Source organism: Psammomys obesus, unplaced genomic scaffold (assembly GCF_907164565.1).
Source record: "Psammomys obesus unplaced genomic scaffold, mPsaObe1.curated_primary_1811, whole genome shotgun sequence".
Taxonomy (NCBI): Eukaryota; Metazoa; Chordata; class Mammalia; order Rodentia; family Muridae; genus Psammomys; species Psammomys obesus.
In genome coordinates, this window is record NW_026596034.1 from 36,778,885 (window position 1) to 36,840,057 (window position 61,173).

Consider the following 61,173-nt stretch of genomic DNA (forward strand, 5'->3'; position numbering starts at 1 on the left):
ATAAATAAATAAATAAATAAATAAATAAATAAATAAATAAATAAATAAATAATTTTAAAGGAGCAAATTGTGTGGGGGCCAGGATGGGAAGGCTAAGAGAATCGTTAAGCTTAGCTGGCCTTGTGAGGGACAGAGTCTACACCAGTGTGGACATCTGTATCCGGTGTTCTCTGCCCATGGCTGCCCCTGCTCCTCCTCAGACCAGCGCTGACTTGTGGAGACAGCCATTGTGAGCAGCAGCTGTTCAGTGCGTGCTCTGTAGCAAGGCGTGTGAGCTGAGCACAGAGGGCCCCTAGCTCAGCTGTGAAGGGCCTTGGGTTGGGGGAGGAGACCTGCCAGGGGTTTTCATGAGAGGTGTAATAAGCCGGGCTGGCGGGAGACATGCAGGGTGTGAGGTGGAGTAGACTTCCGGGAAGCAATAAGAGCCAGAGACCCCAAAGGCACAAGCCCGTCTTGATGGAACAGGCCCTCCCTGAGGGTCAGTGAAGCCTGGGGACCATATCTGGAGGAACCCTGACAGCTGCTGCCAGTGCTGAGTTGACCCAAGGGCATATGTGAGCTTCTGAGTCCGGTAGAGATTACTGAGCAGTGCTGCTGTGGGCAGAGGGGGGCTAGGAGCATACACAGAGTTGGTGCCACCGGGCACCATCTCAGGAGATTCCCCAGGGAGCAAAGGCTTGGAGGAGGGAAGCTGGGGTGGTTATGACCCTTTGCCCTCCCTCTCCTACCAGCATAGGCCAGGAATGGATTCAGAACAAGAGACAGAGTGAGACACTGGACAGAGAAGATTCAGTTTTCCCATGGTCCAGGGGAAGAGGCACTTCCCACAGATACAGAGAAACACAGAAGGGCTGACACAGGGCAGAGGTAGAAGGCTCTGGAACCTAAGTTCCTTCCTCCAAAGGCTCACTGTGACTCCTGACCCTCAGTGGCCAGGAGATCTGAGTAGGCCTGTCTTCTTAGTAGCTTCTTGGAGGCCTTCTCGGGCCTCCCAGAGTCTTTGAGTCCAGTGTCCAAGCATCTACAGTGAGTCTGGCCAGAGGCGAGCAGAGGCACAAGGCAAGATGGAAAACTGCCAGGGAAAGCTGGGTAGTCTGAAGGAAAGGGCTGTCCAGGCTCTGGAGCCTTGCTGGTGAACAGTGCTGGTGGAGAGAATGGGAGAAAAGGTTGAGGGAGAAGGAGGGTCTCCTCATGGATTCACAACTTCCCTTGGCTCTGGGAGTCTCATAGCTGCATGTTGACAGGAGAGTGACCTGGGTTCAAAGAGCCAGGGAAGCTAGAGTGTAGAGTGACTTCCTATGGCTCCCAAACAAAGAGCCCACGTGGTCAGCACAAAAGTGTGTCCCCAGCCTCCAGCAACAGATTCCGTCAGCAGCTCATTTGTCCTGTGTTAGCAGCGCCGGCTCCCGTTGGCAGCCGTGGGCACAGTTGGTTCTCTCTGGTGACTTCCTTTATAGTCTCTCTCTAACCAGCAGTATATGATTGGTCACATGCCCTATGTGTGTGCTGAGCACCCAGCACTTGCTCCGAGGTCCCTTTAGGAAGGATTGGAGCCTTTATTGAGATGCATGCTGTGGGATCAGATGGCCTGCCTCTTCGGTTGCTGGGGGCCTCCTGGTCACCCACTCTTCTCCATTTTTCTTTCCCAGACAGAGTCACACAGTGTAACCTGCCTCTGCTTCCTGCATGTTTGTGTGATGGGACTGCAGATGCGCCACCTTGCTCCACCCTACCACTTTTATTTTAAAAGTATGAGGTCAGCATCACCCCCTAGCCCCTAGGCACTCCCTGGATCCCCACTGAATACACTTCCTGCAATTAGCTCCTTTATCTGGAAGATCACTGGCCCTAGCTGCCTTCTGATCTACCTTGGTCTCTTCCATCCAGAATGGGTCCCTGAGCCCTGCCCTCAGTTGCCCTGGACTTGAAGTCGCCTCCTCCTCTCTGGGTGTCCGAGCCTAGGTGAGCACCACAGGTAGAACTATGTGCAGACACAGGGTACCACGCAGAGGGCCCAGCGAGTGATGCCAGGCACAGGGGAGCCCTTCATAAACTGAGTGTCCCATCTATGTCACTGCAGCCAGACCCACTTTGGAGGCTGATGACCCTTAGAGGACTCCCTCAGGGCTGGGCCCTGCAAGTCTTGTTGGAGATGAACCTTTGCCACGTGTTAGAGTCTTCACTACCCATGCTCATCTCGACTGATCTTATTTTAGGGTTGGCGCAGTATATATTTTTATATACGTGTGACATACATATGTAAATATGCACACAATGTAGGTGAATTAGTGGCATTTTTGCTAAGTGAGGATGTGGGAACCAATCACAGCCCCTAAGGGATGTCGGGAATTTGTGAGTGTTGCCAAAACAACACTGTGAGCCCAGAGGGTGAATGGAGCTATGAGTGCCAATGTTAATGGACAGAATGTGGCCTGCCAATGCTTGAGAAGTTTCATCTGTGCAGGGTAAGCTCAGCACCCCAGCTTTCCGTTTGTAGGATTTGGGGGTGTGCGTTCTCCTCTGCTCCCCGGATACTTCAGCTCAGCAGCTGCTCTCTGTCAGGACTGTGTTCTGCTCAGGGACATTGTAGACCCTCTGTTGGAGCTGGGGGACCTTGTGGAGAATTTGGACAGTGTCCAAGGTCACAGGGATTCTTAGGGAGGCCATTTTCAGAGTTCTACGAGATCTGCAGGGTTCACAGGACAGGGTGGAAACCCTAGCTAGGGACACAGGCTATTCTCGGGTTCCCAGGCAGTTTCCGCAGAAGAGGCCTGCAGCCACTAGTCTTCAGCTGATCCAATGTCAGTAATTAATCAGGTGTAGATAGTGAGTGCCATGTTAGTGTGATGTAACAACTACCAGATACTCAAGGAATAGTCTAGAAGGTGCAATTTCCATCTTACATTCCTTGGAACATGAATGAGGTCATGGCTCCTCTGAGAAGCAATTGTCTTTTCCCGGTTCTAGGAACTAAAGCGCTTAGAGGGATAGGATTTTATTAACACTACATTTTAGCATGTTGAGTTTTCCTGGCTTCTTGGGCTGGCTCCCTGGTGTATGGCAGATAACAGGAGGTCATAATGCCACATTAGAGGAGAAGCTGGGGCCTGGCCTGGCCTCCTGTTTCCCCTTCTGGACACTCACTCATGCCTTGGGCTTCCATCCCTGTATCTGGCAGCACGTTTTCTTCTAATATGATCATTTGAAAACCGGAGCTCAAAGCAGCAAACGTTGTGAGGGGTTCAAGGGTTAGCTTGGAGACCCCAGATCCCAGGTGCTGTGAGACATGGGAACCAGGCTACTGGACAGAGCCTTCCCCCGAGAGCTGCGTGACGAAATTCGGTCTTCCTTGTGTTCGTGCTGGGAGCCCATCTCTGGGAAATGATAAGATTATTATCAGAGTGGAGCCCTCAAGATGGTATTAGTGGCCGTTAGGCCAAAGCATGAGAGATACCTTCTCTTCTGTCAAGGACACAGCCAGAAGATACTATCTGTGAGCCAGGAAGGGGGTCTTCCCCAGATGACACCCTAACTTTAGACCTCCAGCCTCAGAGCTAAAGAAAGACATCTGTGATTGAAAGCCACTGTCCCCTATTGCCTGCTCTGGCAGCTTACCTGGACCACAGGCAAGAGGCCTGTGAGGAGAAGCCACCTTTATCTCAGCGACTGGGGACTGCTGCTTGCAGTCTTCAGGAGGTGGTACCCACATGTGGCACAGTCCAGCTCTGGAGTTGGCGTGCCAGGAGGAAGGAGGAACATATGAGGAGCGCTCCATTCAGCCCTGGAACTCTAGTCTCTTATTCAAGGGCAGGGTGGCCCTGGGGGACTCAGCAGAGACCCAGCCCAAGCAGAGCTGGCACACATACAGCTCCTGGCCCATCCATCCCCATAATGTCCTGTGTCCTCTTTGCCAGCATGGGAACCTTCCCACCCCCACCCAAGGCTGGCTGGAGCTTGTGGGATGGCTCACACGTAGCATGAACCCACTGGTGACCCATTACTGCCTCCAGCCTGGGATGGGGATAGCCCAGCTCAGGTTCCCACAGTGTGGGGTGTTTGTTGATAAAAACACATGTTCTAGGGCTGCCTAACAGTATGCACAGCCCTTGCAGTGGACCCGAGTTCCATTCCCAGCTCCCACATCCAGCAACTCACAGCCACCTTCAGCTCTAGCTCCAGGGGAGCTGACATGCTGTTCTGTCCTCCAGGGTACTCCACAGCATGTAGCACATACTCACGGACACACAGAAACACACAAGTAAAAATACAATCTTAAAAGACAACAGGACCTGCAGAGGTCTCTCCGTGGTTTGAACACTTGCTGCCTTTTGCAAAGAAACAGGGTTCAGTTCCCAGCACCCACATTGATTGCAACTCCAGTCCTAGGGGATCTGATGCCCTCTTCTGGCGTCTGCTGATACTACATGCACGGACACACAGGCAAAGCACCTATGTACATAAAGTAAAAAAGTAAAAAAGAAGAGCTAGAGAGATGGCTCAGAGGTTAAGAGCATCTGGCTCCTTGTGCAAAGGTCCTGAGTTCAGTTCCCACAACCACATGGTGGCTCACAACCATCTATAATGAGATCTGGTGCCCTCTTCCGGTAAGCAGGCATACATGCAAGGCAGAACACTGTATACATAATAATAAATAAATAAATAGTATTGTTTTTTTTTTTTTTAAGTGAAAAAGAAATACCACACTTTCTCCACAGGCTGCTACCCTAAGGCTGATTGTTGCCAGGGCTGTTTGTTGAGTGACTAAATGATAGATCCAAGGGCAGACATCCAGAATGCTTACTGCAAAGGGTCCCTTCTGGGCCTCTGCTTGATGCCCACCCTTTGCCATCTGTCTCCCGACAGGACCTCCCACTCACGGGCCAAGGCTGAGGCAGCACTCACAGCTGCTCAAAAAGCCCAGGAGGAAGCACGGATCGCCAGGATCACTGCCAAAGAGTTCTCGCCTTCCTTCCAGCACAGGGAAAACGGTGAGTTCTGTGTGGCTCTGAGGGGTGGAGGCCTGGGCAGTGGCTCCTGCTGCTACCTGGGGCTAATTGTCACTCACCCAGAGCTGATGCCTTACAAACATATATGTGGGTGGGTGTGCCTGGACTCTATCCACTGTTTCCAAGCTCTCTGCATGTATGGACACTGCCTTTCCTCTCCTGGGTCCCATCTACAATGGTGGCTTTGTGTCCCCTGCAGCAAGGGTGACAGATGAGCTGAATCTAGTCTCATTTGATGACTTTTTTAAAAAGATTTATTTATTATGTATACAGTTCTGCCTTGCATATACACCTACTCATCAGAAGAGGGCACCAGATCCCATGTGGTTGCTGGGAATCAATCTCAGAACCTTTGGAAGAGGGGCCAGTGCTCTTAACCTCTGAGCCATCTCTCCAGCCCCCTGTTGCTTGTTTCTAATACAAGGTCTTATTCTGTGGCCCAGGCTGTTCCATGGCAATCCTCCTGCCTCAGCCTCCTCTGTGCTGTCTTATTTCATCTTAATGCACCCCCGATGAGGTGCAGACAGCCATGTGTGGCCAGTGGCTGCCAGCTTGGGGTTCTCCAGTGAGTGGAGGCTTGTGCTGTGTCCCTCGGAAGTCACTCCCTTTTGGGAGATGTGTGAGGGCTGCTCTGGGGCGGAGTCTCCAGTGTCAGGACAGTCGACTGTATGGGGGCTGGGCTGTGCCCACTCAGTCCCAGAGTGCCCAAACTGTCCTTCCTGTCCACTCCCAGCTCCTGTACACTGTATGTATGCATATGTGTCGCTGTAAGGGCGAGGATAGAAAGTCAAATAAGGCTACGAGACTAGGGTATGCTGTGCCCAGTCTGTGTTCTCAGGGAGCAAAGCTCACATAGCTGGTGCTGGGCCTATCCTGGTCAGGTTGGATGAGAGTCTTGCTGTCTGTTCCTTCTGGAGCCGTCTAGGCTCCACTCTGGTATCCCGCTGTGTGGTGGCCACAGCACCTCTCTGAGATGTTTCTGGTATAGAGGGGAAGGAAGCCATCAACTCGGCATAGTATCTGTCACCCAGCTGCTCCCAGCTTTAAGAGAAAGTCAGGAAAAGCCCTGGTCCCTGGTGGAGGGCCTAGTTCCTAGTCAGACTGAGGTGTCTCAGGTGAGCCACATGTAGAACACGTAGGCGGACAAACATGCTAATAATTCCCACAGGTCCCCAGCTCCAGCCCCGAATGCTGCGGAGTCCTTCCTTGGGTCCTGCTACACTGCCCCTAGGAGCTTTGGTTGGAGGGGATACAATACTGTCTGAGGCACTTATGTGCAGACTGGTGACCAAGAGAGGCATCCACTGGGTGTTCTGAGGCGCCCTGGGCAGAGCCCACAGGATCCGGACCTGCCCACAGCTGGCCTAGGATCTCTGACAGCCAGCTGCGTTGTCTTAGACCCCATGTATGTGGGCCTTGGAGCACCCAGCTGGCCTACGATGCCATTTCTTCCGGGGAGGCCTCAGCTGGTGTCTGTTTTCTGTCCAGAGTTGCCTCCTTGAGAAAGTCTGTGAGGAAGGCCTTCAACCCGAAGGATCTCAGCGGCCCCATTACTGGGATGGGACCGGAACATGGGACTTGGCTCTGCAGGACCCCTTCCTGGCTGATGCTGTCTGTGGTCTCTGGCCACGCCTGCAACCTGGGAGGCCGCCATGGCCACCCCTCTCCAGCATTGCGTTACTTCTAGGTGTCCTTAAATCCCTTCTGGGATTCACTTCTCCACCTCAGGACATTTCCTAGAATGCATTAATGGCCAGTGGGGCCTTGCTGGAAGGGGACTGGGTGTCAGGTGTCCCCCTCCCCGGTCCTCCAGGCCAAGCAGCTGCTGTGATCTCTTACAGAGACTCCCGAGGACAACTGACCACTCGCAGTCTTGGGAAGAGTGTAGCAGAACTGGCATTTATAACGGGTCCTGGATCATGAGCTCAGCTGGTTCTAAAAATCATTACCAAAGTGTTTATCAGCCAGGGGCAGAAGGCTACCTACCTTCCGGCTGCCTGCTTGGGGAAGACCCTGGTAGCTAGTCCCTCTGTGACTTCCTGAGGCCACAGAGTTGGGAGGAGGGGGTTCAGGCTGGGCCAGGGCAGTACCCAGAGCACCCAAGCTGATACCCCATCCCTAAAGCCTGCGCAGACCTGTGCCTGGGACACAAGGCAGGAAGGAAGGCCCTGCGATTAAGTTGTAGTTCCCCCAGGCTCCTTCTTGGACTTCATAATGGTCTTCCAGGGACAGCACGTGCTTTGCGGCTAATTTTAGCTGAGAATGACCTCTGCTGTGCTGGAAGCCAGGCGCGAGCCAGTGCTCTAAGAAGCAGGTCTAACAGGCAGGCAGCCTCACCCTTGTGAGGAAAGCCACACAGCCACCAGTAGGCTCAAGCCCTGACTTCCCACGTCCCTGATGTCTGGCTAAGGGACTGTGGTGACAGGAGGTGCCTGGCTCTAAGATCCTGCCAGTTATCCTTGTTGGGTGACCCAATCCACGCTGGGCACAAGACCTCTCCATGGGCTCCGTGTAACCCCGTGCTCTTTTGTCTCCCACCCAAGGGCTTGAGTACCAGAGGCCAAAGCACCAGATGTCCTGCGATGACATCGAGGTGCTCTCCACCGGGACCCCCCTGCAGCAGGAGAGCCCCGAGCTGTACCGCAAGGGCACTACCCCTTCTGATCTGACCCCCGACGACAGCCCCCTGCAGAGCTTCCCCGCCAGCCCCGCGGCTACTCCTCCACCAGCTCCTGCCTCCAGGAACAAGATGGCGCACTTCTCCAGGCAGGTCTCAGTGGATGAGGAGCGAAGTGGGGACATCCAGATGCTCCTCGAGGGCCGCGGAGGGGACTATGCCCGCAACAGCTGGGGCGAGGAGAAGGCGGGGGCCTCTAGGGGTATCCGCAGTGGTGCCCTGCGCAGCGGCCAGCCCACTGAGGACTTCCGCACCCGGGGTTCGGGCCACAAGCAGCCCGGGAACCCCAAGCCCCGGGAGCGGCGGACGGAGTCCCCCAGCACGTTCTCGTGGACTTCTCACCACCGGGCAGGCAATCCCTGTTCCGGGGGCCACAAGCTGCCAGAGCCAGATGAGGAGCAGCTGAGCAACTACAAGCTGGAGATGAAGCCCTTACTAAGGATGGATGCCTGTCCACAGGATACGCACCCTCAGAGACGGCGTCCCAGTCGGGGTGCTGGGGGAGACCGGCGCTCTGAGGACCGGGGCTTCGGGCTGCAGAGACTGAGGTCCAAGTCCCAGAACAAGGAGAACCTCAGGCCGGCCTCCTCTGCAGAGCCCACGGTGCAGAAACTGGAGAGCCTGCGGCTGGGGGACCGGCCCGAGCCCCGTCTGCTGCGCTGGGACTTGACCTTTTCCCCACCCCAGAAGTCCCTGCCTGTTGCACTCGAGTCTGATGAGGAAACTGGGGATGAGCTCAAGTCCAGCACGGTGAGTGGTGCCACCCCTTGCTGGGCAGAGGCAGTGAGACCCAGGGCCAACTCCTGGGTCTGTTTACTCTGCTTTCTGTGGATTTCCTCTCCGGGGGTTGGGGTACAGCCGGTGTGGGTGTCTACAGCAAGTAGAGATGGTGTGACATAGCGGTCACACTGGCTTTAGAAGGATCTCCAAGAAGGCTCCTCCTGGGCTCACCCTTTAGAAGCAGCATGGCTGCCTGTGATGGCGCCCTGCTCTGTTGTGTGCAGACTGTTGCTGTCGTGGTCTGTGCTCTGGGTTCGGGCTGGAGTGGGGCTGAGGCCCCTCTGTCCAGACAGCCTTTCTTTTCTGAGCGCCTCTCATTTGTGCTAGATGCCAAAACTGTTAAAGGGTCCAGCTCCCAAGAAGTTGATGCTTTACACATGGGACAGCAGGTTGGAACCCTGTACACCTGCCCTGAGGCTAGCCTCCAAGGCCTCCCTTGCTGTGGAGCTATAGTTACCCAAGCAGTAGGACACTGCTAGGAATGCGTAGCATTGAGGTTCCTGGGCCCCTTGGCCTTTGGAGGTTTATTACGTCTCAAGGGGTGTAGGTCAGACTCCCACATGAGTTCCCCTCACTGGACCCTGGGAGCAACTCTTTGCCTGGGCAGGCAACCCCCAGTTTTCTTTCCCTGTCCCGGGATGGGCCTATTGGAGGAAACGGCAGCCTTCCCTGGGCTGGCCAGTGCTGAGACACTTATGGGGCCTCCTGGGACCTCTAAGCCCACAGCTGGCCCCGTGGCAGAATGCAGCTGGAAGGGATGCTGGCACAGAAGCCTGGTGTCCTGTCCTGTGTACCAGAGGACTCGGCAGACAGGCCCCGTCCACCCACATAGACAACCACCCTCTGGTGCCTGAGCTTTACGTGACAGGCTGGGTTTCTGAGCATCTAGCTGTGTGTATGGAGGGGCAAGGCGTGCCCCACAGGAGTGCTCTGTGGCATGTGACTTGTGTGGGTCACACACCTGTGCCAGGCCCAGTGGGAGTCCCTGCGGGGTTCTTATTGCTGCCATAGCAGCGGTCAGTGTCCATCTCAAGGGGCCCTGGGGGTGCTGTGGTTTCATCTCACAGCCCCAGGAGTCCCTTGCTGTAGGGAAGCAGCTTCCCATGGCCCTTGATTCTCCTTGAAGAGACTTCGTCCTTGCTGCTGCAGCTGGAAAATGCCTCTTCCTCTCTGGTTGCTGTGGGCCACAGCACTAGCTTGGGCCTCACCCTGCCGCACACAGCCTGCTGCGCAGTTGTGGGCACGCAGTGTGTACGGCTATTTCCAGAGCAGCACAGCAGTGGGCGGGGGTGGGAGGCTCAGGAGTAGTTCTATATTTAGCCCTCTTAACCATGTTGGCTTCTTTTGGGTGCCTTAAGACGAGGTTTCTGGCTGGGAATCTATATCAATGGTAGAGTGCACTTGCCCGGTGCCCGTATGTCCCTAGGTTCAGTCCCCAGCACCACTGAAAAGGAAAAGCAAAGTTTTAGCCACGCCCATAACCCTAGCACTGCAGAGCTTGATACCGGAAGAGCACCACGAGGTCATCCCAGCATGCTCTCTCTTATGAGATAATCAACCTTGTAAATTGAACCTGAGGATATGAGTTTGATCCCTGGAACGGGGCGGCAGTGGTGAGGCACACCTTTAGTCCCAGCACTTGGGAGGCAGAGGCAGGCGAATCTCTGACTTCAAGGCCAGCCTGGTCTACAGAGTGAGTTCCAGGATAGCCAGGGCTACAGAGAGAAACCCTGTTTCAAAAAACAAAGAAACAAAAACATCAGCCACAGTGACAGCACTGGGAACATAGAAACAGGCAGATTCTCTGTGGCCAGCCAGGCTGGCTTACTTGGTGAGCTCCAGGCCAGTGAGAGTCTGTGCCAAGTAAAACAAGGTGGGAGGTTTCTGAGGAAACCTGGGGTTGTCCTGACTTCCACACGCATATACATACATGTGGGCACTTATACATGCTCACATACTTACACACAACCAAAACAAACACCCAGAGTTCCCTCGGATGGGTGTGCAAAGCATGAGGACTGGCCACAGGCTGGCTTTAAGTATGGGGAGGAGCCAGAAGCTTACAGTGGTGCACCCTGTGGCTTCCAGCTGGGGTGATCTGGGACACTCCCTCACTGCCCAAAGCCACCCACACTCCAAGGAGAGAAAGTGAAGAGACTCCAGCCCCACCCTGTGGTCACAACTTCCTGAGAAAGCAGGTGGGGTGTCTGTACTGTGTCCCACACGGTCCTGTGGGCCTGAGGGGAGATTAGGCAAGGAACAGCAGTGGAGCCCAGGCTTTGTGGCAGATAGGTGACTGTCCCTGGTTTAGTGGTGACCATGAGTGGCTTCTTGGAGGTTGGCTGCCAGCCATCTGAAAACCTGTGTTCCCCCCCAGCGCAGGGAGGGCTCTGTACAGTATGACCTGCCCTATGTCCTGGTCAGGGAAGGTGGTCCCTGGCTGGAGACATCCTCCAAGTTGTCTGGCAGTGGTGGATGGGTGGGAAAGACCCTCTGGCTCATAAGGGTCCTGGTCATGGTGAACTCTAAGGCCCTCTCTTGCACCTCAGGAGCCCCACCTCTCTCAAGTGATGGGCAGATGGTCCCTGATGGTAGTCACTTAGGTGGTGGGTGAAATCTTGCTGGGATGGGGATCTGGTCCCAAAGCTATCCTGCTACATGTCAGAGCTCCTCTGCCCTTTGACATACCTATGGGCCTGGGGCTGGATAGAACATCTATAGAATGGTAGGGAGCAGGGGGCTGCCACCAGGGACCAGGACCCAGTCCTTGACCAACTCTGCTTATTGTTGAGGCTCTTTCCATTTCCTTGCAAGGCTGGCTCAGCCCAGACATCATGGACTCCTCAAAGTCCACACCATAAAAGCACCAGAGTTCAGGAGGCCAACCTCCTTGTTCCTTCCTGCCAGGCTGAGCCCGGGGCTCCATTCACCCCCTTCAGCAAAATGCTAACAGGAGAATGGACTGGGCTGCTGGGGTCCTAGGCCCAGGTAGGACTGGCTACTTGGATCTTCCTCCCTTGGCCAGGGCCCAGAGTATTTTTTAAAAGCCCGTGCTTTGGCTGTGGAGGTAACTCATTAGTAAAGCACTTGCCTAATGTAATCATTAGCGTTGCAAAATAATATATATACTTAAGAAGCCCTCTGTTCAGCCAGGCATGTGGCACCCATAACCCCAGCATCCAAAAGGCAGAGCCAGGAGAACCAAGTTTGAAGATACTTGGGTAGATAGCAAGAAATAAGGGGGAAGCTCCCTGAAGCCTGCAGTCTGGCTGAGGAATCTTCAGCAGACACCTTTGCTAAGTGGTGTCTCTTGGGTCTGGGATGTGAGCTAGAAGGTGCGTGTGTGTGGTCAGCAGGTTGGGCATCATGTCTGCTCAGAGGATGAACTGCAGGGTGGTGGGCTGGGAGCCAGATGTGCTTGCTCTGCACTCACGGAGCCTGGCTGAGGCCTCTGCAGTGCTGGCTTCTCTCTGGACTGCTGGCTGTCAAGGGCAGATGCAAAGCCTCCCGCTGTGATGGGACTGTGGGGGCTTCCCCCCCTGCTCTGCATGCAAAGTCTGGCCAGGCAGGTGTCTTGGCGCTCTCAGGGCCAGTGGCTGTGATGGGGGTGAGAGTGAGCATCACTGAGAAAGACAGAGCCAAGGGCTTCAGGAAGTGCTGGGAGAAACTAGGTACTGACTGTATGTCAAGAACTGGATCCAAAAGAGCAGCCTGTGGGCAGCAAGTTGGTCTGCAAGCAGGAAGGAGGGAGCACAGGAGATTCCAAGTGACCCACCGAAGAGCCTCCCACAGGTTACTGAGAAAGAGTAGAGAGCCCTCCAAGGACACCAGTGAGTGGCCCTGTCCTCTCTGCCGTGGGCGTGGGCCACTCCCACTGAGGCACCTGTGGTAACGCCCTGCACTGGTATTACTCTCACCTGTCCTCTCTGTTCCAGGGCTCCGCTCCCATCTTGGTCGTCATGGTGATCCTGCTCAACATCGGAGTGGCCATTTTGTTTATTAACTTTTTCATCTGATGAGATTGTTGTGACCACGGAAGCAATGATGTACAAAAGGGACATTAAAAGCAAAACAAAAAGGGAAATTCTGACTTGGACAGCCCCATGACTCCTGTCTTTCCACAGAACAACATGATTGGGTATCACTCACAGTTTGCCTTTTTTTCTGGGTAATGTTTTTTTGGATTTTAGCCAAAATTCTTTGCTTGTATAACAGGATGCTGTGCAGCATGGCAGGAGGAGGCCGGCATGCCACCCCTCCAGCTTGGTGTGAAAGGGTCCCGGCAAACCAGCGGCCCAAAGATCGGGATCTTTGTTTCCTGCCGGCTGTGGAAGGTGGCGCTTGAAAGGAGGCACCTTCACAAGGGTGCCCGGCTACCCGGGGGAGGGGGAGAGCAGCTAGGTATTGCAGTTATGGAAGGCAAGTGGCTCTGTCCTCCTGTCTGGAGTAGCTGCTGGGAGTGTGGGCCCAGGGACAGGGTGTCCTGGTCTCTGTCTCCATGGAGTCTGTGCTGCATACCTGTGGAGGGAGAGGGAATCCCCTGCTCTTCTTCCCAGAACAGACCATGATCCCTCTTCTCGGCACTGCCCATGGCCCTCCTAAGGAGGCTGCCTCCCCACATTGAGTCTTACAGCAAATTCTGTTCCCTGCTGTCCTCCACTCATCCATTGTCAGCCCTGTCCAGCCATCCTCCCTCCAGACCCAGGGAGGCCATGCTGCAGATGTCCAGGGCTGACCCCAATCTGGCCAGGCACACTTGAGCCCTGATGCCAAGGGGCATGCCCACATGCCCCGGACAGCCTGACAGCACGCCTGGGCTGAGCATGTGGCGTTTTGCACCTAGTATGCAGGATGTATATTCAGGCTTCCGTGTCCCTGGCAGTGACGCCCCTTGGAGGACGTCACTTCTCACTGACCTCCACGGGGTCTCACATCTTTGCACTGTGCCTGCCTTGACTACCCCTAAAAGATATGCATATTCCCTCCAGATGCCTCAGTGCTACTCCAGAGTGAGTCTGGTCCCGGGACAGGAATGTGGTTGAAGCCAGTGGCTTGAATGTCCTGGAGACTGTTGCATACCCAGCACTCCCCGGATGTACAATGTAACTTGTTTCAGTCAAACAACAGGTTCCTCATGTCTCTGCCTTCTCTACCAGGGTTGTTCCCTCATCCAAACAAACGAACAAGGGATGCCAGCTCGCCTGGTACCCATGGCTCCGTCAGTCTTCTTGGGTGCAGCCCGTCTGTCTTATGGACTTTGCCTTGCTTTGCTCGTGTTCAGCTGTTCTCTGCTACCTTTCGAGCAGATTTCTTTACTACAGTGCACTGGATTGCTATATTTTTAACCAGAAATAAACTACAGATTAGAGCATGTTCCAGCGACACTCAGCTTTATTGTTTCCGTTATCCCCCCTGTTCCCTATCCACTGCCTGTCCCTCCTCCCAGGCTGGTTTGGATCAGGGGTTGAGGTGGGGGAGGCAGGTGACCCAATGCACTTCTGGTGTTTCTAAAGGGTTCCATCTTTTTGTACAGCTTACTTTTCCATACACCTTTTTAATATCAAGTGGTTGCTACAGAAATGGTATGAACCAAATAAAGACTCCTGCTCTTTGCAGCCACAAGAGCCGTCCATACTGGACTATGTGAATTATAATTGTCTGCAGACATGAGGGAGGGACTCAGTGTGCATCCCATGAGCTGCCTGACCCGGAAGGGTACCTACTCACGTAGGTAGGCACGTTTACACACATCACCCTGACACATGCACAAAGCACAGCCCAAATGTGCTTAAGAGTCTCTCACAGAGGACAGCACATATCCACTATGAGTGATGTTACCACAGAGCCAAACCCACAGCCTGGCCCTCCACCGGCAGCCTGTGGTAATGCAGTACGTGGTCATTTCTATAGTCCTAGTGGATTCTAGGCGGGTGTGGTGGAGCCTGAGATACACCCGGGGTCTTGAGAGATAGAGCAAGGTGGCCGCAGTGAAGGAGACGCCACGCTGTGGCTACTTTTCTCCCGTCTGTGCAGAGCCTACCTCCTCTCCAAAGGCGTAGTGGATGCAGCATGTTGAACAGGAGGACTGCCGGGGACAGAACAGCATGTCACTCTGGCTCCCAGGGCACACAGCATGTGATGAGTTTTAACTGAGATCCAGCCCAACCTCAGAAGACACACTTTCTTCCAGAGTGAAGAGAAATCCTTCCTGGAGAAGGTGGAAGACACCCAAGGCCCTTATGCCTGCAGCATGGCTGTTAAACAGAGTCCTGCACACTGGGGGCTCAACATCCGCATATATGACGTGCAGGCATGGGTCCAGAACAGAATCCTGGGCAGAGATTCTGCTCACACAGAGCAGACTGCTTTCTACAAAAGTCTCTGCTCTGAACTCAACTACCAACAGCCACACTAATCCAGGAACCACAGCCTGCGGTCACCTCTGGCTAGGTCAGTATTCCAGGCAGAGGGCAGCCACAGGTCCCAGTGTCAGCTTGCTCCTACTCACTGACCAAGTCCAGCTTAGACAGACCACAGGGTCACCCTCAAGGAGCCTGAAGACAGTGCTGTGAGCCCAGAGTGCTCGGAGGCCCAGCCGTATGAGTGATGAACATTTAGGGAGACAAGAGGTTCTGGGGTGCTGTCTTTCTGGCTTGGTTGCCCTCCAAAAATCTTGGATGGCTGGACTGTTCCAGGCAGGAACCCCTGCACAGGTAACCAGGCATGCCCTATCATATACCCATGCTGCCCTGCTCCAAGGTCTCTTTGGCTGCTTTTTCCATCCCCTCTGTAACACTCCTCAAGAGGATGTAGAATGTTATCTTCTCTTCACGTTTCAGCTCAGTTTTACTGGGTCTTCCTGCTCTTGTCTTCCCACTGTTGTAGTCTCTGGTTGTGGAAGCTCAGCCATTGTACCTACTAGATTCCAACATCTCTGCGCCTTGCGATCGATCCACTGATGGCCACCCAGGCCACTTCTAGATAGCCCTGAGCCACTACTTCACCATTGCCATGGGTGAGCGTCCAGGTGAGCACTGCTGTCTTGCTGAGGTCCTTAGCTGTAGGCTGAGCACATACCAGGACAGCCAAGTGTCCATAAGTGCCAAGAACTCTGTCCTATGTACCTCGGCCTTGAAAGAGGAAAACTTAGATGTCTTTGTTCAAATTAACAACAGGAAAAAGCTAAGCTGCATTCCACTGTGAATACTGTGAACATGGGCACAAGATCCACGGGGCCCCTTCCTGAGGAGCTAGACAAGGCCTGCAGGGCAGCATGCAAACAAGGATACAGGCATGTGGAAGGGACGCCCCTCAAGGGCAGCAGCACTGAGTCTTCATGTGGCCAAGTCCTCTCCAGACTGTAACAGATGCTGTTCCTGGAGTCTGCTTTTCCATCCCTCCCCCAGTGTGGCCAAGGCTGAAATGCATACTGGGCAGTCTCCTTTGGCTCAGCTCCTTCTTAAACTTCAGAGAAATACAGTAAGGTGGGAAGCAAGCATACTCCACAGGAGCTAGACTGTTAAGAGGACACAGGCCAAGGGTTTCCAGGGTTGTCAGCACAGGCAAGGCAGTCAGCCATCTCACAACTACCTCACTTCTGGGCTGGCCTGTACCCATCCACCCCAAACCATAGGCCAAGATGCAAACATCCATCTACAGGGCGTTTAGACTCGCTCACACTGACTCATCCTGACGTTTGTCCTTTCCCACCCAGCTGCCGGTGGGTCTCAGCTGGATGCTGGTCCCCTTCTGTGTTGACATGCCTGCTAGCACGCTGCTTTCGGTCTACCTTGATGACCTTGACTCAACTTTTGTGAAGGCCAGCCTAGAACTAGAGCCGTCTCTTCAAGGGTGATGTCCGAGGCTGCTGAGGATCCTATGTCCTCAAGTCACAGCAGCCTTCTCACTGCAGCCTTCCCTGCACTGTGCACAAGTGGAAATAAGTGCAGCCTGTAGGGTACACAGGTCAACCCTGTGCACCAAACGGGTTCTGTTTGATCCCTCTCAGGGTCAACATCCACTTTAAGTAGGGATGTCCCGCCAACTTACCTCCAAAAAATGGCTCCCACAGACCATCCCGAGTCCACAAGGTAGGCACTGGGTACAGGCTGAAGACTCAGGACACAGCGGGGTAGCATCAGGGGGCGTGCAGCATCCTTCATCCTGAGGCCCCGTGTCTGGCAGCTCCCTGCTGCTCATGAGACCTACCAGCCTGAGAACAGGCCCAGTGGGAACAGCTGTAGCATCTGCCTGCAGCTGAAAACAGCCCCTCAGACAAACACTCTTCTGCTCAGTGTCTTCCTGGGCTGGCAGCCCTGACCCTGCTGTTGCCCACAGGTCAGCGATCCCTCCTAGCAGGCCAATACGGACTGCTCTAGCTGGAGCCTGCTGATTACACCATTCACCACTCCCAAAGAAAAGCTACCCAGATGACCTGAGGATAGCATGTGAGTTTCACATGGCGAAGACATGGTGTAGACGCCTTCATCGACCGGGTCGACAGTCACCTGCTTAACCTTTTCTAATCTTTTTTTCTCTTGGTGCATGTGAACCACTCATTAATATGACTGACCGCTTTTTAGCCCAGGAGGGGCTGCCAACTGAGTTTCCTCTCTGCCACAGTGGCTGCTCTTAGCCTCGTTACTTGGAAACAGCTCGGTTATTAAACTGGAAACATATCCTCTCTAATGAATGTAACTTTAAATCAGATCTCACTCCTGAAGCAAGGGACAGTCAGATTCAAAATCCTTTGCTCCTTTACTTAATAAACTCATTTAAAACCATGGGAAGCTTGGCTCATTTCATTATAAACCACCTTCCTGAAGCCCCCTCGGCCACACGCAGGGTGGGTGGAGCCTCCACCTCCCACAGCCAGCTTGACCATCTCATGGCACATTCCACCTTTGTGGACAGGAGGATACGGACAGCAATGAGCCCCCACGCAAACTAAGCCTCCTTCTCACCAGAGAGGTTGCTGGGCTCGTCTCTGTGACAAAACCCAGCCCCTGCACTGTGGCCAGCTGCGGTGCTGACCACTAACTGGGTGTCCACTGTCCACTGCTGCATCAAGGACACTGGGTCGGACTCTGAGTGACTGAAAGCTGAGAGCATTCCCTCGGGAAGCACTTTGCCCTGCAGGCTTAACCTGGCCATGGCAGCAGCAGTACCTTGTTCTTTTGGCACATGGATCTGAGTGACGGTTGCCACACTGACCTCACTCCAGGGCTGGTGCCCCACACTCCTTCACATACAGGAACAGCTATCCTTCCCTGTTCCCTTGCTGTAGCATACCAGTAAGGTTTCTGCATGCAAGACTGTCACTATGTGACCAGAGCTGGGCCCTCTGGCAGGAAGGCTTCTTTCTAGCCTTGACACCTCTCTGTATTCCACTTTTGTCATCTGGCCACTGACTTGCTACCTGCAGCAGTCCACTCTGTCAAACCATTACAAAAAATCATACTTTGAATGATAAGGGTTTCCAGCTGGGCTGTGGCTCAAGCCATTAATCCTAGCACTCTGGAGGCAAAAGCAGTCCAGCTCTAAGTAATGAGTTCCAGGGTAGCCAGAGCTACCTAATAAGACCCTATCTTGACAAAACAAAAGAAGGTTTTCCAGACTGCTTGGTGGTTCCCTGTGTTAGGATTCAACTCTAACAATCCCAAAAGATCCAGGGTCATTGAGCAGTCCCTCAGCCTCAACTAGTGGCATGAATTGCGTGGCTAGCTTAGCTGCTCCCAGGGATACCATACTAAAACCTCACAAAACCCACCTGAAGCTAAAAACTGCTCCCAGAAGTGGGCAAAAGTGACAGGTGACACACATTCCAGATGACCCTGCTCCAGCAGCCTGGGCAGCACAGGCCTCAGCTCTTCTAGTCACAGCCATGGCTGTCTGTGTTCTGCCTGGCTTAGGTGTGCCACAGTTCCACGTAGGCCTGTCTTCTTACGCTGGCCTTGTGCTCACAGCCCCATAGCCACCCACTCACACTATAAGCTCACAACTCAGGAGAAGCAGCAGGTTTCTCCCAACAAGAAGCTGATTCCTTGGCGCTTTCTCTATTTCTCTTATTTTGGAATTATAGTCTCACTATGTAGCCCAGACTGGCCTGAAACTCTCACTCTTACTGCCTCAGCTGCGGAGGAGGCACTGCCAGTCTATTGGGGCACTGGACCTGGGGCAATGGAGCCGATGCCATAAGGGGATAAGTCCTTGCCCTCCAGCCTCACTATCACCTCGTGAAGACAGTCCTGTGTCCAAAGAGGAAGAGGGAAGGGAAGGAGGCGTCACCGCTTCCTCTTCACAAAGACTGCTGGAGAGATGGCTCAGAGGTTAAGCACACTTGCTACCTTTCCAGAAGACCCAGGTTCAGTTCCCAGTACCCAAGCCACATGTCTTACAACTATCTGTAACTCCAGCTCCAGGGACCTGATTCCCTATTCTAGCCTCCACAAGCACTGGTAAGCAAATTCACATAAATAAAACTAAAATACATGTCTAAAAGTGAGGGAAGGGAAAAAAAAAGCCCAAAACATTGCAGTGGAGCCAATGGACATATCCATGTATCCAGCATATTCTACCACGAGTCCCATAGCACAAAGCCAGGAGGCAGAGAAGACCAACTGGCATGGCAGATGAGGCACCCCACAGCAGCTCCCAGTGACTGCTAGGCTGTTGCTGACCTTCAGGTTGGTGACACATAGCTCAGCAGTATGGTCATCTCCTTTCCTTCGTGTAGAAGAAAGAGAACCTTAGAGCACACAGCCCTGTTTTATTAGGACAGAAACACACATCCTATGGGTCCCTCAAGTCCACATGTCACTCTAACCTGCCCTCGGTATGGACAGCAGCCATTGTGAAGGCAGTGAAGCCCTCATCAGACTCCTGGCATGCAGGGCTCCACAGAGGACAAACTCTGCAGGGCCCCTCCTCTGCCTGGTGAAGCCATCGCTCAGTCTAATGTTTGGCCTGTGCCGTGTCTTCAACTGTATCATCAAAGAATGTTTTTGCCATGGCCTGGGCTACTTTGAACACTTTCTTCTCCTTTGCATCACGCCCCATGTGGTTCCGGGCAAGCTTTAGCCAGTACTGCTCAGTCCGGGTCAGGTACTCTTCATACTGCTCCCCAGACGCCACCTCAGGGTGCTGTGGATCTTTCCATCCCGGAAGAAAAAATCAGAAAGTGCATGCTCAGTCAGGTGGTTCACAAAGTGATCAGGGCAGGGCTGCACTGGATGGCAGCCTGCCCAGACCCACCCCAGACACAAGACTGTCAAAGCAGGCCTGCCTCACAACCAGTAGCACAGAACACTCACACTTGACTTGACCCTCACCTGTTCCCTCCTCAGCACTGTCCTCCATACTGTCCTCTTCCTGGTCTTCACCTCCCCCCTCTGCACCCTCTTCATCAGAGCTGCTGTCCTCTTCATCGGAGTCTGTGTCCTCCAGCCATTCCTGTGATTCTGACAAAACAAAACCAACACAGGGTGGGGTCTGGGTGCAGCCTGGGGGCTGGGGAAGCACACAAGGTAGGTGCTGGTACCCCCTCACAGAACCGCACAAGGACTGGGATGGGAACCCCAACTCTCCTACTCTGAAGCCTGGGATTAACCAAACAGCTCGTGCCTCTCAGGCCTCAGAGCAACCTGGGAGTGAGACAATGTGGCTGGCACCAACTCCAAGCCATACTGCCATCCTAGCCGTAGGCAGCTGAGAGGAGGCAGCTTCTTCCTGGGCCCCTACAGCCCCAGTGGTTTGAAGAAGACAGTGACAGATCTGCATCATGGGCAGAGCCTCTCCCTAAACAAGCAGGTTTAGTCTTAGAATCTCAAATGACGGAACTGGGCATGGGAGGGCACACCTTTAATCCCAAAACTCAGGAGGCAGAGGCCAACCTAGTTTATACAGTGAGTTCCAGGCCAGCCAGAAATACACAGTAGAGCTGTCAAAAAAGGACCAACAGAAATCTGGGATGAAATGAGGGCTAGAGTGCCAGCCACCAAGGGCCAGCAAGTCCTACCTGGTCTGTACTGTCTCAGGGCATGGGAGCCAAGTACAGCAGCCTGACCCAGGCACCTGTGCTGTCACTCACTTTGCTCCGGCTGGTACCCAGAGCACCTGTGTGTGCCAGGTGAGCCCCACCCCCACAGCCAGGCTCTTCTCAGGGAAACCTGGCCCGGGTCGAGAACAGGGTTTCTTTCAGAAGATGCTCATTCCATATGGGGCCTCACCCCACCCAGCTTACTTGGATCCATCTCTATTAAGGTTTTCCATTCTTCCATCTTGTGAAGGTCAAGGCAGTAGAGGTCACTAAGGGTCACCTGGCGGTCACCAGCTTCAAACATGCCACCATAGACATAGAGCAGTCCATGCTTGACAGCCAGCATGGCATTGGAACGTGGACATGGCTCCTGCCCAGTGCTGCTAGTCTCCACTGCATTGTCTTCAGCCTTAGGTGAGGGTCGCACCACCAACCCAGAGGGAGCAAGCATTTGTTTAATGGTGATCACTGTCCCATCTTCGGTCACCACCTCTTTTATCACCTCCAGCGGCTCTGGGGCACTGGTCCCCCCATTCTCCTGTTCAGTGGCATCTTCATGCTCCCCTACTTTGCCCCGCCTCCGTTTCTTCTTCTCCGACTTGGGGCCCTGTTAACAAAACTGAAGCTGCACCGTGGGGTAATGACAGCCCTCTCTCTAGCATGCCAATGTTAGGAATGGGACTCCTAGCCATCACTGTAATGAGGGACAGTCATTCCTGAGTCCCACAGTAGAAAGCACCCAGTGGGACCAGGCCTGGCGAGCATGCCAGCTGTGTCTATCAGAGGCTAGTTTCAGGAAACCCTATCCATTCACAACTGTCAGGTACAAAAGGGATGTAGACTTCCACTCCTAGCCAACAGCAGGACTGGATGACAAGAGGCTCAGCACGCCACACTGACCTTCCAGACCATGCTTAGGAGTAGGAGCCTCAGTCACCACCACTTCAAAGGTACCCTCCCATTGGGTCCTCCTGCAGGAAGACATGTACTTTGTCTACCTGGCCCCTTGGCAGAGTACAGCTGAGTGGCTCTGAGTAGCCTCTGTCATCAGGCAGAATGCTATGCTCACACGATGGCATTTGCTGAGCTGTATTCAAAATTCCAGCTAGAACTACCTTTAGCCAACCTGGGTCAGCAGCCTGTTCTAGACATAAGACTTAACTTTATCCTGAGGCTGCAGTGGGAGTCTCACAGAGTAGCTCAACATCATAGGGCCTGAGGGCCAAGTAATCTAAAAATATGAAGAAGCTAACTACACAATGGGGGCCAGTGCTCCTGGCAATGCTGGAGGCCCTGAGTGGCTAAGCCCAGCATGGCTCCTCACAGGGCCTCATGTGCAAGGCCACTTCCTGTCAAAGCTTCCACGAGGCTGAGCCCAGGGCGGGCGCTAGTGCTTCCTGCACTGTGCACACGCACAACAGCTTACTTGAATAGACGCCAGAGCTGCCTGGGACCTCCAGGAACTATCACCTGCTGCTCTGTCTGCTCCTGGCGAGTCCTAGGCAGCTGCACTGACAGGGTCAGTTGACAGGGTGACTAGAAACCAGGGATAAGCTCAAGTAACAGCCAATAACTGGCACAGAAAACCTGGCCTGCTTACAGCATCTCAGCTCTGGGTCAGAACTGCCAAGGGAGTGGTAGCTGACACCAAGAGGAAACAAAGGCCACAAAACCAAGGGGGTCCCAAGCTTAGTCATCCAGGACCCACACAGAAGAGTACATGGGCCTTCAGAAGGAGAATGGGTAAGAGACAAAGGAATGTGGAAGACTCTGGGAGCCTAGGCTACCTTCAGCTGTGCTGCAAACCAGCGACTCCTGCTGGCATCGTAGACATACAGGTCACTGAAGAAAGAGCCCTCCAGGCTCTCCTCCTCCTCCTCATCACACACGCCCCCAAAAAGGAGTATCTGATGATTTGGAGCCACTGCCACAGAAAAGCCAGACCTTGCAGTAGGCTTGACCCCTGAAGGGTTAATTCGGGTCCAAGTCCATTTGCCTGTAAGAGAAAACAAGAGGAAGGGTTAAGAGGGAAAACAGAGAGCCAACCAAGGACACACAGAGAACCCTGGACACACGGAATGAGGACAATTGCAAGTGTCTGAAACTGTTTAAGCACGGAACTTTATTTTGTTTAATAGGGAAGAAGAGGAGATGCCAATCACCAACCCTCAAGGTCCATCCTTCTCAAAGCTCAGCTGGGTGATACTGCCTGTGCCCCAGACTCCACCTACTAAGGGAGCCTGTCACCAACTGCTGAGAAGCAGAAGAAACATGTGTGGAGGTGTCATCTTGCTGGAGGAGCATCATGGGCTAAAATCCACCTCCCTGAGGTCCTAAGCCAGCCCACCCAGTCCCGCACTGCACCACCTCTCCTCAGGAGACAGCTATTCTACGCTTTTGCAACAGATGCCAAATGCATCTGACAGTGCTGGGTATGTAGCCTGGTATGACATATGGAAAATATCTTCCCACTACTTCCGGAAGAACGAGCTGAGATTGTCCCCTCACTTCGCATTAAAAAGTGCTGGTGACCATGCAACTGGGTAGTGGCCAACAAGGCCCATAGTGCAGGGAGGATTCTGGGCCTGCCTGCTCCTGGTCACCAAGTCAGCTCATCACAGCAGTAGGTGCTAAAAACACACCAGCATGCGCAGGGAGTAAACAGGACCACCATCTTTCACTGTGCAGCCACAGAAACTATGCTGCTCCGGACACAGGAATCCCTTTTGATGGGGCCTACTGCTAGCCATATAGGCTAGAGCCAGAAAGTCTAGCCTCCAAGTTCAAGTTACACAGGTCCTGAAACCTAGGTTCCTGCCAGCAACGGCAAATGATCTCACCAGCCCCTACCACTGCAGGATGCTGCAGCCACCTAGAAGTGTTCACAGGCGATTCAGTTCAGAGGCCTCACTTGAAGAATGCTAGAGCACAAGAGGGAGACTGTGCATGCACTAGCCTCACCTCACAGCAGAAGTCCTCAAGGGCTGCAAACACACTGTCAGCTCTCCAGCAGCCCTACACCATAGCTGAGCCTCAGCCCCAAAGCCCAGGCCACATTCCCTAGAAGAAAATCCCAAACCCTAGGAATGTTTGTGTGCTCTTACAACTTCGAGAAAGGACAGGAAAGCAGTGATCCCTTCCTTCCCATCTCTCACACCACATCCAGCCATGTATGGCTTCCATGCCTTGGGCCCTAAGAATGCATGCACAGGGCCCTTCCCACAACTGTTCTCCCCAGTATTACCTCTAAGCATGAAGTTATTACCTACGAATAACACAAATGTCATGCATGGTTTTAGAGGGGACACAAATTTGGAGTGATTTGGACTCCTGCTGGGTTCCAAGGTACACAAAGGGCTCACTCATGTTACAAGGCCCAATCACTCCAGAGAAAAGGTGGGCTGGCCCCTTGGCTCTGGACAGGCTACAGGAAACGCGGTACAGATCCCATTTTGATAACAGAGACACATAGGCTCTGCCTCTGCTCAGGGGCTCAACACAACCCACTCCAGGATACAGCTAAGCCACAGTCTCAAGGCACAGCAGTACCTTCTCCCCCTTCCTCAGGCTTCAGCAGGAACATGTCTGAGTGCTGGGTGCCTTTGTCCACATCTTTCTTGACTCTCTGCAAAAAAATAAATAAATAAAATGTAGTCCTAAGAACCAGCCTAATGCAGCAGAGCTTGAGAGGAGCTGCAGCTCCATGGAGAACCCAGATATGGCCGACTGATGTCACCAATGGCCAGTCATACTGAAACACCACAGTGTACTCTGCCACAGAATCCCTGTTTATCCACGGATCTGCACACTTTAGGCACACTTTACTCCAGCTCCCATACGCCATGAGCTGTCTCCCTTTCAGGTGACACAACTGCATTGGCACTGTGTGGAAAGAGAAGCACGCTACCACCATTTACAGACCCCCTAGAGCCTTTAAACCCACAGACCCCAGACCTTAGCCCTGCGCTTCCAACAGTGATGCTGGCTGGCTGCTGCTGGCCCCGAGGGCATGGCACATACACTGCCTAGTCAGCACCCAGGGCCCAGACAGCTGCTTAGCAAGCTGCTCACCCTGAGGAAGATGCCAGTTCACTTAAGTGTCCTCCTTGTACGTTTATGCTTAAAAATCTCATTTTTAAAACACTTGATCTTGTAGTCTTTACATTTACAGAAAAAACTGAGAGGCAGCACAGAACTGTCCTGGCAGTGACTGCTGTTTATTCTACCCAGGTATATGCAGAAGCTACACTGACCGGGGGACCAACCAGTCCATGAATTCCTCACTTTCCCTCCTGTTGCTTCTCTCTACCACAGTACCATTCAGGTTCTACATGTCCTGCAGGCTGCCTAAGCTCAGCTCTGCCAGCCCTGCTCCTCCCCATCTGTGGTGTCCAGAAGGATATGTTAGGAATGGCAGGGAGATGGTAAGTGGGCACCAGGGTAATTGTCTTTAGAGACCAATCGCTGGTCTCGGGTGTTCCTGTGAGTGAAGCGGTAGTGAGAATGGCAAGTCCGCTGTCCGCTCCCTCTGGCCTGAGCTCTACCTCTCACACAAGCTCCACCACTGTGATGCCATCTGCTGTGAATCCATGTCCAATGCTAGCTTTTCAGTCTCTAAGCTCATTTTAAAGCCAAGTGTGCCTCACAGTCTGCAAGAGCTGAAGTAAACAATCTCTTTTCTTTATAGGTCCCTGTCTGTAGCATCTTCTTACACTACCATGTAGAGGGCCACCACGTGTACCACAGTAGTATTGGGCTTGCTCATCTAAAGGAGACTTGATGTGCACCACGAGTACACTCAACTCTGCTGAAAAGAAATCCACGAGAACATTGCCTACAGGTATGGGGACTGCAGAGGTCAGTAACATACTCCACCTGAAGCAGACCCAAGGAAGCCAGGCCATGAAAAGAGAGGTGGGAGAACACCAGAGGTTAAAAAGGTGCATGAAAACCCTTACAGAAACCCACCACTGTTTAACTAAATAAACAAATATAAACAAATAAATGGGTTTGAGTGAAGGTGTGGACAATGACCGCCCAGAAGAGATGAGTTTTCAAATGGAAATCTAAGCCAGGTATAACATACCTTAATATGAGTTATTGATCAAGTAAGTTGACAGAAACAGCTAAAACACAAGCTCTTGCTTGCCACCAAAATGGTGAACAATGGAAGTTTTGGTTTCTTTAAAAATTCAGTTATGTTATGTAAATATGTTTTCATTTTCATCTCAAGTGTGGGGTTTTAGACTGGGCTTTAGTTTGACCACAGCTGATAATTGCCTCCTTAGGGGCCAGCTGATAACGACCTGCCTTGTGCAGTATTGAGAGGGGCGTGGTCTAGGACTCTAAGGGATATAAATACAAGAGCCTAGAAAGAGAAGGTGTGGCAGTTTGGAGAGACCAGAGATTAACAGTGCAGCAGCCTGGAGGAGAAGGCACAGAGAAAAGTTTCAGAGCAGCAGCTTGGAAAAGACTGCTGCTTGCTTCATTTGCTATTGACAAAGATTGGTATAGCCCCCAAAGAACCCACCAGCCCTAAACAGCTGGGAGAAGTAAAGGGGTCTACGACCCCTTCTCCCCTCTAAACTTCTCTTTCTTACCTAGAGTTAAGAGGTTGGTGGAAGGGAGGTGGAGGCTTAAATACCCCAAATAAAATAAAGTTTAAAAACAAGCGCAACAGAACCCTACTGCTGACTCCACTTCAAGCTTTTCTTGACAGACTGACCTGAAAACTTTCTCCCTGGGTGGCTAGCTTTCGTAGCGTCCGAAGGTCATCAGTGATATTACCAAGAGGTGAACCCTGAATGCTCTAATACTGACCTTTCCAGGCAAGACGTGCCCATTGGTGAGAGTGGCATTAAAGTTATTTAACCACTAAGGCTTGCTCCACAGGAGGGAATCCATGCCTGGTACTGTAAACTTGGTCAAAGGCCCACGGCTAAGGCGGTCACAGGCCCTAGGGTAGAAACCTACTACTATTGTCCTGCATATCGTCCTGGACACATTGCCAATCTGCCTTCTAAATATTTATGTTTCTACCTGCAGATTAGTGCAGCCCTTGGTTACAGAGCCTTCTCTCTGCAGTGGGTGCCAATAAACACAGAGAGACTCAACTAGTTAAAGTGCTGAGAATAAGCAGCTGTTGAGTGCTCTGCCCTAAATGGGACACTGAGACCAAGCCCCCACCTCCTAAGGCTCACGGAACATCACTGAAGAGGGGCAGAATCTAAGGACTGGAGAATGGGGAGGAATGCTTTGAAAAAGGTGTCTTTCGGAGTATAACACAGCCATTAACACTCATGAAACTAAGAATGTGGGGCTCTTTTGGTTAGGGTCAAAGTCTGTCATTTCCAGATAGCCTCTGAGCACCCTTTCTCAGTGGGGTGCCCTCTGTACCTGAATCTTAAAACCTCTCAGGAGCATCACATATCCCTGGAGGAGATGACAGACTGGACCCTTTCCTGATAAGAAACTTGCTTAGCAAGCACCTGGAGATTCCCAGAAATACACTACCCTATGCTAAGGAGATCTTAGCTTTCAGCAAATGACCTTCAATTGTACCTGGAGATTTCCCCCACCCCTAGAATAATTAAGTACAATGTTCTCCTTCTTGTATGTATGTACTGCATGTAAATGAGTAAATGCATGTAAATGTATCTACTGCATGTAAATGAGGTTCTATACCACTACAAGTACCCCTAGCACCTCTAGTCCCAGTGAATCAAATACATTTACCCTTGAAATCCCTCCTACTGCCCAAGATTTATAAATCCCTGATTTCACAAAAAAAAAAAAAAAAAAAAGTGTGCTGAGTGATACCATCAGCTTTCCATCATGGCTGCTTGAGAGTCATCATTTATTCTAGGGGAGGGAGGGCTCCCTTCCTCCGTGGAAATTTGCTGCTGAACTCCTGGCATTACCACCAGTGAAGCACCTGCCTGCTGGCACCTCACCAGTATACTGGTGATACTGATGATACTCTGCCTGAGTATCACCAGGCCTGTTTAGGCTGCAAGTGGTTCAGGCACAGGCTTTCTCCTGCACACCTGCTGTTAATACAGTGGCTTAGCCAAAGAGTTGTAACACTCTGGTATCATCTGATACCGAAAATCTCATTTAAGAGTTAACTGTAACACCCATTGGAAAAATCATTTCCACTTCTGGGGGAGACTAGGAGCCTTGCCTAGCTCACAGGTCTCACCCTGATCCCTCTGGCCATTCCTCAGAGAAACAGAACCTCTGATTGATCTTGGAGTCCCTCTGTTCTTTGTCTGAAAGCCAACAGCCATATTCTAGACTATCTCCGGGCAGAAGAAGATAACAGAGCAGCTATGGTCATTTGCATAGGGCCTGCATAATATCAAGCCAACAAAGCTTATCACCATTCTAGCAAGCTATGCTAGTCGGACTCAGTGGGTTATAAAACACAAAAAGGGAGAACATTCTTGGGAGGCAGATGCAGGCAGATCTCAGAGTTTGAGGCCAGCCTGGTCTACAAATCAAGTTCCAGGACAGCCAGGGCAGTTATACAGAGAAGCCCTGTTTTGGATGGGGGGTTGTGCACTAAGGTGGAGGGGCATGTTGGGAGACATTTGGGAGAATAGGGTAGATATATGAAAAAGCCTGATTGGAGATAATCTAGATTCAATGAAAACATGTATGAAACTGCCAAAATAATAAAGAAAGATATTCTTAAATTGGGGGGGGGGGAGGCAATGAACTGAAAGTTGTAGAATACAAGAGTTAATAAGGAAGAAAGAACTATGTGGGGGCCTGCAAGGAAGAACGGTTACACTGATGAGTGCCACAGCTGGGTGTGTTCACTGATTGTCATGTGACAGTCAACACTGACCTCTACCTGACACCCCACACTCACACATATGCACACACAAGTACATACGCATACAGACTCACTCACACACTGGGATAACCCTGCACTTTTCTTTGAACTACACAAAAGATCAATGACAAGACAGAGACACAGCTGTGTAAGCACATGTAATCAAACAAATATGCTAAAACAGAAATGGAGACTCTCTGGGGCATGCAGGTGTTCAATAAAAAAACTCAGTTAACTCTGTATTTGAGAATTTTTGGAACATAAAGGATTTTAAAGAAAAAAATAAGATAGAATTTCTATCTCTAATTTATGGCAATGTCAGGACTGGCAAAGCACCAATGAGGAGCAGGACAAGTGGGTAGCCAGTACCTGCAGACACAGGCACGCCATAAGCCAGGGGGAGACTCCTGAGTACTGCCACAGCACTGTCTGCAGACACAGGGAGGGGAACACTGCAGTCCTTAGAACAACTCCAGTGTAAACACAGACTGCTCACGCAGCAGTACTCCTGGGAAGCTGGCATGACATGACCTAAGCTGGCAACCCCAGCACACACATAAAAGCAGGCAGGGCTTGGAGACGGTATCTACAGTCCCAGCACTGGAGACAGAAGAAGCACAATTGACTGGCAAGCTCTATGTTCCATGAGAGGCCCGTCTCAAAACAATGTGGTAGAAAGGAACTGAGAAAGATGCCCGATATTAACCTCTGGCCTACACACACACACACACACACACACACAAACATGCATCCATCTATGGCCAGGCAGTGGTGGGGCACACCTTTAATCCCAGCACTCAAGAGGCAGAGGCAAGAGGATCTCTTTGAGTTTGAGGCTAGCCTGGTCTACAGAGTGAGTTCCAGGGCAGCCAAGGGTACACAGAGAAACCTTGACTCAAAGGAACATACAAATAAAACATGTCTGTATTTTACAGAGGAGCAGAACCATGCCACTGCAGCTTACAGCTCAGGGCAAGGCTGCTCACATCTCACTGGAAGCCTCCATCATGAACAAACTGACGAGGAGGAGGAAGAAGCTCCTCTTACTTCCCAGCAGTGCCCCTTACCTGCTTTGAGTAGCCCCCATAGATGGCTATGCTGCCCTGGGGGGTGACAGCCATCAGGCAGCCTGACCTGGGTGTGGGCCCAGAGCCTGATGGGGACAGCTTGCTCCACAGTAAGGTATCCAGACTGAAGGTGTACACATCACTGTAGTAGATGTAGTCCCTGGGAGAGAAAAGACATAGGTCACCACAGAGGTGTATTTAAACATCAAGCTAATTTAATGCAGATGTCAGGTGACTGCATTCACTGCAGGGATGTCACTTTGTCTGTGTGCCTGCTTTCTACATAGTTTGTACTTGAGCAAAGACTTAGTCCATTCATGTGTATATGTCTGTGGGAGCATACAAGGGGCTCATTCTCAGGCAGCTGTAAGCCAGCTCTGCAGCCCCTGAAGAGTCTTAAATAACTAAGTTTTGAAAAAGTTCTATTTTTACAATGACTGCCAAACAAAAAGACAAAGCCCACTGTGAAACTGTGATCAGAAACCTACAGGTCTCTAAGAGGGCAGGACTGTGCTGGTTTCACACTCAAGCATGCATAAAGTAGGTGCTGACGTAATGTAAGGACAAACCCATAACTTCCTCACTACTTCATGTGGCTGGCACACACTGCAGCTGCCAAACTGTGTGTCCAGGAGGTTAGCGAGCAGACAGGGTTTCTACACATGATCAGAAATGTTTGGCCCATGCAACCTCTGCCCTGTGCTTCAGAAGAGGCCCAATCTGCTGTACCAACCTTGTGCTTTCATGGAAGCCACCAAAAAGAATTAACTGTCGCTTCCAGGCTACCATCCGATGTCCACTCCGACCTGAAGGACCCCCAGTTGATCTAAAATGAAGAGGAGTTAAAAACAAAACAAAAAAAACCCATTAAATTAGATATTTCTGTGTTTGGGTTTTTGTTTTGTTTTTCGAGACAGGGTTTCTCTGTGTAGCCCTGACCTCAAACTCAGAGACCCGCCTGCCCCTGCTTCCCAAATACTAGTGCTTACACAGCTTCATTCTTTACCATCAAGTTACTTTCATATTTTCTTTTCACCCATTGAGTCTGGGTTCTGACTTTAAGCAATTTGCTTTTTAACTGTTAACTATCCTTATGGCTTTCTGGGATTATTTATAGGCATCACCACCAGCATCCAGCTTCTGTAGGTTTTTTAAACAGGTTTATCCATTGATTTTTTAAAAAATATTTGTATTTTATGTGTGTGGGTGTTTAGCTTATATGTATGTTTGTGTACTATGTATACACGTAGGTGCCTGGTACACTCAGAAGCCAGAAGAGAACATGGGATTCCCTGGGAACTGAGTTACAGAGAGTTACAGAGAGCTGCCACGTGGGTGCTGGGATTTAAACACTGGTCCTCTGGAAGAGCAGCCTGCACTCTTGACCACTGAGTGGCATTTTCAGCCTGTGATTTCCATTTTCAGTACACTTAGTAAGTTCCCTTCATTATCTCTTTAAGTTACCAGAATCAGCCTGACAATCCTGCCCAGTGATCCAGGAATTCTGGAGGGCAAAAATAACTCCCAAGCATGCATGAGACCCTGGGTAGAGTTCCCAGACAGAAAAGACTTCCAGAAGAGCAGACTCAATCTCTGACTTGGAATAAATATTTTTTAAGTAAAATATAATAGGTTGGATTCTGTCAAATAAGGAACTTAAAAAAATATAAAGGGGGCTAGAGAAATGGCTCAGCAGTTAAGAGCACTGGTTGTTCTTCCAAAGGTCCTGAGTTCAATTTCTAGCAACCACATGGTGGCTCACAACCATCTATAATGAGATCTGGTTATACATAATAAATGCCTTCTTCCAACATAAAGGTGTACATGTAGGCAGAACACTGTATACATAATAAATAAACCAATCTTTAAAAACATAAATAAATAAAGGAAGCTGGGCATGGTAGCCCATGCTTTTAATCCCAGAGCTCAGGGAGGCAGAGGCAGGTGGGTTGCTCTGAGTTCAAGGCCAGCCTGGTCTGTCCACAAAGTGAGTCCAGGACAGCCAAGGCTACACAGAGAAACCAGAAGGAAACTGGGTGCAGTGGCACACATCTTTAATCTTAGCACCTGGGAGGCAGGGAAAAAAATTTTCATACACACACACACATACATATACACATACACATATTCTCACATAGTCTCAGATCTCTGAGTTCAAGGCCAATCTAAGATACACAGTAAGATATATATTATAGTATAGATATTAATTATTTTTGTTTTATTTTAAAGGAGGGGCTCTGAGCACTGCTTAAAAAAAAAATGCTCAGCATGGAGCTATGCACTTGTAATCCCAATGCCAGGTTGGAGACAAGTGGCTCCTGGGGCTGGTCGGCCAGGCACCTCGCCAATTGGTGAGCGCCAGGTTCAGAGAGAGCATTAAGGAAGACAACAAATGTTGACCTCTAGCCTATTATACTCTATACATATACTCTATACCTATTATACTCTAACACACACACACACACACACACACACACACACACACACACACACACACCCCAAATGATAGGAGCAAGACTATAAACTTCCCCAGTTGCAATCGGAAGTGGAAATTCCACTTTATTCTATCAGGCAGCATTAAAAAAAAAAAAAAAAAAAAAAAGGAATCAGATTAAAATATTTCATGTCATAGAAAAATGTTCATAAGAATGAAAGACAACGGCAAGTTACAAAACACATTATATAAGATTCTAATCCAGCGTTTTGAGCAGTTTTATTATTGTCTGTCTTCTGCATTCCCCAAGCTTTCTCCAGTGAACACACATCACTCACTGTGTTAAGTGGAAAGAGGGAAGAAAGAGAGGAGGGTGGGGTGACAGGGAGGCAGGGAGGAGCACCTGTCATGGCAAAGAGGCACTGGCTAGCAGAGGAAGGCCATAGCATGGATAGCAAGGTTCACTGCAGTCTGCTTTTAGAGATCCTCAAGGGTTAAGCTCCTCCCCTCCTACTTGGGAACTGGGTGACCCAGGCCCTCTGTGCAATATTCTCCCCAGGCCCTCCCACTGCTCCCCAGTGGAATGTAAAAATTTCACAAAGAGGGATTTATGTAAAAATCCCAAAAACTGGGGGCTGGAGAGATAGCTCAGAAATTAAAAGCATTTGTTGCTTTTCTAGGAGATCAGAGTTCAGTTTCTAGCACCAACACGGGGTGGCTCGCAACTATCAATCACTTCAGCACCTTGAGCATCTGAAACCCTCTTTTGGCTTCCACAGGCACCTGAATCCACATTCCTGGCCCCCACAAAACAAGTAAGATGTAAACAAAGCCAAACAACAACACAGATAGCAAGACTCCTACCAAATGCATCTGTACAGAATCTCAACACTGAAAGGACGCTGCCCAGACCCACCCTTCACGAGCACTCAGATGCAGCATTCAAGGCACACCATAGGGTGCGGCTGGGGTCTTGCCTAGCTCAACTTCTCATTGCTCCACTAACCCTTCACATTACCAACACCCTGTTAATGCCACTCAGGATGGCCAGCACACTTGTCTACATAAAGTCAACCAGAAGCTCAATCCCTTCTCCTCGGCACTATATGCTAGAGTCCACCTTCAGGTGCCTTTTTGGGTGGTCTAACCTCATGACTCCATCAGAAAGGGCAGCTTTACAGTCAAGTCTACTCCACCCTTAGCGGAGAAAACCTTACCAGATTGGAGTATACACAATTTGTCAACCAATTTCTTTGCCTTTTTCTTGCTGTGTATTACTTGTAATTCAGTAAGCATGTTCTAGTGCCAAAATTCATGATTAAAGTTTCCAGGCTGAGAAGAGCCAGTCTGGGGCACAGAATCACACAGCATGCAGGCTTCCTGAGACCAAGAGGACCCTCTGGACCAGAGGGAAAGGCCTTCTGCGCCACATCCCAGGGCAAGTGGACAGCACAGCCATGTCCTGTTCTGCCCAGATGCCAAGCTCCGCAAGGAGAGTTCCCAAGGAGCTGCCATGTGGAGAGGTGCCGCGTGCGGAGTCTGGAGAAGTGCTCACTGTGCACGTGCAGCAGCGCACTCGCACAGCATTCCACTGTAGAACGCACACGGGAGAGAGCCGGCATCCCCGGAGCCGCCCGGTGGCAGAAGACGAGGTCACTGGCAAGCTGGCTACCTGTGACCCCAGAACCAGGGAGGCTTAGGCCAGGCCCCTAACAGCTTCCTGAACAGGAACCTCATATCAGGACCTGCTCTGCCTGAGTCAGATCCAAGGACTCAACTCACTTGTGACATCATCACAGTGAGTGCATCAGTGACGTGCCACTGTTTTGTAACTAAAAATAAAAAAGGGAGGGGGGCTATAAAAAGATTCCACATTCCCCTCTAGAAAAATAAAGCTACCCTCCCAAGAGCCCATTTATATTCCAACCTCCAATAGGATTTTCAATTGCCGTCAATCCTAAATATGGAATTAAAAAAATATATTAGCCTGCCCCACTCATCCAGAAGCCTATGTATAGCACAAAGACACACACGCAATGGTGTGGGCGCCAGGCTCTTGGCTCTTCTGGGCTGTTCTCGAATGGCATTCCCACAGGGCGTGCTGCCAGCCAGCATCACCAACTCCACCACCTGACCGCTGTGAGATATTCACAGAGAATGTCCATGCATCAGACACCAGAGCAGGCTTAGGGAGTGAAGAGCCAAGCATTCTACACTAGTGCTCTGAGCTACATCCAAGTTCATACTGACAACACTATGCAGTACGCACCGTCCAAGGCCACGCCAAGCTGAGGAAAGGGCTGAACTCTACTGCAATTCTGAGTTCAAGGTCATGGGGCCCATCAATGAACAGAAACACTCCCTGCTCCCATGGTGTGGTCACAGAATGGCAGCAAATCTTCTCTTCCAGAGTCCAGCACAGCCCGGCCCTCAGCATGCACACTTCCCACCATACCTGGTCAGGTCAGATCATCCTTTTAGCTTTCCTTCAAAGCAGTCACACTTTACCCACACGGGCCTTGTTCCTTCTGAGTACTCACTGGCACAATATGGGTCCACATTTGACTTTTCTTTGTGCCAGATTCTCAGGCACCACGCTTCAGAAAACCTTACCCTGCTACAGAACCAAAAGGTAGAGAGGTCTTCAGGTACCCAGCCCACTTGGCCACAGTAAAAAGGGTCAAAGGCCCTCCCTTCCTGGGAACAGAGTCTTTAGATGCAAGCTGCCATAAAGGACAACTCCTTGGTGGTGTCACTGGTGTAACACTCCTGAAGTAATTTCAATTACTTCAGGCTAAGTCTAGCCTGGCACTGGTTGGCCAGGCTAGACTTAGAATATCCAGCCTGTTGTTGCCCTCTATACAGAGGAAAGAAACAGACTTCTCAGGAAAAGCCATGTAACACCAGGACTCTGAGACTCCATCATCACTGCATGGAATGGTTTCAGCCAGCTCCCACTCCCTCCACATGGGCCTAAGCATGCTTCCTCTCTAGATAACAAGTGGTTATCTTGGCCCAAGTACAGGCTAAATAATGGCTCCCTCCTCAATCAGGAGAGACAAATAGCACACTCAGGCCACACACACTTTTATACTAATTTTTCTTGATTATCTACTGAAGGCATTAATGCATATGAAAATGTACAAATAACTCAAATGCCCATCAACAAAGAATGAATCACTGGTCTGTGGAATAAAACAATGGTACACACTACAACATGGTGAATTTGAAAACCTCAAGTTGAGTTAATACAGCCAGACAATGAAGGCCACGTGTGGCTTGAATAGGTTTAGCCCCCACAGACTCATGTGTTTGAATGCTTGGCCCATAGGGAGTGGCACTATTAGGAGTTGTAGCCGAGTTGGAGTAGGTGTGGTCTTGTAAGAGTAAGTGTAAGTGTCACTCTGGGGGTGGGCTTTGAGGTCTCCTAGGCTTACGCGCCACCCAGTGTAGAATTTTAGCTGCCTCCTGCCCTAACCCTAAACCCTTCTGATCAAGATGTAGAACCCTCATCTCCTCCAGCACTATGTCTGCCTGCATGCTGCCATGCTTCCTGCCAGGATAATAATGGACTAAAACTCTGAAACAGTAAGCCAGCCCCAATTAAATGGTATCCTTTATAACAGTTGCTGTGATCATGGTGTCTCTTCACAGTAATAAAACACTAAGACATCATGGTACTTCAGAATTCCACCCACACCCACAAGAAGCAAATTCAAACTGAAGACTGGGTGACTAGGGAGTGGAGTGGTTTTGTTTTAGGGGGCTAGAAATACCCCGCCTTCTACCGCACACAGCTGATCGAGGAGGTGAGGTTATTACATACAGATAAGCAAGGAAGCAGGGTTTATGCTATACAGCTGGCTCAAGGAGACTAGTTTAGCTAATCTCAGTAGGAAGAGTTTTGTAAATATTGGTGGACATTTGACTTGGCTGTGTATCAACACACATTTCTTTTTGGGCTTCCGAAGGGGGCCAAGAATAACTTGAAGACACCCATTACATCTGGTTATGAGGCAAATGACTCAAAGCACATCCTGCTGGGTCTGTAGCAGCACACTCCCCCTGATAATGCCAGAGGCCACAGTAAGCCTGAAGCTATCAGCAGAGGCTCTTCCAATAGTGACTTGGGGCGGGGGGAGCAGTAAAGCACATAAAGAACCACCCTTTCACCTGCCATGAGTCTGCAGCTGAAACTGAGGGGTTAAGAAGAGCAGCTAAGCCACATGCAGCAGCATGTGACTATAAAGTCAGCATTCAGAAGGTGGAGGCAAGAGAATCAGGAGTTAAGGGTACCTAAACATTCTCTCCAGCAACAGCCAAACCCTCCCAGTGAGAGTCCTGGTCCCTGCCTAATTCTGGTTTACTGCTTTATTAGGAGAAAGGACAGTACCTTACACTGTGGCAATGCACATCTCTGCCAACAGGGCTTGGCAGCACCCAGAGGAAGAAGTCAGTAAGTCCGCTGACAACTGGCCATTCTGCCAGGCCCCTCTCTGCAGCAATTCTCATTCAGACACAGTAAGACAGAAACAGTGGTACACAGCAGAGATGAGACTCAAACATCAGCACTGCAAGCCTGGCTTTCCTGAGAGCCCTGAAGACTCCTCCCTCCTCTGACCAGCTCTGCCATTTGCATCTCCATCTATCTACACAGGGCATCTCCTGGTCCTAACATGACAGAGCTCTATCAGGATCAGCTTTACTTGCAGCAGGCTGAATCCTGGGGAAGCTGCACCAAGAGGGTGACTCAGGCCCAACACACTGCTCGCTGCTCAGCACGCCAAACACTTCCACTAAAGCCCTCTTCCCACCATTCAGGGCAGTGCCCTGCAGCCTCCTTGTCCCACCCACAACTCAAACCCAATCAGGAACACAAGCTGAGGCCCCAGCTCAGGCTCTTACCCAGAATCTTACCGAATCTGTTCCCAGGTCTTGGTGGCCAAGTGCAGGACCCAGAGGTCCTTGTAATGGTAGAACTGCTCGCCGTCGGGAGATGCAAACTCTCCACCAAAGATCCACAGCTGCCCACCACCCTGAGGTACCACCACAGCCTGTTAAATAAAGCAAACAGATTAGGTGAATCACAGACAGCACAGCTAGCCCCAGCATGGCCAGCAGTGTCAGCACCATCCACCCAGAATCTCAGGGACTCCCTCGGCCATTGTCTCCTGCTATAACCCTGAGATGTTTCCCTAAACTTCGAGATAAACATCTACTTACATTCAGACAACATACTGTCCTAATAAATGAGCAGTTACAACAACTTCACATAGGTTATCAATGAGCAAAAATCATTTTTGTTTATTAAATAATCACAAATCGTTTTAGCAGTGTTTACTGTTTGGTTATGAACAGATGTATGTAAGGGACCTGCATGTATGGAGTGTGAGGTGTAAACACGTGAGTTGTATGCACATGTGTGAGTGTGTGGCACATGGACGTGTATGAGAAGTTCATGTGACTGTGTAAGATAGATGCACAAGGGTATATGTGAGGTAAACACGTGTATGTGTGCAGGATGTATGCACATGTACATGAGTATATGAGGCACACATCAGGGGGTTGCACATGCCTGTGTGGGGGCGCAGAGGTAGGAGGAGGATGCTAAGAACTGGGTTCTATCACTCTCTCCTTTATTCTCCGTAACACAAGGTCTCTGTCTGAACCTGGAGCTAGGCTAGTGGAGCGAGCTCCAGCCATCCTCCCGTCTCTACCCCTGGCAACACTGGGGTTACCCCTGGCAACACTGGGGTTACAGGTGTGTGCAAACATGCCCATGTTTTTACATGGATGCTGGAATCCTACTTCAGGTCCTCACACTTACACAACAAGAGAGCCATTTGCCTAGTCCGTTTCAGTCCACTTAACCCATTCCTAGGCATCTACTACACATCTAAAAATACTTTGCAAAAGAGCATGAACATAGCATGAAGTTTTGTAGAACATTGATGTTTATTTTTAAAGATCTAAAGGTAAGGATTGCTGTTTGTCTAAACATTTTCTGCAAAATTAACTTTTTAAAAATAAAACAAAGCCTCATGTAGCCCAGGCTAGCCTCAAACTCATTTTGCATCCCCAGATTGCCTTGAGTTTCTGATCCTCCACCTCCACTTCCTGAATGCTGAGGTGGCAGGTGTGCACACCTGCCCACGATGTAGTATACATCACTAAGATGCTGGTACCGGACACTGGGCTCTTTGCCTCCCAGCCTGTGAAGAATAAACTACTCTAATATCGCACTGAGTAGTCTACAGCAGACTAGAAAAGATTGACAAAAGCAGTGAAGGTAGGGCCTTCGGGTTTCCCCTGCATGAAGTGTTTATTGCTCCAACTAGCCCAGCCCCTGAGGACCCAAGAAGACCAGAGCAATGCCACACCAGCCCCTCAGCCCCAGAGTATCAGCTGAAGCCAGTGCTTCCACCACTGTTCATCAGAGGTTGCCAACCAAAAGGATGAATAGGCTATAGTGCCAAGGCCAAGGGATGGGCTCCCTTGAAGACTCTGGGTGCAGAGCCCCAGGACTATGGTAATATCTGTGCAAAGAGACCCTCTACTGCCAGGGCAGGGCCGCACACCTTTAATCCCAACATCTGAGAAGCAGAGGAAGGCTGATCTCTCTCCATGAGTTCAAGAGTCAAGGCTACACAGTGAGTGCCTGTCTCAAAAAGAAAAGAACCAACCTGCCAGCTACTTAGCCCTGGGCTCTTTCCTCAGACCTGCAATCTGAGATGCAAGCTAGGCAAGGCAGGCTGTGAGACTCTAACCAGGACCAGAGCAAGACCAAGGTCTATACATGCAGCAAAGCACTGCCAGGCCCAGGTCCGCCTCTCTCAGCCACAGACAGAACAGAGTGGCAGCCTGTAAGGTTCCTTGTCACCTTCTATACAGCCCATCCCTGATGCATGCACTTGGCTGGTTTTATAGTCAACTGGAAATGGCCTTTAGGAAGTGGGGATGGACACGTTTCTTGGAAACCACAGTTTCTCCAGCAAGTACCCCTCCATTGTGAGCCCCATGCTCACACAGAGTCCTCCTCACAACAGACACTCTCAGGGAAGTGGGCCACATGTGGGTGCTGGGAATCAAACCCATGTCTTCTGGAAGAACAGCCAGTGTTCTTAGCCACTGAGCCACCTCTCCAGCCCCGACGGCACAGTTCTTAAGGAAGGTTCTTTAAACAGTCACTAACGAGGCTGGGCAGGATGTTAGGATCCATCATCTAAACCTAAGCCCCAAGAAGGAAGGGCTCCAGTAACTGCAGGCCAGAAACACCAGAACACAGGTCACCTGGGATGCAGCACTGAGGTCATGAAAGAACTGAACACAGTCAGGCAATGCAGCTGGAGGGCACAGATCACCAAGAGATCACAGGACCACACGGTAACCCTCATAGTCTGAATCATGAAGGCTTCCTTGCAAAAGAATGCGACTCAAACAACAAAAAAGTATCTGGAAAAAAAATTCTGAAATATTTGTAGATCAAATACCTGCTAAATTCTGTAACTCATAGGACAAATAACATCTAAATCCATCAGAATGCTCTAGATTCACTCCAATGCTCCGTATACCGAGTATGCAGGACAGAGCGGTAGCCATTATCTAGAGGGGATTTGCAGACTTAAAAGCCTCTGGTAAGAATGGAGGTAGTAAGCCTCCACCAAAGGAGCTGGAAAGAGGGGAACAAAGAAAACCACCAAGAACTGAAATCATTGAAAAGAAAAAGTAGCATCTAGTACGATGGCACAGCAGGTAAACCTGCCACAAAACCTGATGACCTGAGCAATCTCTGGAAGCCACATGCGAAAAGGAGAGAAATGACTCCTCATACACTGTCCTCAGGCCTCCAAATGAGTGTGCCATGCTAAACACACACATAGGTAGTGGTGGTGAACACTTTTAACCCCAGCACTTGGGAGGCAGAGACAGGTGGATCTCTGAATTTGAGGCCAGCTTGGCCTACAGAGCAACTTCCAGGACAGCTACGGTTACACAAAAAAACCGTTTTAAGGAACAATACAAAAAAATAAATAAAAATTAACACACACAATAAATGAAGTTAAAAATTTTAGTTAAAAATATATATATTTGAGCCAAACACAGTGGAACACACCTGCAATCCTAACACTCAGGAAACCAGAAGCAGGGGGATCTCTGAGTTTGAGGCTACCCTGGTCTACAAAGCAAGTCCAGGACAGCCAGGACTACACAGAGAAACCCTGTCTCGAAAAAACTAACAATAAAAACAACAACAAAAACACATATTCAGAGCTAGAGATGGCTCAGCAATAAGTGCACTAGCTTCTCTTCCAGAGGACCCAGGTTCAATTCCCAGCACCCACATGGCTGCTCACAACTCTCTGTAACTCCAGTTCCAGAGGATCTGACACCCTCACACAGACAAACATGTAAGCAAAACAACAGTGCACATGAAATATAAGTTAAAAAAAATTTAAATACATACACACACACCCCTGGCAATGCGCAAAAAGACACCTTGTTGGTGGAGGTGTTCTAATATCAGTCAGGGACAAAGCAGTCCTTTGAAAAATACATATACAATTAGAAAAGAAAAAAAACAAACTATGAATTCACAGTTGAAAAAAATTGAAAAACAAAACAAAAAATAACATAGGAACCCAAGGAGCCAGTTTTCCACTAGGGATTTAATGCTGAGATGTTTAACCCCGTGGGACTTCTCTACCATCTTTCAGGGCGCTTTTGAAACTGCTAAGAGGCGGTTCAGAAAACCATTCCTTAACAGCTTCAAAGGAGTTTCTTTTTCGAGGATGTGAGCAAGATCCCCTAGAACCTACATCCAGTCTAAACAGGCAATCACCAAGTGCCAGGTTCAATAAATGACTAAAGACTGAGGAGGTCACCAGAGGTCAAACTCTGCTCTTCACAGCACCCATATGCAGTGGTGCCTCATAGTGCTGGGTCACACAGCAGCTGCTGTTGAGTGTAGTCAAAGCACTAACACGATTCCTACAGCAGCCTCCCAGGTCAGGCCAAACCTGGAATCTGCAGAGCACAGGCTGAGGCTGCTGTTTACCTCAGGACAACCACTCTCAAGAGACAAGGAGTCCTCGGGCTGGACTGGCTGCAGGCCACTTCCCCTGTCACTGTCACTCAAGGACCTCAGGCAGCTTCACCTGTGCCCTCACTGCTGCACTTGGTTAGAAATGAACCAAAACCAAAAACCAAAACAAACCAAAAAAAAACACTTGAAAACATATACAACGCACCTGTGCAGCAGTCCCCCCAGAAAAACATGTGAACTGAACCACCTTTCCCTCTAGGTCAAGCAGAACATGGCCACACAACCAGGTAAGGGCTGGCATACACCCACATAAGGTGCTGGGCAAGGACAGTCCCACCAACATGCCTTACCAGGCTATGCGCTACCAGGTGTTTGGGTTCCCTTGTCCCTGCACTGGAACACAGGAAAACCGTAAGTGTCCAAAAAAGTAAGAGACCATTGGCACAAACAGCCAGTATGTGTAACACTCTGTATTCCATTTCATCCCAGCACCACCAAAACACAATACAACACAGTTTCTGATGTCAGCCTCACCCTTCTCCTGAGGGAGCCCAAGCCCTACCCAAGCCAGGCACCCTCAGACCAAACAAGGCACAGACCAAAAGTGCCTCACTGCTGCATTCCAGCACCCAAGGGTTCCCAGCAAAGGAGGTGCTCTCTCAGAAAATCACAGTGTGCACTAATCTTCCCATCCACAGCTCACTGCCATACACAGCTGTCTTTCCAACCAATAGTAACTCGTCCTTCTAACCCTTCCTGGGCACTGTAGTCTGCATTCTCTTGCTGTGCTAAAACACAGAGCAAAAAGCCTTGGAGAGGAAAGGGTTTATTCTAGCTTGCACTTTCTACTATACATCACTGAGGGCAGCCAGGGCAGGAACCTGGAGGAAGGAACCAAAGCATGGAGGAATGCTGCTTACTGCCTTTCTCCCCACTGCTTGCCCAGCTTGCTCTCCTACATGACACAGAACCAACACCAGCCACAGTGATTTTAGCTCTCCCGCATCAATCATTAATCAAGAAAATGCCCCACAGATGTGTCTACAGGACAATCTAATGGAGGCAATTCCCCAGCTGAGGTTCCCTCTTTCCAGGTGACCCTAACTTATGAAAAACTCTGTTCCAAGTGCGTCCTGGTCAGTATCAAGTGAACAGGCAGACAGACTTCACTCCCCTTTTCTTGACGTCAAGCCTCAGTGAGCTCCAGAGTCAACACAGAAGAGCTGTCCCCAGCATCCACACCCACCCGCCTCCCCGGAAAGGAGAGCAAACTGTTGGTGTTGGACAAGGAGGAGCTACAGAGCTCAGGGACACTGGGAACAGCTTTCCTGAGAGGAAGAGTGGCTCTCACACACTCTCCTCAGATTTGCTAAAAGCATACAATTTAGCCAACACAATTCCCTTCCCTCCGCCACCTGACCCATTTCTGAACACTTCATCTCTGCTGTGGTCAGTACCCGCCCAGCCCTGGAGCACACAGGATGCTCTAACCCAAACAGGCACTGCTTCACACTGTGTCTAACACACAGCACTGCATTCAACAAGCACATTTGTAGCAGGGGCTCCTCCCTTCTCCAGTGAAGAGCCGGGTGCAGGAAAACTCAGTAAGGAATCCAGGGAAGATGGCAGAACCCAGGCTGGCGGCTCCAGCCTCTCATTCCAGCCTGCAGAAGAAGGCTTAAGGGAGGGGGATGACATGAGTCCAAGACTAGACTGGGCCACAGAGTCAGATCCTATCTCCAAGACCAAGAAGGATGTAGCAGGGAGGCAGGAGACGCCTCTCATCTCTAGATGACTCTGTGACAGCTTTGGTATTACCTGATGAGCACAGCGCCTTGGAGGTGGGCCAGGAATGTCAACTTTTGTCCAGGTGTCCTTCCTGATACTGTAGACGTACAGTTCATTATACATGAAGGTCTGCAGGAAGGAAGTGAATCATCAATGCCACAAAGGCCATGCAGGTAGCCAGGTGACAACAGCAGGAAGCATGCTCTCCAGGAAGTTGTAAACTAGTCCATACCATTGCAGACAGGCCATGTGTAAGCCCAAAACTGTCTGGGAGGACAACAGGTGCTCCCAACTTGCCAGTCTTCAGTCTCAATGAACTTATGAACAAGTAAATATATTAAACGAAAGATGCACTGCACCCAACCCACCAAAGCCCCCCCTCAGCCCAGTCCACCTCAACATAGACTGAGAACACAGCCTCAGCCTGTGGCTGGGCTGTCATCTAACACAACACCTGTTTCTTTTTCTTTTCTTTCTTTCTTTCTTTTTTAGACAGGGTTTTTCTGTGCCTTGGCTGTCCTGGACTTGCAATGTATACCAGGGCAACCTTGAATGCACAGAGATCCACCAGCCTCTGCCTCCCAAGTGCTGGAATTAAAAGTGTGTACCACCACACCCAGCCTCACCACCTGTTTCTTAAAAAGCACTGTCATGTCTCAGAACAACATTCTGACACGACAAACACAAAGGCTGTCCCGGTACCCTTTCCCAATCTCAGCTCAAAGCTCACAAACAAAACCCTTACAAATTATAAACCACGTGTCATTGTGCCAATTGGTTCCTCAGGCCCCAAGAGCCACTGCTACACAGCAAAACCCCTCACTCTGAATTTAAGCCAGGTTTTAAGTGCATGAGAATATAGAGAACAAGCTGGACAAGTGAAATACAACTTGGAGCTTGTCACAAGCCAAGAAAGGAGGCCACACTTTCAACTGCTTTCCTTCCACACTCCCAAACACGGTGCTCTCTGGCCCCATAATTTCACTAACATGTTCTCTATTCAAAACACCTCCGAAAGCTGGGGTGGGTGAAAGTACAATATCCAGAGTGCACTCCCAGCATGCACAGGGCTCAGAATAATTCCCAGCATCATCACAAGGCAGAACCAAAACAACTCAGAGAGGGCACTGTGCACACATTCAGCCCAGGGGAGCCAGGTTCTGATGACTAGAAGAGACCAGGACCCTGCCGCCAGTTTTTTAAGAAATCCTGGCAACTAGCCAAACACACCCCACATCAGGCCTGACACTTAGAATATGGGGGGTACGAAATGGAAGTGACAAGACTGAGGCACATTTATACCACCAATTTAAATTTACTTCAAATGAGCCCTTGAAAGTTGAAAAAAAGAAAAACATATACTTTACTTTTTGGCCATTGAAATATTCACCTCCGAAAAGGATTAATTCATCTTTCTCAGGGTGAGCAGACAGGGAGGCATTTAACCTACAAGACAAAAGCCACAGAGGAGCAATGTCAGAGAACATGATGCCAGACTGAGCATAGACTCCCCTTCCCTTCCCTACACCCCCCTCAGGACAGGACCAAGAGCCACCCTGTCACCTGCAGCCCAACACCACGGAGGAGAGCCCTGCAACTAGGCACCATCCCTTAGAACCAAGTGAGAACAGCAGGCAGAAGACATGTGACCGCTAACCACATGTGGCACCTTCCCGACCTGTCCTGGAAAACTCTAGTTCATCCTTTCAAATCACAAACAAAGCCAGGTCTGGTGACTCATGCCTGAAGTCCCAACACTTTGGAGGCTGGGACAAGAGAATAAATTCCATGCTAATGTGGGCTATAAACCCTATCTCAAAAAAGTAATAAATTTATATGTATGTGTGTATACACACTCACACATATACGTATACGCTCATGTTCATGCACACACACATATAATGAAATCACAATCAAAGCTCTACCAAGTTCAAGGTTAAATGTGAGGCTGGGGGAGCTGAGCTGGCCTGGAGGAAGAGTGAGGTCGAGGCATACACAGTCCCCCAAAATCTCGTTCTGAGACCAGCAGAGGCAGGACTCCTCCCTCCCTGGCCTGGGCCTGCATGTACTGCACACAGAGCCTTCACAGCACGCACGCACGCGCACGCACACACACACACCCCGCCGGGAGGTTAAGTAGCCTAGCACCAGGTTTTCGACTCAACTTCCTCTCTCCTTATAAGGTCATGCCCAGCAAGCAGCTGGAATTCTTCTTCATGCAAATAAGGCATTTTCGGCACCTTAGCCCTGGCCAATGATGGACACTCACCCATACACCTCTACCCACTCCCCAAAGTTTAAATAGCCTTTGTTCTTCCTAACTAAATGAGCTCCTCAGTGACACCTGCCTCCGGACAAATCTGGTTCTCATAGGAAGTCTCCTACACAGCCCTCTCCCCACACCCCCAGCCAGCCTCCCTCTCCCTCTCAGGCCACTGGTCATGGTCGCCCACCATGGAATGAGGAGTGGCTTGGGAACAATAGTTAGTGAGACGGTTCCGTGGGTAAAGGCTCTTCCAGCTAAACCTGGTGACCTGAGTTCAATCCTGGTACCCACATGGTAGGGGAGAACTGACTCCCACAAACTCTCCTATGACCGCTATGCGCGCACAGTGACAGATGTGTGTGCACATACACTCACATAAATAAAAAGTCCACCAAGGTCACTACTGAAGCATGTTAGTGTGTGACACTCTACTTAGTCACAGGATAACAGAGCAGCTGTGGAGAGTATGTCAGCTGTTGAACTGGAAAGCTGGAGCAGATGCAGTGACCAGAGGAGCAGCCTGCCGAAGCCCAGCTCAGACCCCGGACTGCGACATACCAGGGTGTACCACGACACTCACTCCAGAGAGCGCCTCTCAGAAGAAAAAGGGGGTTCAAGGTCAGGTTGTATCTGAGGAATTGGAACCCTCTATTCTTCTCTTGGGGATTTACTGTACACAGAGCATTCCTCACTGTGAGAAATTCTTCAGCTGAAGAAACCAACATTGAAAATGTAGCCATGGAGCTGGAGATGTAGCTCAGTTGAGAGTGTGTTTGTTTCCTATGCACAGGACTGAGTTCAATCCCTAGCACCACATTAACCAGATATATACCTGTAATCCCAGCATGTGGTGGAGGCAGGGGGACCAGTAGTTCAAAGTCAACCTTTGCTATGTAGCTATGCAACAAGTTTGAACACAGCCTGACCTACATGAGACCCTGTCTTTAAAAATAAAAAAAGGGAGGAGGGAGGGAACCACGGGGGTGATACAAAGTGAATAAAGTGTAATTAATAAAGAAAAAAAAGTTGTTAGCTAAATAAATGAATGAATGAATGAATGAATGAATGAATGAATGAATGAATGAATAAATAAATAAATAAAGGCAGGGGCATGGAACGCAGTTAACAGTCCCTCAAAAGCAAGATCCAGAATTAGGACACGGATAATGTCTACTGCAGGCTGGACTCATCATAGCATTGTTCACAACTGCCAAGTGCAGAACAGCCCAGGATGCTATAGGTGTGTAGACCAGCCAAGGGCAGTACAGAAGGACATGTGGACAAGGTAGTCCTAGGAAGGAATGGACTCTGAATCTATGCTATGGATGAGTTTCTGGGACACACTGAGTGAAAAAGCCTGTTCCCAAACACAAGTGCCACGCTACTCTCTGTAAGAGAGATGTAGGTAGGCAGATGCAGTGACAAAAGCAAGCTGGTTCTTAGCAGGGAACAGTGTGTCAGTCCTCCATGGACACAGAGACCTGGTGAAGCCGCACAGCCCATCGCTCTAAACATAAGCAATCCCACTGAATTCAAGGGAAAAGGGCTAAAATGACCCATTTATGTCACATGTGTAAGTTTAGGGATGTCGGGGCATTATCAGAATTGCATGCATGTATAACATAGTCAAAGAATAAGTTAAATAATAATATAAAGAACAGTATTCCAAACTCTTGTCACTCCAAATCTCCTTGTTGAGATTCCCAGCACACCCTGGAAAGAGCCCCTGCCTGGTCCTGAGCAATAAGCACCAGCCACACCCAGGGCCAGGTCCTGCTCTGCCATTAGCTAGGCCTTGACCTACAGCTGGACCTGCATGCATTCTTGCTATGTTTTGGAAATAAAATGTCCCAAAGACTCAGGGGCTGAAGGCCTGCTCCCCAGCAGGCAACGCTACTGAGACTTGCATGGATCAGGAAGAGGTCAACACATTAGCCAATGCTAGAGAAGTCAGTCACAGGGACAGATGATGCACCTTTCCTGAAGCCTTCTTTTGTCTTGTTCTTGTTCCCTGCCTTCTTGAGATAAGCAGCTTTGCTCCCTCACACCTTTTGCTTCTGCCTTTCCAAAAGGAACAGAACCATGAGCTCTGGTAACCCTTTCCTGGCTCTCAGATATTTTGAGTATGGTTTTAAACAGAGCCGAAAGGTGGAGTCAGCAAATATGTTAGTCATCCAGGACGATGTAAACTCATCCATTACCTTAGTTCTGCCTCCCGTTCCCTTCCAGTATTCTCTGCAGGCATTTTTCTTTTTTTTTATCTGCAGGCATTTTAAAGTATACCCTGACATTATACCTAAATTTAGGGCAATGCTGCTTTAGAAAAAGTTCCAAGTCATCATCAGAAAAATAATAATCCACGTTCAGAGTGAAGACGAATCACCTACACTTAGAGTGAATTCATCGGAGTGAAGGGTTCGGATTTGCTTCAACAATTACATGGGTCCAGATGGCACAAAACTGAAAAGTAAAAGCCAGTCCCAGCAGAATTTACCACTATGCACTTCATGGCAGGGCTCAACACTGACTTCTCCCACACCCTAGAGGGGTGACACCCATGTTTCAAAGGGACTCTGGCTCCAGAACCAACCCTGCACCTAACTATCACATCCCAAAGAGCCTACTCTTGGACTTCCATTCAGGCAAGTAATGGTGAGACAAATTTAATCCCAGTCTGGGAAAAATGAAACACTCATTTCTTAGCTAAACACAGTGGGCCTAAAGGCCTCTAGAGAGGCCTCCACACTTCCCCTCCCTAAACAACACAGTTTATTACACAGTTTCCCCACCCCAAATGACAGTCCAGGAGGGCACTGGCCCTTTCCTGATGATTCCAAGCATTGGCTGAACAGCACAGGCAAGTATTAGACAGTCATCAATCAAAACTTAAAAGGGAATTCAATATTGGAAGCTGGAGGAAGCTGCCAGATGGCAACCCAAATTGTTCATTCAGCCCATTTTACAAGTATATGAGTTCTACAAAAGCCTTGAGATCTTTCTCATAAATTATATATTCACTTAGAATGGCAAATCTAGAGCTTGTGTTTAATAAGCTTTGCACATGTGAACTTAAAAGCATTAAGAACAGCAAATAGCTGTGGTGCTCTTCAGTCTCTATCTCTGACATTCTTAACACACCTGAGAACCAAATGGAAGCTCACTGGGGCCATGTCTTTGTCACAAGCTGTGGCAGGGGCAGAATGCTGAGAAAACACCCCTCCATGCCTCTGTAGAGGAGGGGTGATAGCCAGCTCTTCAGAAGAAAAGGAGTCATACCCCTTAAGGAGACTAAGTCCCAAATACCAAGACATTCTTATAATTTAGAGAAAAGGAAACGAAGCTGGACAGGGTGATGAACACCTTTAACTCCGCACTCAGGAGGTAGAGAAAGGCAAATCGTGGAGTTTGAGGCCAGCCTTGTCTACAGAGAGTTCCAGAACAGCCAGAACCACACACCCCATACACACACACACACACACACACACACACACACACACACAAAACAAAGCGTGTTCACTTACCGAGGGGAAGGTGGAGAACACGGAGTCTCTGTGACCTGGGTCTTTTTGGCGTCCAGGGACTGGAAGTGGGCTATGAGGGCCTCCAGGTCTTCCTACGGATACAAATGTAGCTACACGTGAGGCTCTGTCTAACCTGCCTCACAGTGAAAAGTGCAGCCAGCTTTTGTCCCATTGGTCTGACTGGACTGAGATCCAATCACACCTGAGTTTTAACATGGGTCTAAAAACTTGACACATTCAGGAAAAACTCACTGTGACACCAATAGCAGCTTTTCTGTAGGTGCAGATGCATGTACGGCTCCTCCTGCCAACCCATAGTTTTCTATGCAGGGGATCCCATCCTGGCCATACTGCCTTTAATGCCCTCTGACAACCTGTTTATGCCAACAGCCTGCTTTGCTGTCTACATAGCCGTGCCTGGAATTCCTCTTGCTTACTGGTTTTCAGCTCCCACTCTCATCCTCTTACAAACTTAAGAGCTCCAGGAGACCAGGCTTTGAGGCCTTTAGAACAGCGCATGAATTGTGCAGCTCAGTGGAGACCTGCCGTCTCCCTACTTCCCAGTTGTGACAGTAGACCTGGACATTAAAGTTCTCAGTTCACAAACATGTTGGACAGCACTCAGTGCCCACTCCCCTGAGTTTCCTAGGGTGTCCCAGTTTGCTTTCTATTGCTGTGATCAAAAACAATTGAAGAGAAAAGGGTTTATTTCATCATACAGCTATATTCCATCATGAAAGAACGCTATTGAAGGAATGCTGTTCTAAACAAAAATGAAAATCCCAACCGTCTTTATTTTACTAATAAATAAAGACTTAGGAGCCAAATGTTGGTTTGAAAAACCTGCTAGCTCAGAAAGGCCAAGGAAACACCCAGCTGACCTTCCTTCTCAGCTCAAGACCAGATGGGGAAAACCCAAAAGGCTCACTAGCTCAACTGACAACCTAGAAAGGGAAAACACACACAAAACAAGGCCAAAAAGGCTTGCTAACTCAAAGCCCAAAAAGCCAGGAAGCTGAGACGGCTGAAGCCTAAGCTAAAACAAGAGCTTAAGCTAAAAAAAAAAAAAAAAAAAAAAAGCCTTTTCTATGTCTCCATGATGTCTTATATAACCCTCAGCTCAAAGTCCCTCCTACTCTTTAATCCCTGTCAGCTGGTTTCTTGCTCCACCTCTTGACCTAGGCCTAACTTTATTAAATTAAAAGGTGTGTGCTAGGGATGGCTGAACCACACCATAATCACCTGTTTACAATTAACACAAAGTTCTTGAAGTAAAGGTGTGTGATAGGGCTCAATTACACCAAACATGAAAACAGTGTTTTACAGTTCACAGTCTCATTGTCCACAATGAGATCAAATATCCTGCAACACAGGAACTCAAGGCAGAAACCTTGGGGCAGTAAATGAAGCAGAGACCAAGGAGGAAAGCTACTTCCTGGCTTGTTTTCTGTGGCTTGCTTGGCTAGCTTTCTTAGCGACCCAGGAGCATGTGCCTAGGTATGGGACTACCCAGTGGGCTAGATCCTCCTATATCAATTACAAATCAAGACAATACCCCCCTAGACTTGCCTACAAGCTGTTTTTTTTTTTGAAATGTATTATTTTATGTGTGTAGGTGTTGTGCATGAATGTATGTCTGTTCATGTGTGTGCCTGGTGTCCACAAAGGCCAGACAGTTGTGAGCCACCATGTGGGTGCCCAGAATAAAAGCTGGATCCTCTGGAAGAGCAACAACCGTTCTTAACAGCTGAGCCATCTCTCCATCTCCGTACAGGCCAATGTTATGGAGGCATTTCCTCAACTGAGGCTCCCTCTTCTCAGACTGTGACGATGAGAGCCCAAGAAATCTTGTGCCTGGCGGACCACTGAGGAAACCTTGGTCATGACTGCTGCCCCAGGTGAGAAAGACCTAAGACAATAGCAACCACGTTTGCTACTGACCCATCTGTTCCTGGGATAATCAGGTGATCTCTACAAGCTCGAGGCCAGCCTGCTCTACAGAGTGAGTTTCAGGACAGCCAAGACTACACAGAGAAACTCTGTCTGGAAAACGAACAACTATGACCGAGATCTAGGTTGAATTAATTTTAAAAAAGAGGAAGAAAAAAAAAAAAACGAACAAAAACCAAAAACAACTTCTTGTGGTTCACTCCCTAAGGCTGCTGGAAGAGCATCTACTCGCCTTTGAAAAACAGTAATAAGCGCAGGACCGTTACAGGTTTATTCCTGGAAGCTGGACACACCTGGACAAAGCAGGAGTCACTCAACTTCAGCTGTCCTCCACTAAACTCCACCATGCTGTTTCACTTTATCTATAGTAAGGGAACCAAGCTGAACCGAACGGTACAAATCTGATCTTTCAAGAAAGAGCGAGAGCGACCGGGTAAACGAGGAGTCCCAGGGCTGCGGAGGGGTCCGAGATAGAGGGGGAGGTTTGAGGGCGCTGGGCTCGGCGCAGGCCCCTTACCCACAGACCCGAGACACAACTCCGGCTCCCGGTCTCCTGCCCGCAGTCCCAGGCCGCTCCATGCCGGGCCCTACTCACCTCCTCCTTCCGCGAACGCTTGGACACCTTCTTCTCCATCTTGGCGGCCGTCTTCTCCGCGCCGCGGCCCTTCTTCTCCTTCTTTCCCTTCTTGCCCATCGTGCCGGTTTTGAAGCAGCACTGGACACAACGGAAGGAGGGTGAGTGGCGTTCTGCACAGCCGGAAACGAGCGGCGCGCTAAATAAAGGTTACTTCCTGTCCGTTTCTGGTGTTCCGTCGAGCAGCCGAATCCACGAGTACTTTGGGTCCGCCAGCCGGTTCCTCTTGGGCCACGTTAGTACGTAGCCGCTCCGGATACACTAGCTAACTTAAACTAGACTCGAGCACGTGGGAGGTCTCATTCCCCAAAGAAGTTTCCATGTACGTAGGGATTCCTGACCCAAATTAAGGCAGACCCTTTCCCTACTCCATGCAAAATGCGCCAGGCTTGTCTCGGGCACTACAAAAGCCTTTGCCCTTCTGCCCACGTGGCTCCAGTGAGCCGACATGTTTTTCCATTAGGAAACCCCCCCCCCCCCCCCCCGCTGGTGATGTCAATCTACCCCGCCAGCGGCGCTCCAGTGACGGTCTGACAAATATGTGATAGAAAAAATATGCTGCAGGATTTGACTCGAATGGCAGAATGGAAGAGGCCCGCTGCTATTTGAAAGAGCAGAGTGAAAAATGCTCATTACCTAGAGGCTGTCGTCTTTGAGCTGTAATCAAGGAATGGCGCAAAGTAAGGACAAGGGCAAGCAAAATATTGGCAAAGGGAACACACAGACGAGGAAATGCCTTTTTTTTTTTTCCTCTGTGGGAACGCTGCCAAAGCACAGCCTTTAAAGAAACTGCCTTACACCCGGCCAACCACTACTGAAGCTCTGAGGAAGCATGAGCTCTCAACAAGATTTTTTGAAAAACCTAGTTCTTAAGAAGAAAATTTACTTAAAAAAACAACAACAATGGTATTGTGTGGTTTTTCCTGAAGAGATACACAGAAACAACTTTTCACCCCAAACAGGATGTCAAAAGATAAAAGAAATGTGCTCTCTTTGGCAGTAGATATACTAACATTGGAATGACCCAGAGATTAGCAATGGACCCTGAAAAGGACAACACGCAAATTCAGGAAGCATGCCCTATTTTTTTCAAAGCTGAAATGGAGACTGTTATCTGAAGAAAGCTCTTCTGACCGGACAGTGGTGGCGCAGTGGCTTAATCCCAGCATTGGGGAAGCAGAGTCAGGCAACACAGAGAAACCTTGTGTTGAAAAGCAAACAAACAAAGCAAAGCAAGAGAAAACAAAGAAAGAAAAGAGGAAATGAGAAAAGAAAGCTCGCTCTTGCTCTTCCAAGTGTGCATCCCTCCCAACAGCCCGACCTCACTCCCAAGGGAAAGCCAATCAGACAGTATTTGTACCGTCCAAATGCCTTTGGTTGTGTGAGTGGTGGTGGGTTATCTAGGTTATCCAGCACTCAGGAGGCAGAGGCAGGCAGACTTCTGTGAGTTTGAGGCCAGGCTGGTCTAAATGGTAAATTGAAAGACAGCTAAGGCTACACAGTGAAACCCTAAATAATAAATAAAATTAAAAGACCAAGGAAATTATTCCAAGTCCAGCTGGGTGAACTAGTGAAGTTTTTGTTGTGTTGTGTCATGTTGTTGTTTAGCAGAAGTTATTTACAGGAGCATGGGTGACTCAAAGGCAGCCACATAAAAGTCCTGCCTAGCATGCATGGGTGATGATTCATAAAAACCAGCACTGGTGTACCCAGTCAGCCTTCCAGCCCCTGTATAGTCTAGTTTGTCTGTAAACCCTTGCAGCTGAGGAGGCAGGAGGGAGTGGTGGCTGGAATCTCCAGTGAGGGTCTGGGGGTACTCCCCCCTCCTTCCACAAGACAATATTTAAAGAGGCCCAATTTTGTTCTCTATCATCCACAATATATATCAAAGCTCCCTCTTTGGGCCTGTAAAAGAAAGAGCGTATTCTCTGTGGAAGATTTAGAAGGATCTCTGGAGGCTGCAGAGATTAATGCTTTTATTATCTGAATGAATCCTGAAGTTAATTGGAAAGCTTGTAGATGATACAGGTCACTGTGATTCACAGGAAGTTGAGATTTTATTACTAGGAAAGAAACAAAACAAAACAGTTTTGCTTTTTCCTTTTTCTTCCTTTCCTTTTTTGTTTTGCTTTGTTGCTTGTTTTTTTGTTTTGTTGTTTGCTTGTTTTTCAAGACAGGGTTTCTCTGTGTAGACCTGGCTGTTCTGGAACTCACTCTGTAGATCAGTCTGGCCTTGATCTCAGAGATCCACCTGCCTCCCCAAGTGCTGGGATTAAAGGCATGAGCTACCATGGCCCAGCCAAAACAACTCTGATTTCAAGATGGAGGACAGAGTTCCACTACAAAAGAGAGGGGGGAAAGGTAGAACCAGACAAAGGCTTTCTTTGTTAAGCTCTATAATGATGCAGGAGCAGAGGAACATCATGGCAGTCTGTGCCAAGGTGTACCCCCCTGAGGAATTATGCCACACAACAGATCTACTACAAGGAAGTTTATTGTGGAGAAGGGATAGAGATAGTGAGTCATGAGGTCAGAAAGAGAGGGCACAGAGAAGGAGAGAAAGGGGTCACCTGGGACACTCACAGAGAGAAACAGTGGCAACAGGGAGAGCAGAGAGAAGCTGGAACAGAGAGACGGGGCTGGGGTGGCGGGGGCTTATATCCTGCACACAGCTGGCACACCTGGCAGCAGTGGCAGGTGATGATGTAAGCAGTTGCTTGGACCCTGAAGGCTGGCCAGCTGAATCACCTGTGCACTAACATGCATTCTCCTCGGCATGGTTTGCAGATCATGTGTGGTGGGAGAGGAAGAGAAAAATAGTTACTGATTAGAAAGTGACAGCAATGTGGCCTGAGCCTCTAGACACCTTCTCCAGGATAGCGACAAACTACACCCTGCCCATTGCCCATTGTGTCCCCTAGCAAGTGGTCACCTTAAAAAACATTCCTAATCCTCCCCCACTTTTCTGAAAATATTAGGTAACTCCAAGCACTACACTTGAAGTGGAACAGGCTGTCAAAGCACATTGCATCAGTCCACAATAAATAACAGCACTCCCTCTTCAGGCCTGTAAGGGAGAGCATATTCTCCATGGAAGACTTAGGATCTGGAAGCAGCAGAGATCAATGCTCAAAGCTAAACTGGAAAGCTCTTGGGTGATGGGTGTCGCAGTGATTCACGGGAGGCTGGAATCTTCATTACCATGAGAGAGACGGAATAGAACAGCTAAAGTGAGATCAGAGTCCCAAAATAGTGAAAAGATTAAGTACCAACCCCTATTTTAATAAAATTCACATTTTTGAAAATTTAATAGATTGTCCTAAATGTAATGTCACTTTTAGACTCTCTTTTCTGTAGGTGGCCAGGCGCCCTCTGCTGCCTTTAACTTGAAGTTCAGAGGAGAAAAATTCACTAACAGTGGAGGACTTGAAGAGGATGCAGACTGCTCCCCCCCTTCACCACAAATAACCAATGTGATTGAAAGGGCTGAGTCACTTCATTTAAACGTTAACTGAAGGTTCTGCAGGGTGAAACATCATCCCAGGCCACAGGAGGAACACCAGAGAACAGGCTTTCTTCTATTCGGACAGACAAACATATGAAGACATCCCCCAAAGGAATCAAGTGCAGTATGGGAATAAGAAAGGGGATGGAGGAGGGAGGGAGGGTTTGGGAGGGAATGAGGGAGTGGGATACAGCTGGGATACAGAGTTAATAAAATGTAACAGAAAAAGAAAAAAGAAAGGGGATGGGGTGGAGAGAGGGAGATGGATGGTTCAGCAGTTAAGAACACTGGGTCAGCACCTCCTATGTTGGCACACAACCATCTGTAACTTCTAGGGGATCCAGTGCCCTCTCCTGGCTTTCTCAAGTACTGCCCCTGCAGCCCATACAGGTGAAGCACCATACATATAAAACAAGAATGTTTACAACAGTCAAAAGAAGCTGGGAGGTAATAGCCCACGCCTTTAATCCCAGCATTCAAGAAGCAGAGGCAGGTAGATCTCTAAATTCAAGGTCAACCTGCTCTACAGAGTGAATTCCAGAACAGCCAGTGATACACAAGAGAAAGGAAGGAAAGAAAGAAAAAGAATACAGAGGAATGAAATGCAAAAGCAAATCCAAGTAAAAGATCTCACTCTCTAGTTGTTTCTTTTGAAGGGGGAGGGAGTCCTTCATCACAGTGAAAGCTAAATCCTTCCTCTTTAGGGTATTCTTTAAGGACCTACAGTCTGGAGATCTTCCTGTGAGCCCAGGGTTTTGTGCATGCTAGGCAGGTTCTAGCCACGTGCTCCACCACTAACCTACACCCAGCCCCGTCCCATAATCTTTTTGTTACTTATCTAATTTCTGCTTTTGTAGTTGGAGAATACACTCTGTTGCTTCTGGTCCTTTCCAGGGCACCAGTGGTTTACGGGATGTTCAGTGTGCTGGAGTGAATGGTTTGGCCACTGATTGATAGGAAGTACATTGTTTAGACTTTCTATGGCAACGGTCCTCAACCTTCATAGTGCTGAGACCCTTTAATACAGTTCCTCATGTTGTGATGACCCCCAACCATACAATTATTTTTGACCCCTGTTATAGGATCATTCAAACCACCCCCACCCTTCAAGGGGTCCAGACCCACAATTTGAGAATCATTGTTAAATTCTTCTAATTGTTTGAGTCAAACCCAGAGAGGGAAACATTATCATTTCCAACCATGGGAAAGATTTATCCCTTTATTCTTTGTAAACAATAAACTGTGTGTACTTAAAGTGTGAACATGTGGCTGTGCTGGGGCAGACGGACGCTGGGAAACAGAAGGTGAACACTTGGCCCTGCCCTCTGGGCCAGCACGCCAGCCAAGGCTGCAGAATGGGGAGAATGAGCAGAGTTCGTGAGCCCTGGACTTCCAGTTTGGAAATCTATGTGAAAGTGGCATATATATATATATTTTTTTAAAGATTTATTTGTGTGTGTGTGTGTGTGTGTGTGTGTGTGTGTGCGCGTGCGTGCAAGCACGCATCCCTGAAGGAGGCCAGAGGGAACATTAGACCTGCAGGAGGCAGAATTACAGGCAGTTGTGAGCCACCAGACAGACATTATGAGGCATTACCTCGGCTGCAAAAACGCTTTTGCCCTTCAGAAACTTCCCTGTGTCCTTCTCTAGTCTTTTCTTCCCTTCTGCACCCCTGTCCCAGGATGCTCACTGGTGGTGATTGCTTATCACTTTCAAGATTTTAGAAATAGAATCATAAAGTCTTTGGGGAGGCACTCAGCAGACTCTGGCTTCTTTCACTGAACCTCATTCTTTTGAGAGTTGCAGGTTTGCCTGTGAATGTTAATGATGTCTCTCCCCCTCCCTCTCCCTCCCTCCCTCCTCCCTGCTCCCTCTCATGGTAGGACCCCCTCTTGTAATAGGAAATCAAACTCAGGGCCTCCTTGATGCTAGCAAGCATTCCACCACTGAATCCCAACTCAGCCTAGTAAATCAGTTTCTGCATGTAGACAGAGCACACCTTGTTTATCAATGAACCACTTGGTGGGTATTTGAGCTGCTTCCACCTTGAAGGTATTACTAAAGTCTTGAACAATCTGGGTATAATTCTTACAGACACTTGTTTTCATTTCTCTTGGGTAAGTGCTTGGGACCAGAGCTGCTACGTCATAGCTAGCTGAGAGTGTGTACAACCTTCTAACTGCCCAGCCGTTTTCCAATGTGACTTTGCCACATCCCATCCCCAGCAGCAGTGGCGGACAGTCCTGTTGGTGCCACACCAGACATTTTCATCTTGTGTACACTGCTGCATCTCACCATGGTTGGAGCTTATCCTTCCTAGTGAGCCTGGGTCCTGCGTGCTTCGTTTTGAACCAACGTCTTCAATATGTCACTAAGACATACTTGTTTTTAAGTTTGTAATGTGAAGAAAAACATATCAATGAAGGAATCTCAAAGTTACTTACAGACTACACTCCCATCCTGACCAGCCCTTGCACACAGGGAACTTCCTGCTGGTACTGAGCAGGGGCCTTCACTACAGTTTCACTCTCAGTGATGCTAGGATGCCCCTTCATTCTTACTTTATTTGCTTTTATTATGTACTTTTCTTTCCAGCTGGGCCTGGAATCCAGGTCAGACAAATGCTCCTCCCCTGAGCCACGTCCTCAACCCTGCCTCCTCAGAGCTGTGTTCCCAACTTCCTTATCAGCAGGTGCCTCAGACCAAGGCCTGGTTGGAGGCCAAGAGAAGGAGAGGAAAACAACAAAACTAGAAGCTTGCATGCACAGCGAAGCAGACAACAAAACTGAGGTGTATAGGATAGCTCAGGCAGCACTGGGGGTCGAGGCAGGAGGAGATAGGGGTTCCAGGTCATCACTAGCTACACTGAGAATCAGACATCATCCTGGGATATATGAAAGGTGGGGCATGGCTCCCAACCCCCACCCTAGCACGCTGACCTCTGCACTGCCTTGGGCTTTCAGGGCCTGTCATCCACACTCTAGGTTTGCTCTTCTAACAAGAGTAAGAAGAACACTTCTATTTAAATTTGCTCACTCACTGCTATTTAAATTTGCATCTTCCTAATAGCAAAACCGTTTTACACTGGCTGGTCTTATGTGGTCTTATGTCAACTTGACACACAAATGAGTTATCGGAAAGGAGGGGCTCTAAATTAAGAAAATGCTTCCATAAAATCCAGCTGTAAGGCTTTTTGTTTGTTTGTTTGTTTGTTTGTTTGTTTGTTTTTTCAAGACAGGGTCTCACTGTGTAGCCTTGGCTTTTCTGGACTCGCTTTGTAGACCAGGCTGGCCTCAAACTTACAGAGATCCACCTGCCTCTGCCTCTGCCTCCCCAACTGCTGGGATTACAGGCCTGCACTGTAAGGCATTTTCTTAATGAGTGATTGATGGATGGGAGCCCAGCCCACCGTGGGTGGTGTCACCCTGGGCTGATAGTCCTGGGGTCTATAAGAATGCAGCTGAGAATGCCAAGGGAACAAGCCAGTGAGCAGCATCCTCCATGGCCTCTGCAGCAGCTCATCCTCCAGGTTCCTGCCCTGTTTGAATCCTTGCGCTGATTTCCTTTGAGGCTAAATAGCAATATGGAAGTATAAGCCAAATAAACCCTTTCCTCCCCAACTTGCTTTTTAATCATGGTGTTTTGCCACAGCAACAGTGACCCTAACAAGGACAGGCAGAAAATATATGTGATTTATAAACTCATCTGTCAACTGTCTGCCTCTATCAGGACCAAAGGGGCCCCGTGGGAGACCAGGATATTGGACTGATTTTGGTGGGATGTGAGTGGCCAGCAGAGGAAACAAGAGGCTTTGGCACACCTGGCAGTGATGTCCCCTGTGCCTCCCAGTTGCCTGGAACAGGCTATACTGAAATGATTTAGGGGTTTCCAGGGACCACCCCTGCCTCATCCCCTCTGCCCTACTCCTTCTCTCCCCCTGTTACCTTCCTGTAATGAAAAGAATGAAAAGCAGAAAAATGGCAGCCGCTAATCAGGGAGCTGCTGCCGAAGGCTTCTTTTTAAGTGTGATTTTCGGATTGTGTGTGTGCACAGGCCACAGCGTGTGGGGGAAATTCAGAAGACAACTTGCAGGAGTTGGTCCTGAGTATCGAACTCAGGTCATCAGGCTTGGTGGCAAGCATCTTCACCCACTGAGCCATCTCCCCGACCCAATACCAGATTCCTTAAAGGGCGAGTTAGAGGTCAGGATTTTATAATTTGTGATGAGAACATTATCATAAATAAGTTTGGAGTCCTAAAGAAAAGACCTACACTCCAACTGAAGTGTCTCAACTTCACTCTTGCTCAAGAGGGTGCAAGGAAGAACAATCATGGCAGGGAGTGAGTGCACTTGGTTTTGATTCCAAAGCAGATGGTGATTGTGTCTTTACCAAGCTGGTGAGGCCTAACCTTCAAGAAAGGAAATGAAGGAAAAGGGGTACGTCATCTGCAGCTTCAGCCACTGAAGTTCCCAGAAAGCAGTGGGGCCTAGCACTTGTGAAAAAAATCCCACAAGGCCGGGGAGGTAAAAATGATTTAAATCCCTTGTTGGAAGCTCAAGTCTTTAAATGCTTAGCAGAGCATACTAAGAGTCCGTGTTTTTACACTGTTAAATCCCACAAAGAAGAACTCTTGTCTACTTCAAAACTTAGGTAGAGCCATCTCCCTGCCCTCCAAGCCAGTTACAAGCTTGCTCCTTGGCTCTGCCCCTCTCCTAAGCTTCCTGTCTTAGTTTTGCTGTCAACTGTGTGTGGCTCTTGGTCTTTGGGCATGGAAGGGTCCCCACCAGCATATGACAGTTGTTTATCTGACACACACACCCTCCTCTGACCAGGCCTATCTCTAAGTCTCTTTATGAGGTTTTCTATTTTTATTTTATTTTATTTTGATTCATTGTTCACTGTTCATTCACGCCTTACTAACATTTCACAGATAGGGAAGACTTATGTCCTGGAGGGACAGAAGTGAATACAAAAAGAGGGAGGAGAGTCTTTTGGAAGAGAAAATCAGCCTGTGGGTAAACATAGCAGCTTCTAAAGTGTTCTCGGCCTTGTTCAAGAAAAAGCCATTACAGGGAAAGTCTTCCTTGAAATCAAATGATAGGAACTCACTCCTGATAAGGCTTTAAAATGTCACCAACTCAGCTTCCTGTACCTCTTACCAACGAGTGGTGCTAAGCTGGATTTCGCCTGTTCCTTGCCAATTGCATCATTCACATACCAGCCAAGAACAAGGGATGTGGTCAGCACCCTGCCCAAAGGGGAGGTTTCAGAATCAACTTCCACCGAAGGGCAAACACCTGGCCCCTCCAGTGGCCTTGATCAGAACCTTCGAACAATCAGTAAAAGAAAAGCCCAAGGGGAACTGGGAGTTTGTGGAGTCTATTTTCTTAGCCCTGCAGCTGCTGCTTAGGGGAGGCTGCCAGAAGCCATCAGCTTGTGTGGTTAGCTATGGCATCACCAGGCTGGAAAACTAGCTAGCTCCTGAGGCAGGCATTGAGAAGGCACCAGGTGCTCCAAACTGTGATAAGATTGGGGTTTTCAAAAATTAATGTCACAGTGGCGCACACCTGTGACCCCAACACTTGGAGAAACAGAGGCTGGAGGATCCCTGTGAGTTCGAGGCCAACCTGGTCTACAAAGCAAGTCCAGAACATCCAAGGCTACACATAGAAACCCTGTCTCGAAAAAAAAACCCGAAGACAAACAAACAAATAAACACTAACGGACAGTCAGAGCCACTGTCACCTTCCAGGCCCTGACATAAAAGAAGTCTTTCTTTTAAAAGCAAATTTATCACCAGCAACAGGCTTGCCCACCTCAAGTACTGTCTGCTTCCCTGCCTATGCCTCTAATGGATGTTTTCAGAGGGGCAGGCTTGGAGGACACGCCCCAGGAGGAAATATGACCCTATAGTTTCACCATGGGTACACATCAGGACCAAAGACTTCTCACTGCGGGGTCACTGACAATAGTTTTTGTGTTTTGTTTTCTAGGATTTCTAAAATTCTAAATACACAATTCCACCATTCGGTCCGTTTCCGCCCTTCCTCCCATGTCTCCATTTCTCCTTGTTTCCTTCTCAAACTCATGACCTCTTTTTCTTCAGTTGTAATTGTCACACATGTATATAAACGCATAAGTACGTAAACACAGCCTGCTTGGCCCCTTCAGTGTTGCTTGTGTATGATGTCTAGGCTGACTGGTTGGTATCAGTATGGGGGCTTTTTCCCCCAAGGGTTTTGATACAGGGTCTCAAGTAGCCCAGGCTGGCCTTGACCTCACTGTGTAGTAGTGGATGACCATGTACTCCCGTTCCTCTTTCCTCCATGCTTTCACTGGCTTGTGCCACCAGGCCCTGGGCTTCCCTCAAGATGAAAATTTTAATTACAGTGCTGCATCCAGCCAGCAGGGGGCGCCAAGCATCAACACCTCATCAGCTTTGTCTTAAGAGGCTCACTGATCTCCACGTCAGCCGGAGGCATAAGGATTCCCAACTTGGGAGGTTGAGGCAGGAAGATCAGTTTAAGGTCATCCTTGGCTATATGGTGACTTTGAACCAGCTTACAGAAAGAAAAGAAGAAAGAAAGAAAGAAAGAAAGAAAGAAAGAAAGAAAGAAAGAAAG

The 61,173-nt window shown here is 49.5% G+C and overlaps 2 protein-coding genes across 3 annotated transcripts in view; one reads left to right on the plus strand and one right to left on the minus strand.

Moving 5' to 3' along the window:
* Positions 1 to 12,717, plus strand: part of Jph3 (junctophilin 3) — a 56,154-nt gene extending 43,437 nt beyond the window's left edge. Inside the window, exons 3-5 of the mRNA XM_055620899.1 lie at positions 4,864 to 4,988; positions 7,550 to 8,433; positions 12,399 to 12,717. Coding sequence (XP_055476874.1) covers positions 4,864 to 4,988; positions 7,550 to 8,433; positions 12,399 to 12,479 — 1,090 coding nt within the window. The 3' untranslated portion in view covers positions 12,480 to 12,717. The remainder of the gene's footprint in view (positions 1 to 4,863; positions 4,989 to 7,549; positions 8,434 to 12,398) is intronic.
* Positions 12,718 to 19,114: 6,397 nt separating this feature from the next.
* Positions 19,115 to 51,500, minus strand: Klhdc4 (kelch domain containing 4). 2 transcript variants are annotated; one of them, XM_055620900.1, is made up of 12 exons: positions 51,005 to 51,500; positions 48,460 to 48,551; positions 44,040 to 44,118; positions 42,703 to 42,801; positions 36,759 to 36,895; positions 30,141 to 30,233; positions 29,408 to 29,567; positions 24,050 to 24,125; positions 22,288 to 22,496; positions 20,705 to 21,107; positions 19,794 to 19,922; positions 19,115 to 19,613 (listed from the first exon to the last, which is right to left on the minus strand). In XM_055620900.1, the coding sequence occupies exons 1-12, from the start codon at positions 51,101 to 51,103 to the stop codon at positions 19,417 to 19,419; spliced, it is 1,773 nt and encodes a 590-aa protein (XP_055476875.1). In that variant the 5' UTR covers positions 51,104 to 51,500; the 3' UTR covers positions 19,115 to 19,416. The 2 variants fall into 2 exon arrangements, with proteins under 2 accessions (XP_055476875.1, XP_055476876.1); XM_055620901.1 differs by lacking the exons at positions 48,460 to 48,551; positions 51,005 to 51,500 and having other exon boundaries at positions 44,063 to 44,118.
* Between the last annotated feature and the right edge of the window lie 9,673 nt (positions 51,501 to 61,173).

Bases quoted from the DNA above. Each gene is read 5' to 3' on its own strand.
- Klhdc4 (XM_055620900.1), bottom strand. From the start codon at position 51,103: ATGGGCAAGAAGGGAAAGAAGGAGAAGAAGGGCCGCGGCGCGGAGAAG. The intron at 29,568-30,140 runs GTTGGTACAGCA...TTTCTCTCCCAG, and splicing joins GGCTTCCATGAAAGCACAAG to GGACTACATCTACTACAGTG. The intron at 19,614-19,793 runs GTGAGGGTCAAG...CGGGATGGAAAG, and splicing joins CAGTGCTGAGGAGGGAACAG to ATCCACAGCACCCTGAGGTG.